This window comes from Gymnodraco acuticeps, unplaced genomic scaffold (assembly GCF_902827175.1).
Source record: "Gymnodraco acuticeps unplaced genomic scaffold, fGymAcu1.1, whole genome shotgun sequence".
Classification (NCBI taxonomy): domain Eukaryota; kingdom Metazoa; phylum Chordata; class Actinopteri; order Perciformes; family Bathydraconidae; genus Gymnodraco; species Gymnodraco acuticeps.
Genome location: NW_022991244.1, coordinates 111,450 through 182,090, shown reverse-complemented (window position 1 = coordinate 182,090; position 70,641 = coordinate 111,450). Strand labels below are relative to the sequence as shown.

At 40.6% G+C, this 70,641-nt stretch overlaps 6 protein-coding genes across 11 annotated transcripts; 4 read left to right on the top strand and 2 right to left on the bottom strand.

Moving 5' to 3' along the window:
- Positions 1–980: 980 nt before the first annotated feature.
- tmem128 (transmembrane protein 128) lies at positions 981–5,565 on the bottom strand. Its single transcript, XM_034239474.1, has 4 exons — positions 5,307–5,565; positions 4,069–4,201; positions 3,511–3,672; positions 981–1,909 (listed from the first exon to the last, which is right to left on the bottom strand). Exons 1-4 carry the CDS (start codon positions 5,404–5,406, stop codon positions 1,810–1,812), a joined length of 495 nt encoding a protein of 164 aa, XP_034095365.1. The 5' UTR covers positions 5,407–5,565; the 3' UTR covers positions 981–1,809.
- An 8,503-nt stretch (positions 5,566–14,068) lies between these two features.
- On the top strand, positions 14,069–22,793 carry zbtb49 (zinc finger and BTB domain containing 49). Of its 3 annotated transcripts, none has more exons than XM_034239616.1 (10): positions 14,069–14,268; positions 14,481–14,624; positions 18,746–18,809; positions 19,183–19,372; positions 19,499–20,625; positions 20,738–20,784; positions 20,858–20,931; positions 21,148–21,230; positions 21,432–21,593; positions 21,850–22,793. In XM_034239616.1, the coding sequence occupies exons 4-10, from the start codon at positions 19,221–19,223 to the stop codon at positions 22,581–22,583; spliced, it is 2,379 nt and encodes a 792-aa protein (XP_034095507.1). In that variant the 5' UTR covers positions 14,069–14,268; positions 14,481–14,624; positions 18,746–18,809; positions 19,183–19,220; the 3' UTR covers positions 22,584–22,793. The 3 variants fall into 3 exon arrangements, with proteins under 3 accessions (XP_034095507.1, XP_034095506.1, XP_034095509.1); XM_034239615.1 differs by having other exon boundaries at positions 18,746–18,824; XM_034239618.1 differs by lacking the exon at positions 18,746–18,809.
- Positions 15,459–18,606, bottom strand: lyar (Ly1 antibody reactive homolog (mouse)). Of its 2 annotated transcripts, none has more exons than XM_034239620.1 (8): positions 18,099–18,606; positions 17,893–18,007; positions 17,694–17,801; positions 17,087–17,167; positions 16,515–16,830; positions 16,086–16,142; positions 15,841–15,926; positions 15,459–15,737 (listed from the first exon to the last, which is right to left on the bottom strand). In XM_034239620.1, exons 1-8 carry the CDS (start codon positions 18,218–18,220, stop codon positions 15,600–15,602), a joined length of 1,023 nt encoding a protein of 340 aa, XP_034095511.1. In that variant the 5' UTR covers positions 18,221–18,606; the 3' UTR covers positions 15,459–15,599. The 2 variants fall into 2 exon arrangements, with proteins under 2 accessions (XP_034095511.1, XP_034095510.1); XM_034239619.1 differs by having other exon boundaries at positions 16,515–16,833; positions 18,099–18,590.
- Positions 22,794–27,089: 4,296 nt separating the features above from the next.
- Positions 27,090–31,677, top strand: LOC117561911. Its single transcript, XM_034239577.1, has 2 exons — positions 27,090–31,361; positions 31,672–31,677. The coding sequence occupies exons 1-2, from the start codon at positions 27,090–27,092 to the stop codon at positions 31,675–31,677; spliced, it is 4,278 nt and encodes a 1,425-aa protein (XP_034095468.1).
- Positions 31,678–34,902: 3,225 nt separating this feature from the next.
- LOC117561854 (zinc finger protein with KRAB and SCAN domains 3-like) lies at positions 34,903–43,126 on the top strand. Of its 2 annotated transcripts, none has more exons than XM_034239461.1 (2): positions 34,903–35,187; positions 41,277–43,126. In XM_034239461.1, the coding sequence occupies exons 1-2, from the start codon at positions 34,989–34,991 to the stop codon at positions 42,071–42,073; spliced, it is 996 nt and encodes a 331-aa protein (XP_034095352.1). In that variant the 5' UTR covers positions 34,903–34,988; the 3' UTR covers positions 42,074–43,126. The 2 variants fall into 2 exon arrangements, with proteins under 2 accessions (XP_034095352.1, XP_034095353.1); XM_034239462.1 differs by lacking the exon at positions 41,277–43,126 and adding an exon at positions 38,051–39,197.
- A 1,285-nt stretch (positions 43,127–44,411) lies between these two features.
- Positions 44,412–60,341, top strand: LOC117561927 (synaptoporin). 2 transcript variants are annotated; one of them, XM_034239603.1, is made up of 6 exons: positions 44,412–44,557; positions 44,680–44,745; positions 56,640–56,764; positions 57,183–57,381; positions 57,951–58,142; positions 59,011–60,341. In XM_034239603.1, exons 1-6 carry the CDS (start codon positions 44,540–44,542, stop codon positions 59,263–59,265), a joined length of 855 nt encoding a protein of 284 aa, XP_034095494.1. In that variant the 5' UTR covers positions 44,412–44,539; the 3' UTR covers positions 59,266–60,341. The 2 variants fall into 2 exon arrangements, with proteins under 2 accessions (XP_034095494.1, XP_034095495.1); XM_034239604.1 differs by lacking the exons at positions 44,412–44,557; positions 44,680–44,745 and adding an exon at positions 51,363–51,477.
- Positions 60,342–70,641: the final 10,300 nt, after the last annotated feature.

Genomic DNA, 70,641 nt, shown 5'->3' with positions numbered 1-70,641 from the left:
TTCTCTTTTGTTTGCTTCTCATCAACACCTAAAACAACATTTCAGGTCAAAGCAATATCACTGGATAAGATGAATTGTCATCTTTAAAAAAAAGATTTAGATCAATTTCAGGTACTAGTACTTTCAATAGTGATGAGATATAATGAACATCCTAATATGCAAAATGTTTAAATAGTTTGCCCTGAAACATTACAATTCTAGGTATTGGGAGCTCTGTTTTTCATCTATTTATTATAATAGAATATTGTTTGATCATGAATATCTGTATGTATAACATATACATAATATATATGCTTCTTTTTCTAATGCTGTATATTTTCCAGTGTGCATATGATTTATTTGTATTTTATAAAAAATGCTAAAGACTCTATAAACAATAAATAGCCTGAAACGAGACACTTTGCACAATTACGTCTGAAACTTAATAATTCTGTACTATTGCTTGAGTAAAATCTTAAATGCAGTTAATATGTTCACGCTAGTATCATTATAAGTAAATGTCTGAATACCGTATCCACCCCATCCTGGACCCACTGGATAATAAAGTTAAACTGAAAGTAAGAAGCGTAACCTCCCAAATGTCTTATTATTTTAAACATATTCCTTTCTTTTCTTTTTTACCTGAAAATCAAATCAACATTGTTTTAAACTGGCCTTTAAAATCCATTCAATGGGGCCTCCAAAGTTCATCTTATAATGGTGAAATATTGAGCAGGTCTTTTGTTATTTTAGCAAGACCTTTCCAAAACCCACAGCTCTGGTGACTATTGTTGTTTTGTATCGCGTTGTATTGAGAGGCGCTTTTGCTATGTGTGTAAATGAGAGTGGATAACAAATTAAACACAACTTTAAGTGAGTACTTCCAGTAAAGTCAACACAGACCTCGATCAACATCCCTCTGACAATGCCAAAAGTGCAAGTTAGCATTATTATTTTACGTTATGTATTTGTTCAAGGTTCTTGCAAACAGTTTCAGAAAGTAGTGAACAGTTATAAATGTTTATTAAAGAAAGAACATTTTTGCACAATATGAGAAGTCTTGGAATTCTCCAGAACGAAAAGTGAAAAATAATTTAAAATCTTTGTTAGTTTCATTAACAGTAACAATACTTTCTCACACACACACATATATAAATACACAAGGTCATTTGCACAATATTTTAACTTGTCATGTTAGGATTAGCACAGGTGTATTTAAATAGAATAAATGAACACCTTTTCCTACTGCGCCAAATGTCTGCTGTGAAAAAGGCTATTCTCGAATCACTCGTCACACTAGTGCTGTTTGCCAAACACTCTACACAATGCAACACATCTCCACACATTCTTTTCTTCAGTAAAACATAGCAGTGACAAATCATAAAGTGAGATGGGTACACTCTCAGGTCACACACACACCACAGTGCTGACCTGCCCCGGCCTAAAGCATCAATACACACTGACAACAGCTGTGTGGTTTCAGGACGCTCGACATCAATCTGCTGCAGGTGTAAGACCGGGAGGTGTGAGGGACAGAGGGGAGACAATGGGACCATTTCTGTTAGTGTTGGAGTGTCTAAGATTTTTAAATGTTATAGGCACCAGTGCGTGTTGATGCGGCTAAGCATTGTTTAAGAAATGTGTGTATGTAAGGGAGAAAACCCATACGAAGAAAACTAGTACAAAGCATATTTAAAGTTTAACAACACAGGAACCATATGTCGATGTCCAATTTAAGGCCAAACACAATGTTATTCATACAAATATATACATTTTGTGCAAATTAAAATGAAAGAGCTTTTTGTAGAAAAAGAAAGGAAAGTATCGTCTTCACCCAAGCATAGAGATGAACATGACCACACCCATGAACTGTGTGAAGAGGATGAGCGGAGTGAGGAAGGACCACACCGGCCACAGGGCAATGTTTAGGCTGCAAGACAAAGTAAATAACATTTACAACATGCACACTTATAATCTTAGGTGTTTCTACACTGTGCTGTTGTCACATGCTCTGCAGAGGAAGAATGGGAGGCTATAAAATGCCGGTGATGTCTTTTTGAATATTCAATTACTCAAGACAAGTCCACACATGTCTCTCTTTCTAAGGCAGCATCCAAATGAACACGTTTTGCATTTGAAAGCTTCCCACTCTCCAATGACACAGATTCATGTGAACATTTCTTAACATTTTAAACAATGTGGATCACCCAATCACAGGACAATGAAGGCTAAGTGGCCAAGCATTTAAAGGAACTGTGAAGAAGAGTTGAAAAAGTCAGATAAGAAAAAACAGCATTAACCAGACATAACATGTTAATGTGTAAACTAAGAGAGCAATTTCAGTTCACATGTTTTCCCTTAAGCTCTTTATAGTCATGGCTATTACCCGTTTTTTATTTGTGATAAATATGATTAATAACAAAAGCTATCGCTGTACATATTATGGTTTTTTTCAACCATTTAAATATACTATATTAAATCCTATCAAGAAAAACGAGCTGGATAAATTAATTTCAATACAAATATACAAACTGATCTATGGGGGTTTAGTTAGAACCTATTTTTTCATTAAACCCAGTGCAAGGTGATACAGATTTTCACACGCTGTAAGTCAAATATATGTTTTTCAAAAGTGACGTTTCAGTGAACGAGAGATCCAAAATTAGGGAAACAAAGATAAGCCCTTCCTGTACACATCCACACAGTCCTAAGGTCTAAATTAAGTACACTGTGTTGTGCCTTATAAAGCAGAAATGAAACACATGTGAGTATTCAACGTGCATGTAGGGCAGGGGTGTCAAACTCAAGGCCCGGGGGCCAAATCCGGCCCGTGACTTCACTTCATGTGGCCCCACAAGAGCTTTCAAAGAATATAATATGTTTATTATACGGTTACATGCCGCTTTACAGAAGCACGTTGCCCATAAACTACATGTCCCACAATGCATCTCAAATGTGACTTTTTTTTCTCAAAATGTTACTTTATTTTGAAATGTAACGAATTTTTTTCAAATTTTCATTTCTTTTGACTTTTTTCCTCCAGAATTTGGCTTTGATTTTCATCATTTTGTGGCATTCTCACTGAAGAGACTTGCAATTATTTGCCCTAGACTTCTGCTTTGAGACATAGTTAATGATGAAGTTATTACCCTATCTGATAATAATCCAATGCAGAGGCAATCATGCAATATAATACATTATTTTATATATATTAAATATTATATATGTATATTTATATAGTCTTATATATAAAACTGGCCCTTTGAGTGCAACCATAATGCTGATGTGGCCCGAGATGAAATTGAGGTTTGATACCCCTGATGTAGATAATCTTATAAATCCACAAATGTTGTCGAACCAAATATTTTTGTACCCCTCCCCATAAGCTTCAAGAGTTTGAAATTGCATGTTTAGATAGGAGAGGTTCATTGTGTGCGATATCCTTAAAAACCTTTCACAGTTGGAGAAAATAAATATTTTTACTTTCACTGAAAAAATATCCTATAGTCAAATGTGTTTTTGCCGTTTTACCTGCAAGATGCAGCAATGAAGGCTGCGGTGGTGACGGGAGGAATGGCAGGGTACACTTGTTCGTAGTGATTGATGCCTTTGTAACACTCCAGGTACATGATGCAGAACATGGCCAGAGACAGGCAGGTCCCGAGGAGGCCCAGACCCGCATTGAACCACCAACTGGATAATAGGAATTAAAAATAAATAAAGTATAAGGCAATCTATAGGGACTTATTAAAGCTTCTCAAACATAAAATATAGTTAACACCACAAGCTGCTTCGTTGGTATCATATACCAGTGATAATATGTTACTTTTACGTGAGCGACAACCTTTCGTGAAATCAATGCTTTCCAACAAATACTGTGTTTATAGGTCATTCAAAGGAAATATACCCAGAGCAACGGTGTAATACTTCAATTTGTTTCCTGCTTTACCATACTCAACACAACTTGCCTTATAATGGTTGTAATAGAGAAAAAACAAACAACAGCTGCAACGTGTGTGTGTGTGTGTGTGTGTGTGTGTGTGTGTGTGTGTGTGTGTGTGTGTGTGTGTGTGTGTGTGATTAAATCACCTTTTGATATCATCGTTCTCTATGATGTTGTTGAAGAAATCCACATAGTAGGTAACAGCTACAGATGCCACGATCCAGAAAACGGAATGTCTGTTAATGCGAGGGAGAGGCTTCGCATCTTTTTCGTCCTGACCTGAAAGAAAGAACGAAATAAATAGTTTCAAAAGCATGTCCTATGTAAACGTTAGAGAAATAGAGACCTTAAAAAGGTTATAACAACACATTTATTCATAGCAAATACACTTAAATGTGGTACATCAATACTTACATATTGCATGATTCAAAATAATAAAATACTTTTGGTATAGATTTTACTACCAAATATGAGAGTGGACTTGTCTTGTGCTAAATCCCCTCCTTCAAAAGGGGTACGGAGTTTCTTTTAGATGAAATGATAGCTTTTTTTTATATAATCTCACTTCTCTGAGAGGTATTCATCTCTATAATTTACTGGTTGATTCCACATATCAGAGGATGTTGTTGGCTGCTTAAATGTCTCAGTTTGCTGGTCTAGTCTGTGCAGAGTTCACAGTGAACTCCATGCCCTGGAAAATAGTTGGCCTACATTTTTAATCAAAGTTATAGCTGTTGGTCCACCTTTGATACGACATGAAACTATACCACCTTGTTTTGCCAGAATGACTACCTAGGATCTGTACACTTGAATAAAAGCAGCAATGATTACTACTGGAAAAATCGAACTTATATTACAGTTATTAGTTTACACTGGCAAAGACATGACCCTTGGATTAAGGACAGTGAGCAGAGAAGAGGATATTATGTGTCTGAGCTGACACAGCGTTTGTTCACACTCAAAACAATCAAGAATAGCTGGATTTCTGCCAGGAAGGGCCTCAAAATGGGACAATTGTCCACCATTTAACCCACATTAGACTAAAAATGTTGCATGTGTTTCTTTTATAAATATATGATTCAACTTGTGAAAGGAACATGATGAAAGGCTTTTAAAAAACGATATAGCCAGTGGACTGGCCCTTCTATAGATTTACCAATACAAGTTAGCTAGTCTTCTTACAACTATGTTAGCTCAGATTAGCCACCAAGATCGGCTTATTTGACGTGTTGTCACTAGCACTTACATTCATTAAGTTAGTGCCCAAAGAGGAACAGAGTTTAAAATTAACGTTTCATTCAAGTGTTAACAGAAAGCACTTTCTTAAAATACCCTGTAAACGTTGGCTAACAGCGCTAGCAAACACAGTGTTTCTGAAGCTTACTCTTCTCATCTTCGTCACCATGTGTCCTTGTTTGCATAAGAAACTCCGCATCTTTCTTAAATCTATTCCGCAAAGTGGCAAGTTCACTGTCGTTCATCATTTTGTTGTTGCTAAATTTATTTTACAGCTCTAACGGCTAAGCAGTGTTTAGATGGCACTTCCTGTTAGACAGAGTCGCTTTCTTATGACGCACTCGAAAGCGACAGTTTTTTCAAACGTGAACACATAGCTAAACAATATCAATATGAAAATAAAACGTCGAAAATATAAATTTTACTTTAGAAATGTTTTCGAAGTAAATCAAAAGTAATCCAAGAAAATCCGTGTATAATCCGTGTATCTACCGTCCAATTGTTTTTCTTTATTAAACACGTAAACGCCTGAGAGGCGTTTTTGCTTTTTGCTTTACTAAATGAGGGGCGGGGCGAAACTCACTGAAGTGATTTCCAAACAAAAGCACTCGTTAAAAATCACACTTTGAATCACTACAGTATCCTGCTGAAGGAACGGTGATTATTATAAACAAGGGGAATTTAGCAATCACAGCGAAAACGGCCCAGACATTGAGCCCAGAAAATGAATGTTATTAAGGCTGTAAATATAATAAGCCTATGTCTAAAATGGACAACATTGTTAGGAGATTTAAACTATACTGCGATTCTGCACTGCGGTCAACTCCGCCGTCTCTCGAGTTTGCTTTTTCAAATCAGCTGCTCTTCATTATTCCTGCTATATTTGATGAGTGATACAAATATTTTTTACCACAAGTTCTTAAGGAAACTGACACTGTTGGACTCGGTTCTAGTTTGACTTCTACCAGAAATAAAATGAAGTACTTTTACTGTGTACTTTGTGAGTAATCCTCTGTCAAAGTCCCCTCCATAATACATGTTTTTCTGCTATCTTTGATGAGTGATAAAAATATAATTTTACCTTTAGTTCTTAATGAAATTGATACTGTTTGACTTCTTATCAGTTAGCCTATTGTACTTACAATTCATTTAAGTACTTTTACTGTGTATTGTTTGAGAAATCCCTCTGTCAAAGTCCCCTGCTGAGAACAAAATCAAGCCACTTCTGCTAAGTTTGATGAAGGAATTCTTTTGTATTGCCATTAGTTCTTTGTGAGATTGATCCTGTTGGACTCATTACTAGTGAAACTACCCCCACAAGTACTATGAAGTACTTACTGTGTACTTTTCCACAATCCTCTGTTAATGTTCTCTCCCCTGAGAACAAGAATGCCATGTTTCTCTGCTATTTTGAATAAACGTTAAAAAACCTTTCTTCATGAGACTGATATTGTTGGACAGAGTATTTTTAAGAGGATGATAGACAGCACACTGACACACTCTGTCCACTCTTGCTGGCCTCTTGATGATGCTGCCTGTCTTGCATTATTTCTCAGCCGCTAGTTCGTCACAGATTCTTCAGTCTCATCAGCCTCATCCTTCCATCAGTCCCAGTCAACGCCTCCAGCACACTTCCAGTGTCTGACTCCATATGATATTGTCCTGATGCCTGTAAGGGTGATGCCCCATGATCACACAGTGCCAAGGACCCTCATATTATGTCCTGTCATTAATGTTACATCACCCATTATAACAATTTTCTTTCCATTTTTTTCTCTTCTCTTAACTGAATAGTCCTGTCTTAAGTATAATACAATGTAAAGTCCTTTTCCTGCACCATTTTTAAGGCTTCAAAACAGGCATTTTTTACTGTATGTGTTTAGAGAAATGACACAATCAATGGCCCAGAATTGTACTTTATAAACTATGAATCTTGGTGCTTGAAGAAATACACACTGGTTAAGCCGGCCAGGATATATGATTTTTTGGATCCCTTTTTTTTTTCAATATTTATTAAAATGTCACTAGTTTTTTTAGCAGAAAAACGTATATTGACTAAAACTTTTTTTACAATTTACTATAATTTAGAAAGGTTTTCGTGAGAAATCATTTCAGAGCAAACTTTCTTTTTCATTTTATATTTAAATTCAAAATGTTGGCACACAACATTATTAATGTATACATTTTTAAAAAAAATTAAAATTATGAATCCATAATGAGCTGGGGAAGATATCCAGCAGTTTCAACATGCACATGTTCTATTACAAGTATAATATGGAGAAGGAAATAAAATACATTTCATAGGAGGATGTGGAATTGTTTTCTCTCACCTTGTAATTACACAATCAAACACTCTATAATTTAGCTCTGGCCTTCACTCACAACATTTTTTTTTGTTGAATTGGACACATTTTTTGAATCTCTATTGACTGACATGCGATGACTGGGACTGATGGAAGAATCTGCGAGGAATTGAACTAGGAGTAGAGAAATAGTCCTTTAAAAGACAGCATTGTCATAAGAGGCCAGAGTCACAGGGGTGTGTCACTTGCCTGAAGGCCAGTCTCTAAAGAACTTTCCAAGGTGTAAAAATGCTGCTGCCAGAGTATGCTGGGTAAGTATTGCTGATAATATGTCCACCATATCCTCTTAAAATGCCTCTGTCCAAACATAGCCGTGGGAACATGTTTTCAAATGGGGGGTGCTGTGGGGATAACACCAGGGCTGGTTCTGACCAATTTGCTGCCCTATAGGCAAGATTTTAGCAGCCTCCTTAATGGAGGGACCTGCACAGTACATCACGGTATCGTCCGCATAAAAATGTAAGGTTGCTCCATCGACATTTTCACCTAAACTATTGATGTAGATGGAGAATACAAGTGGACCTAAAACAGAACCTTGAGGAACACCATTATTAATGTTTAACCACTCAGAAGACAGCCCATCAAAATGAACACATTGGGACCTTTCAGAGAGGTAGTTCACAAACCACCCCACTGCATGGCTGGATATGCCAATACTGAGTAGCCTCTGCTTTAAGATGCGATGATCGACGTTATCAAACGCTTTGGACAGGTCAATAAATAGAGCTGCACAACTCTGCTTATTATCGAAAAAACTCGCCACATCATTCACCACTTTCATTGTCGCAGTGATGGTGCTGTGTTGCTTTCTGAAGCCTGACTGATGTTTAGACAGGATGTCATTTGAACATAAAAACACCTTTACCTGTTCACTCACTAGGCGTTCAAGAACCTTAGCCAGAACTGATCATTTAGAGATGGGCCTATAGTTATTTAATAAAGTGGCCTCCCCACCTTTTAGTAGAGGCAGGACATACACTGACTTCCACAATTTTGGAATTGTGTTTGTGCTGAGGGAGAGGTTAAAAAGAGTAGTGAGAGAGGTGGAGCAATACAATCTGCAGCTATCTTTAAAAAGAAAGGTTCTACGTTCTCCGGGCCAGCCGGTTTCTTAGGATCTAACTTGGTTAAAGCTTCCACGAACAACATCAACAGTAAAAGGAGGTAAAAACTAAAAGGGTTTTCCAAAACACGTTTTTTCAGAATCACAGACTGTGGTGTTCACAGCAGCAGAGTTAGTGACAGAATCAAACAGAGAGCCACAGGACACAAAATGCTCATTAAAACAATTTAACATAGTGGCCCTGTCCGATATAGTGCCAGATGCTGTGGTAAGGCACGGAGGTTAGCTCATTACGGATATCACCGGTGGATATCGATTTGTATGGCTTTCCAACATTTTCCAGGATTATTCAGGTTCTTTGTGGTTACTGACAGATAATACTTAGACTTAGCACTTTTGATTTGCGATGTGAAGCTATTTCTTAGCTGCCTAAAGCGTAGCCATTCTACCTCTGAGCCTGATTTCCTAGCCTTTGCCCAGGCCTTGTTTCTCTCATGTAGGAGACTAGATAATTCAGCAGAAAACCAAGGATTTGTCTCGTCCCCTTCACTCTAAATGTACGCAGGGGTGCATGTCTATCTATAATTTCCATAAAACCAAGATAAAAATAAGACCATGCAGTTTCTACATCGCAATATGAATTGCCCATTGTTTTTTTTGTATCTATACAAAACCAAATTGTCTGATGCAAGCACTGTGTTTTGTGTATAGATCCTTCTTTCTTGGCACAGACAGCACGAAACAAAACTGGACCACCGGGCTGGAATTGAAACTGACCCTCAAAGGCTAACTGAGGATATTGGAACAAAAAGTCAAACAGGGCACATTTGCTTCTATCCCTCAAAAACTTTACAGAATGCATAATAGCTGGCTGTACTCCAACATTTATCTTGATCTTGAATGTATACTTTTACATAGCGCGGGCACTAATCTGACACTGCTGATACCTTTATACTAATTCACTATCAATTTCAACCTGGCACAGGCAGGGCACGTGTAGTGAAGACAAGTGAATGATACTTGCTGCTACCGCTCATTCTGCAACAGTAACACTCTGATGCCTTTTAGGTACACCTAAAACTGACTGCAATACATCTTTAATCATCACAAGTGTTAATCAAACTCTTAGGCATGTAGTCAAATGTTAGCTTGTGCACATGTGACCATTTGTGGTTGAAAGTAAGTGAGTATATTTACTACAAGACTGTACTTAAGCACAATTTAAGAAATGTTACTTGATTATTTCCTTGCTACTTTATACTTCTACTCCACAAAATGTATTGGACGACTAAAAGCTGCTATTTTCTTTTGAGATTGAATGTAAATCATTTTGATTATAGATTTAAAGAATACTATTATTAGTCTCCTGTAATTAAAATATGCACCAGCGTTATCATTGAAGTGATAAACACTGCCATTTATGTTATCCAATAATATAATATCCTGCATTTGGCCATTCTTCATAATGAACACCTTACACTTTAAGTATATTTTGATGCTTGTACTTTTACCAGAGTAGTAACATTTTGAATGAAGATTTGTACCCACTGTAGTATAGGCCTGTGGCTACTTTTACTTAAATAGAAGATCTGTTGTACTTCCTCACCACTGAGCATTTGTTGTTCCTGTGCAGATGCACCAGACTAAAGGGTGTTACCTCATACTCTGAGATATCAGCCCCCGAGAAATCTGGCTCATACCCTGGGGATTAGTAAGAGAAGGAATACCTGGTCATTGTTTTCCGCCTCCTTACAATAGCAAAAGAGAAATAGATGTACTCCACTGCTGTAGCCTACTGTGCTTTCGTGTCACATTTAAGGGAGACCAACTTTTGCTAGACAGAGCACGGGTGACAATTACAAGGTTAATGATAAATGCTAAAACAAAAAAAAGGATTAGGAATCCACCAAAAGTATTGGCATATATTGAATAAATGCCAAGTTTAGAAATGGTTTGTGTTGAATTACTTGACTGTTAAAATAAATGTAACTTCTATAAACATGTATCAAAAGCTCCATGCTAAGATCATAAAAACTTCAAACTAGCTGTTAATGTTATCACTGCTTTATACTTGTACTATATTTGGATGCCAATTCAAATTCTAATTCAAATACTTTTGTGCTTTTACTGGAGAGCGATGTTTAATTTACCTTGTACATGTAACAGAGCATTTATAACCATGTTTGCCACTTTTAGTAAGATCTGAAAACGACTTCCACCACTATTTACCACCACAGTGATATCAATCCCAAGTTTGCATACGCTAACTTTAGCACTTTAAGCTAATGGTCTCACCAGCTACCAAGGTTTAGGCAGTAGAACCCCTAACTCTATTGAAAATTACGGTGGCCCTGAAGTTGAAGACACCACAGGCATTTCAGAACACAAGCATTTCAGAAAACACCACAGCATTTCACGAAAACGCTACAGCATTTCACAAAACACAACAGCATTTCACAAAACGACCGCAGCATTTCACAAACGCCACAGCATTTCCGAAAACACCACAGCATTTCAGAAAACGCTGCAGCATTTCACAAAACGCCACAGCATTTCCGAAAACACAACAGCATTTCAGAAAACGCTGCAGCATTTCACAAAACACCACAGCATTTCACATTGGACGGAAAGGGTATTCCTTTAGGGAGAACACTTCTTGTTTGTGATTGGACAGAGCCAGCCAGAGAAGCACTGCTGTGATTGGTTGTTTTTGCTGCCAGTCAAGAAATGACGCTTCGTGATTGGTCAACGCCCGACAGCGCAATATGTCCCAACACATCAGCCGTTAGCACACACTAGGCTTGTTTGAGACAAGCGAGACCTGCGCAATTTCGATCAACGTCTTGCTAGTGCGTTGCATGATGGTTAGTCATTTTGTCCGACTTGCTCTGGAGGCTCGCCTACATGAGACGTTGAAATCTCGCGGGACAAAGACGCCCGCAGCCTTGAGAGCGAGGCGCGGCGATGCGAGCAGTTCCTCTCCACGGGCTGCGGAAGCCGAAATGCTTGATGGGAAACGACCTCGCTGGTATCTCGAGCTGAGCGCTCATTGGTGGTTTTTTACCACGTGCTGGTGATGAAACTCTCCAATGGCTCGGCAAAAGTTTGTTGTTGTTTTGTGTCAGTTTTACGTCGCCCCCCTCCATTACATACCATCTACTATTTTTCATAATTGTTCCACAATGTTTATCATCATGAAATTCATATCTATATATGTTATACTATATTTGCACTGCTTACCGTTTTCATACTTTATATATCTTAGCATATTCGTACACACTGTTCATACTGCTCACAGGCTGATATCTAGTGTATTCATACCCCTCACTGTTTATTCATCATTCAATTCATTCTATATTTTATTCTGTAGATTGTGTAGGCCTACATTACTTTTCACTTTACTGCTTTTTGCACCTGGTTAGAAGCTAAACTGCATTTCGTTGTCTCAGTACCTGTAATATGTGCAATAACAATAAAGTTGAATCTAATCTTGAGCAGGAACAAATGTATTTACTTAGTAGGCTACATATCTGACATTAACGATTAAACACATGTGTGCATTCTTATAAATGCAAACGACGAGAAGAAGAAGAAAGAAGAAGAAGAGAAGAATGAAGAAGAAGAAAGAACAAGAAGAAGAAGAAGGAAAGAAGAAGAAGAAGAAGAAGAAAGAAGAAGAGAAGAAGAAGAAGAACGAAAAGAAGAAGAAGAAGAGAAAGAAGAAGAAGAAGCGAAGAAGAAGAAGAAGAAGAAAGAAGAAAGAAAGAAAGAAGAAGAAAAGAAGAAGAAAGAAGAAGAAGAAGAAGAAGAGAAGAAGAAGAAGAAGAAGAAGAAGAAGAAGAAGAAGAAAGAAGAAGACTCCGAGCTGTCCGACTTCAGGCGAGCTTTTTGAGACCTCCCCCGGCTGCGATCGGCTATTCTCGTCTACTTTCGAGGCGAGCCGCAACGCGTCTCAAACAAGCCTACTCAGAGCTCACAGCCTCCTCATATCTGTTCAGAAACTGGACAAAAGTTAAACATGTACAAACCACAGACTGTCTATGTCATGGCGAATACAGTCGCTGCTTTATTTATGTCTGTATGACGTTGTTGTGAGTGTGGACGGAGCAGCTACAGGTTAGTTTAGCCTAATGGATGGTGTTCAGAAAACACGCATTTTAAAAGCTTTTCGCCTGCCGTCTTGTCTGCAGACTTGTCAAAGCGTTAATTCATGGTTTTTACTAACCGTTATCAGTATGTAGTTACTTCGGCATCACTTTGAAACGTGTATTACAATTAAATCACGGTCAAATATGTTCATTTTGTTGTAGTTGGTATCTCCCATAGAATGGAGATACGCCCCGCCCCCTCTCCAGCGCGTCTTGTTTGAATGACAGGAGCAAACACAGCTGACAGCCGCGGTGAAACTCGAGCGATTAGAGCGATGCGAATATTGGGTAGTCTACCATAGTATTTACATGATGGAGATAAGCCCCTTAAAAAACATGAATTAATAAGAAATAATTCTGTGTTCACTCCTGTCATTCAAACAAGACGCTGGAGAGGGGGCGGGGCGTATCCATGTAAATCCTATAGGAATCGGATCCATCAGGCTGAGCTAACCTGTAGCTGCTCCGTCCACACTCACAACGTCATACAAACATAAATAAAGCAGCGACTGTATTCGCCATGACATAGACAGTCTGTGTTTTGCATATGTTTAACTTTTGTCCAGTTTCTGAACATATATGAGGAGCTGTGAGCTCTGAGTGTGTGCTAACAGCTAACGGCTGATGTGTTGGGCCAATCACGAAGTGTCATTTCTTGACTGGCAGCAAAAACAACCAATCACAGCAGTGCTTCTCTGGCTGGCTCTGTCCAATCACAAACAAGAAGTGTTCTCCCTAAGGAATACCCTTTCCGTCCAATGTGAAATGCTGTGGTGTTTTGTGAAATGCTGCGGCGTTTTGTGAAATGTTGCGGCGTTTTGTGAAATGCTGTAGCGTTTGTGAAATGCTGTGGTGTCTTGCACTTCAGGGCCACCGTAGGATAGTATAGGTTTTTTTTACTTTACTTTTCACTTGCATGGTATTTTTTAATATCATTATTGTTTCAGTACGAACATGTCATGTTTTTTTACCTAAGACAGTGTTATGAGTTCAGGGAGGAAATTGCACTCACAGATAGCACATGGCCACACAGATAATCTTACAGTATCAAGTAGAAGAGATACAAAAAAATCAATCTAAGATTTGTTTTGCAACAGCAAAGACAGGTATAGTTACATTTTATCTGGAGTATCCTGTGGGGTCTAGATTAAAACAAACACAACACAAAAACACTGTTGATACTAGAAAACTTGAGTAACAGCTTGACTAATACCCAAAGTATGCAATATACAATTACAGGTGAACAGAGTGATGAATGAGCATCAGTGTTAAACCTGCCGGGATTACTCGACCCTCATAAAGCTGGGCTGATTTCCGTGTGTGTGTGTGTGTGTGTGTGTGTGTGTGTGTGTGTGTGTGTGTGTGTGTGTGTGTGTGTGTGTGTGTGTGTGTGTGTGTGTGTGTGTGTGTGTGTGTGTGTGTGTGTGTGTGTGTGTGTGTGTGAGAGAGTTGGCTCAGCTGGCTCTCCTCAACCCCATACAAAACCCAGACCTGGAGCTGGCCATCGTCATGCTCATCGTTCCGTTCTTCGTCAATGTAAGTCCGCTGTTACTTTGTGTTTCTCTTTGCCCCCTCATTTCACTGCTCCGGCTTCACCAACGCTCGACATGTCAAGTTTAATTCAGATTCATCCTTTTTTGTTCATACCATGTTCATTCTCTTGTGTGTTTATGAATGTAAAAAAATAACTTCTATTATTTCCCGGTGGCGAGATATAATTCACGGAAGTATTTTCTGTTTGCTTTTAGGCCCTCATGTTCTGGGTGGTAGATAATTTCCTCATGAAGAAGCACAGGACAAAAGCAAAGCTGGAGGAGAGAGAGGAGGACTCGCGGGGGAACAGCAAGGTGCGCTACAGACGAGCTCTGTCCCATGACGACTCCGAGTCCGAGGTAAGTGTCACTTCAGTTCAATCAGCAGAGACTAACAACCCTCACTCTTTAGCGATAAGACCCCAATCATGATAACACATATCTTAAGGGGGATGTGCAGCAGTAAGTAGAATAGGAACTCCCCAGGGGTCTAGGCCGCAGCATTAATGCCTGAAATCACAGCTGACTGCAGGAGAGAGTAGAACACATTTATATGTTGACTGCAGAACGATGATCGGCTGCTGGAGATTGTGGTAAAATGTAATTGTCTAAGAGTGGTTGCCCATAATGAGCTCTTCTTGACTGAACTGTTGATACTAGAAAACTTGAGTAACAGCTTGACTAATACCCAAAGTATGCAATATACAATTACAGGTGAACAGAGTGATGAATGAGCATCAGTGTTAAACCTGCCGGGATTACTCGACCCTCATAAAGCTGGGCTGATTTCCTCTTGTGTGTGTGTGTGCGCGGCGTAGAGGTTGCTCATTCTAGCGGTTGAAAATCAGACAGCATTAAAACTTCACCTCAGGCTGACACCAAGCATCTTGCTTCTATGGAGCTTCTGTGTCCCTGGCCAAGTGAACCCCGTTCGGGGTGCCGAGGAATGTGCATTAGCTTCGTCCCGTGTGAGAGTCAAATTCACCTCAGGTGCACCTCTCCTGTTTCCCTTCCCCCACTCCAACATCCAATCCCACAGATAAGGTGCTATTTCCCAGACTTACCGTGGGCTTGGAATGTGAAACAGAGCGGCCGTCTGTCACAATTGTCATTTCATACATTAAACAATGACACCTTGTAAGGTAATTTGTAAAAGCCTTCTTCAATACAATCAGTAAAACAACCAACACCTTATTCAGTTATAAAATGATTTAATCTTTGAGATTAGGTCATCTGTAAAAAACATCCGAGGGAAGCTGGCAGACAACAAAGGCTTTTATATTTTAAAAGTCTATGAACAATACGTTTCATGCCAGACGGGCGGGACAAACAGCTCTACTTTATAAGTCTAACTCTTTCTTTCAAAACTCTAAATTTGGGATTCTTGGTGACCTTCTTGTTGAAAATCGCGAGCACCTCTTCCTCCTTTCTAAAGTTTCCATCACCAGTGAAAGTGTAGTACGCTGCCAAAACCTGGAAAAAGAAGAACAAGCTCTTAACATCATAATTAACCAAAGAGAACTGAACGTGCTGGGATCAAACTCATGATATTCAAACACTTCACTTCATGCTTCACCTTCTTCCTGAGTTTCTTTAAGGGCAGCTCCTGGTCATCTGAGTCTTTCAGTACTGCCTTGATATTTCCCTTCCAGTTGAATTTGCCTGTAAATTAATCAAAAACAAAAATGAGCTGCCAGTTGATAATACACTTATTATTCACATTTCCTGTCTGTAAACACAAGAAGCAACAATGACCCCTGGTGGCTTTGTTGTGTTAAACCATCACTTCTATAACATGTAAATCTATGGGAACCATGTTACCTTTGGGAACTTGTTGGTCCTCTGTCTCTTCTGTTGAATCATCTTCCTCTTGGTCAGCTGACAAAAAAGAATATAAACATGTATATATTTAGCTAAATAACGCATATTACATAAAGACATCAAAAGAAAGTTTTTTGTTTTAAAGATAATCCGCTATAATTATAAAGACAATATTTCCTAACACAAAGACATAAGAGTGCACTGCAATAAAACAGATGTTCTGAATAATAAACGAATTTACCATCATTTCTTGAATAAAATAAATGTTCATCTCAATTGTTTGTAACAAACCTTACAAAGCGGCTGATGCTAAAATTGAGCAATTCCACACGTATTCATTAATAGACAAAATGCTGCGCTGTTGCAAATAGCAATACAATCTTATCAAATACTGTAAGGAGAAAAGCATGTCTTTAAAGGGTGCCTTACTCGTCTTAGTCTTCTTGCTGGCTGTCTCATTCCCAGCACCGTTCTGCTCTTCCTCTTCTTCCTCACTGCTGTGCTTCCTCTTCCTGTCCTTCTTTTTCTTTTTGCCTTCTCCTGGCTCCTGGGCATCCGTCTTTTCAGCAGTTTTCACAGCCTTCCCACTCTTCTGCTGCCGGGCCTCTTTACGCTCCCGTTTGTTAAGTTTCTTCTTCTTCTCCGCGTCTTGATTGCCGTTCTGCTTTTCGTCTCCATTAGTTTCCGCTTTGACTCCAGCCACTGTCTGTTTAGCTTCTTTAGTCTCCGGGGGGGCCTGAGGAGGCTGCTGGATTATGGGTAGGGAATAATAGAGAGTATAAAAAAAAAAACACAAAAGGAAAACCACATAAAGTGATAACCTATAAATATGAAAATAATATGAATTGGGTCAGATAACATACATCTGTGTAGCATGCTTACTGTTGACTTGAATTAACTAAAACTATTTCACCTCTGTCTATAATGGCTGACAGTGAGTGGTATGCAAAGAGAATTGGTCAAACAAAACTTAAAAGTAAGCTTTAGGCAGAGTTACTTACATTGTCACCTGCAGAGAGGATGTCCCACACTTCATCATGAAGACCTGTGTTAGATATTTGAAGACTGTTTCTCATCCAGTTCTGAAGAAAAACACAAAAGTAGAGTAGATGAGAGACACAACAACAACAACAACACACACTTGCATCTGCTTCACTTTCACATGTGCGTCATTTCATACTAACTCACCACAAACTCCCAGTTTACGTTAGAATTCTTTTTTTTAAACTTATTCTTCAAACTTCTATTAAAAACCATGGGAACTTGCAAATCGCACAGCTCTACTCAGAAGTCTTATGAATTTACGAGTTGTTGGTTTTATTTGTTTTATGTCCTATATATATATATATATATATATATATATATATATAGTGTTGCATTGTTGTGAGGAGCCTGGAACTTCAGTTTTTAATTGCCATATCTACAGTGTAGCTACTACATGGCAATAAAGCCTTGACTCTTGATGTTTTTCATTGGATTGAGTTGAAATTGGTTCATTTTCATTTCATTGGGCCATGATATGAACTAGATATTCTTGTTTGTTGGTATAGAATAACACAAGATGTTCAATAAAACAGCCAATGATTGATATACTGAAGTAATACCAACCTGAAACTTGGCCCTCTTTCTAGGGACGTTGTCATACGAGCTGACTTGTTGGAGCACATCCTTTAGCTTTGCGCTGACTCCAGGTTTGTTCATGGCGTCATGGACTTTCTGAGGGAGGGGATTCATCAAGTTAGCAACAAAAGACGATTTGAAAAAACAAATACACAAGAGCGAGGGGTGTCGTGTCGTTTCTCTGTACCTGGATCCACTGCTGCTGTTTTATATCTCCTTTGTTTGCCTTAGCCTCGTACCCTTTGCCTCCATACTTCTGGTCTTCACTGATACATTTAACGTGGTTCTTGTAGTCATCACCCCTGTTTAATGTGAACATAGACACACCATTACACACAGTCAGATTGGGTTCAACATTTTAAAGTTAAGCAATAGTAAATAGTCCGTCTTTACCAGAAGTCTTTTCCGCAGTCCATGCAGGACAGGCTCTGGCAACCCCGACACATGTTCACGTGTTTATCAACCTGAGCTTTTTTCACGGATTCACCACACCCGTTGCAGGTGAAAACTACCATATTTGAACGACAATGTTGCTAGTCTAAAAAGGATTTATAACTTTGATTGAATCTGGTTCCTACTGACTGCAACCAACGTGTCACTTAACGTTAAAACGAAATCGGTACAATCTTCATGCGGAATATGTCCACCGCAATGGTTTGAGCTAATGTTAGCTAACCGAAAGAAGCTTACGTTATCCAAAGACAGCAAATGTTAAAATTAACCAATTACTGCGGATGTATTAATGCCAATGGAGCCGTGTAGCTTTCCATTCCCGTAAACTTTTCAAAACACACGTGACCGAACTATACGTTAGTGCCACTTAAAGTCTTCCGTGTAAAATTGTAACATGAGAGAAGTTCTGACCAGCGTGAAAACAAACCGTGTGCAAAGCTTTGTTTTTATTCGGTAGTTAAATAGCAGGAGATTACACTTATTTTACACTTATTTTACAAACATTATATTAAACTTTAATTGCTCATTAGTCTCAAAGTTATGATTCTATTTTCTCCTGCTTCATGTTTTGACGGCTCTAAATACAGGTTGCACCAGGAGGGGAAGTGACGTTTCTTACTCTGGAAAAGTGACCCATCATCCAAATAAAAGGTGGACTCCTCAGATGTAGGTTATATTTATGTCAAACTTGACTGAACTACAAGGATTCATAACTTTCAATTTCGGTTTTAAATGTATTTCTTCAGGGATTTCATGCCTTACCGACTCACACTGTTTACCGTTATAGTTGTTTAGCCTAGCATTGTAGTTAGCATGTTGGTGGGTTTCATCCCAATTTTTGCATGGGTGGTCTCGTAGCACAGACCGACTAGATTCTGCGCGGTTGTTGAATTATATATGAATTTATCAATTTAGAAAAACCCCTACCATCACTTTAAATGTTGTTGTGTTTCATGAATTAAAACAAACTAAATACATCGTATTTATTTTAAAAAACATATATATTTATTATTTGTCCCCCTAGGTTTGTCTGGATCTGAGTGGTTCAGCAGCTGAGTGAGCATGGACGCCCTGTCCACCCACAGCTCCTATCTGCTGCAGCAGCTCCAGGAGCAGAGGATCCAGGGTCTGCTCTGTGACTGCATGCTAGTGGTCAAAGGTGTCTGCTTCAAAGCTCACAAAAACGTCCTTGCTGCTTTCAGCTCATATTTCAGGTGCCTATTTGTATTTAATGGAGTGTTGAATCAGTGTATTTGTGTGGTTTCCATCCATTCTATTTAGCACAGTAATCATTCACTGCTATTTTAGAGTAACAAAGTACTGCTTTGATATTTTTCCAGGTCTTTATTCCAAAATTCCCCCAGTCAGAAGAATGAGGTGTTCAACTTGGTCATCCAGGATGTGAGCGGTATGGGACAAATATTGGACTACATGTACACCTCCCACCTTGACATCAACCAAGATAATGTTCAAGCACTCCTGGACATTGCTCAGTGTTTGCAGGTTCTAAATGTCCAGATCATGTGCAATACTTTCCTCAAGCCTTGCCCTCCACCTGTGGAGATCCCATCATTTTCTCTCCCGGGCATGTTGAGCTCCGAGCACGACTGCCTCTTGGGGAGCGGTCTTCCTCACGATGTTGACCTCCACTGTCCCTCAGAAACCCAGAGGACCAGCTTCAGCGCAGACATGGACCACAACAAAAGGATGCAGCTTTCTGTTTCTAATAGTAGCACAAATTGTGACACAGCCGGCAGCACTCAGGCGCCTGTAGAAAAACAGCTTGTCCATGGCTACAAGCTCCGTAACTTCTACAGTAAGCAGTACTTCAAACAGAGTGCACTTGAGACTAATAGTGCAGCCTTAAATCAAGCTCCGTGCCCCTTGGTGCTGGTGGAAGAGCCGCCGATTCAGCTTGGAGTCGGTCAGGGAGGCAGCAACACTCCTGTATGCTCAGGAAACGCAGTTCAGCCCAATCCTCCCTGCACATCTGTGGCAGTCGACAAGAACCCTGTCTCTTCTTTAACACCCTCAGATAATTTAAACACCCCCAGCTCTAACTCAGAAGACCCCATGCTCAACAAACCAATGCGCCCAAAGAAGGCTGTGTACCTAAAGAAATACAACTACCTCCGGTCTCAGAAGGCTTTGGAGGAAATGTTTGCTGAGTCCATGAGTGAGCCTGTCCTCAGCTGTCCCAAAGAGATTCAGCGAGAAGAGACAGTGGTCCAGACTGAAGCTACAGAAGCTCCGGTTGAGGACCTTAACGTCAACAAGGAGCCTGTTGCAGAGATGCCAACAGAAGTACAACCTCCCACATCTCCACCTGTGAACGAAGAAGAGCAAAGTCTGAAGACTGTGCCCGAGCCACCGCTGCAGACCGGAAACAAGCAGTACTGTTGTGAGGTGTGTGGGAAGATCTTCAAACACCCGAGCAACCTGGAGCTGCACAAGCGCTCACATACCGGTATTTAGTCTTTATAAATCACACATTAACACGTTTCTGTAGTAATTGTAATGTAATTGTAATGTAATTACAATACTGTTTTCAGACACAAACCTATTTTTCTTTCATGCAGGTGAGAAGCCCTTTCAGTGTAATGTTTGTGGAAAACATTTCTCACAGGTATTGTCTGGTGTATTACTCTTATTTCCCACAGTTATTCTTAGATATCAATCTAACTTATTTTGTTTCACAGGCTGGAAATTTACAGACACATTTGCGGCGACACTCTGGAGAAAGACCGTACATCTGTGAGTTATGTGGTAAAAGGTAAGCTAACTCCATGTATCAAATTGCCCTATATCTAATTCAACTTTTTTGTCATTCCCCTTACTCTTATAAAGGAATTATCTTTCAATGTTGTGTTTATTTTATGTTTTTGTGTCTGCCTTAACTCCTAACTGATTACTAGTTTCCAAAATCTTAGCAATTTATGTAGATTTCCGGACTAGCCTTTAAAATTCAATATTTATCTGTGTTTTCCAGCTTTACCGCATCGGGGGATGTCCATCGTCACAAAGTGGTCCACACAGGAGAGAAGCCCCATCTGTGTGATATATGTGGTCGAGGTAAATGATCGCTCTAAACAGAATCACTTTTCTTTATAATATTCCTAATCAATATATTTGCAGTGTTTAATGAATGGTCTAGTTCTCAAGTTAAACCTTTACAAAATCATCCACAGTGGTGTGAGCTGCGTTGTTCACAGACTCAGCTGTAACATATTTTTCTCCTGGTGTGTTATTCACTGTTCTTGTCTTGTCACTCAGGATTTAACAATTTAAGTAATCTCAAGGAGCACAAAAGGACTCACACCACAGACAAGACATTCACATGTGACCAATGCGGGAAGTCCTTCAACACGCACAGAAAGCTTCTGAAGCACAAGGGCCGCCACACTGGAGAGAAGCCTCACAGCTGTGCCACCTGCGGTAAGGATGGGAACAGCGGCTATCTTCTTGAAAGTGTTATTCACGTTGATTTCACTTTGGATGTAGTTGCATAAATCCCTTTCCTAGGACTGAAATAATTAGTCCGTTAACAGAAAACTTTATTAACAAAAATTGTGACATGAAAATTCTTAAGTCAAGTGATGAATTCCCCAAGTAGAGCTTGATCTTCAGAATATACTCTAGCTAATGCCTTCACAGTATCTACATTTAATGTGTGTTTTCTTAAATATTGTAGGAAAGTGCTTCATCGGCTCAGGGGACCTGCAGCGCCACATAAGGTCACACACGGGTGAGAAGCCTTACATCTGTAACGCCTGTGGAAAGAGCTTCACCCGCTCCGCCATGTTGAGGAGACACAGCAACCGACACTGCAAGGGGGCTCCAACCGACAGCCCGCCCTCAGACAACTCTGACCCCCCCTGTAGCTCAGAAGGTGCCCCTGTCCCCAAACCTGTCCGCCTGAGAAAACGTCCTCCCGCCTCCACTTCGCAGCCTTTCTCCAGCACGACGCCCCATGCAGGGTTAGAGAAACCCTCATCGCCTTCACCACCACCAACACCTCATACAGAGACTCCACCTCCCAGCATGCAAATCAGCCCAGCTCCCACCCCCACCCCTCTTCCAGAGCTGCGATCCCTGGTCCCCCATCACCTGCTCTCCTCCAACCACCAGGAGAGGAGCACAGCCATGATTTCTTCAGACCACATGAAGCTTGCCAAGTCCCTCCACCTCTCTGAGGAGGCGGTGTACGGGCCGTATGTGGAGAATGGGATGTCAGGGGAAATGGGCAGAGATCCGATGGGGAGACCCTACCTTCCTCCCACAGATAATCACTGCGGCTCCCTCACTTCCTCCAGCCGGCCCATCAGTGGGTCGTACAGGTCCACTGAGGGCCAGTTTACCTCCAGTGTCACTCTGTGGGGCCTGGCAATGAAGACTCTGCAGAACGATAATGACATGGAGCAGTAGAATATTGCACCTTATGAGATATTTCATGAGCATAGCCAGTTCGCAGGGTGTGCAATCCTCACCAATGTTTTGATAAGCTTATATTGTCATCACATTTGTACTACTTGTAAAACACAAATGGTAGCTAAGCAGACGTTAAAGAATATTGAAATAGTTAACTTGTGTTTTGTGTAGATTGTTCCGATTATGCAATAAAAAAAATGCTTCCAATTTTTTTAATCCTGAATCTAAAAAACAAATTAGAACTGCTGCTGTGCTGCTCTTTAAACATCCAAGGTGCACACCTATATGTTCTGACCACACTCAAATCAGTGATGTCACAACAGGTGTCCTCCATCACACTTCAACATGTCTATCAGAACAGCATCAGTATATCGCCCTGTTAACTGTTAACATCCCAGCAAGCATCTCAGCTAATAAAAGTGTCAGTGAAACTCTCACTTTTTATATACTGCAATGCACTTTCAAATGTACAAATGCAGACACATTTTTTGTCTTTCTTTCTTGAAACAGTAAACGGGAAAACGACTGCGATGCTTTTTTATTTCACAAACCTTAAAGGACATTTGTATCAAAACTCCCTCTCTTGAAGGTGAAGGCAGCAAAAGTTATTGATGGCCATACGTCAATCCACTCTAAATATGTCTAGTATCAATATCAGTGATGCCATGCTGTATATTTTCATGAGCTCAGATGGATTTAGAGAGGGTTTTTGTTTCGAATGCCCCGCCCCTTTCACTAAAGATAATTTGGTTTGGTTCATAAAAAAAAGGGCAAGAACAGACATTCGAGTTTTTTTTTCTTTCTGGGATCCTAGTTTATTCCAAGGCTGCGTATCTGGGTAGATATGGAGGACAGAATATGACATAAGTAACAAATAAATAAATACAGGAATTAAAAAATATACAAGAAAAAAAAAAAAGTTGAGACTAAAACAGAACACGCATTATATTGAATGAATTTCTACATTTATTTTCCCCAATATAAATGTATTTATTACTTCATTTTCACAATGTTGTTCTGCTTGGTAGCCTTGTATTCTGTGGATACAACAACATTTATAACAAATGTACTTTCAATTGCTCTGAACGTTCAACAAGTGCACGTGTCTTTAACAATATCTTTGAGTTGCTGTAAGATTTTCTTTTACTTCCTCTGACCAGTCACACTTTCATTTGGGAGCTATGTGTCAAGTTGTGCACAAAGTGGCTCTTCTGTCTTCAATAAATATTTTAAAAGCTTACAGCACCGGGAATTTCCGGCATATTCATGTTCTGTATAAACTGTAAAGCCCCCTGAGACAAAAGTACAATTTGTGATATTGGGCTGATTAAATAAACTTTGATTTACTTGTATTGATGTATGTGGCGCAAGAAGTACACTTCTCTCCAGAGCCCTCAAGAGCCAGATATAAATGTTTATTAGTGGTGTTGCTACTACCTAAAACTCAGTGACAGGGGTTTAAGGGATGGGATTTCTAACAGGTTTGAGATTTTGAAGCTCTTCTCCACTATAGCAGTGAGATAACACACACATTTAACAAGCGGCAAACTACACACTGGGATAAATCAACATGATGACTGCACGTCTGGGATTGAACCCACCACCTTCTGACTCAAAGACAACAACTCTTCCTCTCAGCCACAGGCAAATTATGGACTTTAAAATGAGATAACCGTTTTGAATGGAAGTTTTCTTTAAATGGGAAAAAAAACAGAAGTTTGGTAAAGTTGGAAAGGTACCGAGGCTTAATTCCATTGTTTCTAAAGGACATATTAAAGAAACCTGACTCCAGATGCCCTGGTAGGCTTTTGTTTTCTGAACAATGTAAGTGAACGCTGTTGTGGATATTTTAGACTCGTCAATACTGTAAAGATGTACAATGAGAGTAATCAATAATAAACTGGTGAAAGCAAGCAGCGTTGTCTTGTTGGTTATTTATTTGAAGCTTCAAAGGCACAGGTCTCACAGAGTATAGGATAGTCTGCATGAGTGTGCGCAATAGTCACAAAATAGCAAAGCTTATATACAAGATAGGGCGGGAAGACAGAGTTTTGTGTAGCATGGCGGAACGCCTCAGAAATCTGCTTTCACACGGATGTCTCATATCGCTATTAGACACATGTGTCCTTGAGCTGTAGAAAGTATAACAGTTATCAGAATATGGAAGTTCAAACTTAGTGTGAAGAGGAGTAGTTTCAACATAGTCTGCCAAATCAGCCCTGTGGCCTTGAAGCGCTTGAGAATAATAACCCTCATTAGAGTAGGAAACAGCATATATGAAGAAATGGTACAGTAGTGTTAGACAATGCTTTTAGAAGCATTTGGTTTTAGCATATAAGGTAACATAAGAAATTGCCACTACAACGTAAATGTAGAAATATAAAAGATGTGTGTTCTGTTTTATTCTCAATTTGTATATATGTATACAGTCATTAATTTCGATATCCATTTGTTTATTTAGTTATTTATTCCTGAAGTTGTTCGCGGCATAAACAGTGTTCCCTGACCGGGAATCGAACCCGGGCCGCGGCGGTGAGCGCCGAATCCTAACCACTAGAGTCTAGACCACCAGGGACCTCCAGTGAGCTAATGAGCTAACACATTTATTGCAATATTTAACATACCGTAGTATTCCTGTGTAAGTGTTGTTGTTTTTTTATTTTAATATTTTAAGGAAAGATAGTCTAAAGTCTCAATCTTTCCGGTAGCTTTTATATCATGTGACTCATTTACTCAAAATCAAGGCAGAATTGTTTTACTATAAAGTACAAATAATACATATTTTTAATTTGATTTCAGGACGTCTTCTTATGTTATGTGAATATTGAACACAACACTGTTGGTGAAGCAGGCAACCTCAGGAGTTATTCCTAACTACAAACGTGCACCTGTCCTCATCACAGCATACTAAAGCCTATTTGTCTGAAAATATGAATACACTTTTACCTTAGACATTACAGTGATGCCTTACAAACGTTAATATTTTCAAAAAAAGTGTTTAGCCCAGAAAGGGAAGTGTTAGAGCCATTTTACCTTTTGTTATTATTGTCTGAATGTTGGGCTTAATAATAATATAAATTAGATTATACTGTAAATTATTGGCTATTTTTGTGAGTCACATTATGGTTTAAAATGCATTAAGTTAAGGCTCACTTATTATTTGTTATATGTGCGTCAGTATCACGTGCATGGCTATGCCTATATATGGTAGGTTGATAGGACACAGCTGGGGGTGATAGACGGGGAAATGGAAAAGTCTTTTGACCGTGTTCTTTTTGTTACTTTGGAAAATGATACACTTTTGAGTTACTATGAAGCGAAGAAATGTGTCCTCCTGTATGCACCGTGTGGATCAGTGAATAAAGCTCATCTGATTCAACTACGATCTCCGCTGAATTGTTTGGAAACAAAGAGAGGCGCGTCAAAACCCACAACCCCGATAGAGGTGGCTATTAAATGGTAGACAAGGATTAAAACGCCACCACAATAGTCAAAAGACTCCGTAAACTGTGGATAAAGACTTCGAAGGACAAGCACAGGATTCGTGTGGATTCCAGCTCTGCTTTGGAAACAGCGAACGGACGTTCTAAAGTGCCGAGGAGGAGGCCGTGAGTAAACCACGCCGGCCCGGAACTTATGAATGAGACGCTGTTTACAACGGGATCGCTTCGTCAAACAATGCAAGTACTGATGTGTGCATACGGATGTTTGACAAAACGAAACTGGAAATCCATCCAGTGATATCCTGATGCTTACTGAAGATAATCCGCAATTGCTGTTGGAATGCTTAAACAATGAAATGCATTAACGAACTATCACGCAGCCAGGAAGCGGACGTTAAAGGAATATTTGGCACAAAAACAGGACTCGCGAAGAGCTGTTCTTGGAAATATTAATGACTTTATTTCATGTGGATTAAGTGAAGAAAAACTCAAATAAACAATGGATCCTGAAAAACCTCCAGCTGATGTTGCTGCGGCAGAGGAGAGATTTAAAACTCTCAGCCAATCGCGAAGAGGAAAGCTTGGAGCATGCACCCGCAGAATGAATGAAATTAACCCATTACTGGTGCGAGGTGGAGATGTGGAAAAGGTGGATGAAGCTGTTGCAACGTTCAAGATGTTACTCAATGAATTTATGGAATGTCATGGAATTGTTCAAATGCTTTTATCTGAGGAAATAAGGGAAACTGAGAGAATAGATTGGTATGAACCCAAAATGTCTGCATTCACGAATTTCCTTAAGGATGTGGAAACGTGGAAAAGCTCTCAAATGGATCCTCAGATACTGATTGAACCCCATGACAGTGTTTCCAATGCATCAACCAGGAGGAGCTCAAAAGCAGGATCAGCAACTTCTTCTGCTTCTTCAATCCACCTCAAAATGGCCACAGAAAGAGCTGCCCTCCTTGTCCGGGCAGCAGGATTAAAGGAAAAGCATGCACTTGAAATGGAAAAGGCTCAACTGCAAGCTCAACTGCAAGCTAGATCCGAACGGATAGAAATGGAAGTCAGCCTAGCTGAATCTGATGCAAAAATGAAAGTCCTGGAGCACTTTGAGACTGGTTCACAAAATCCAACACAAGAAAAATATGATGGCATGAATGACTATTTAAAGGACTACAGATTAAAAACACATATGTCAATGGATGCAGAGCCGTCTCCAATTTCCTTTGCTGAGTTCGGATCCATTCCCAAGACACCACTTCAAAGGCTTATACACCAACAACCAAGACCACCAGAAAATATTGATAATGCAAATCAAAGCTCTCAACAAACAGCTAGAGATGCAGGAATTACAGGGACAAATACTAATGACAATTTCCTGACTGTGATGCAAAGACAAAATGACATTGTTAATTTACTTGTACTTCAACAAAAACAAGCATCACTGCCCACTAGGGAAATCCCAGTCTTTGATGGCAATCCCCTGAATTATCAAATATTTGTGAGGGCATTTCAACATAGCATTGAGGAGAAAACCACCAGTAACCAGGATCGATTATATTACCTGGAACAATATACTTCGGGATCCTGCAGGGAACTGGTGAGAAGCTGCCTTCACATGGATGCTAATAGTGGCTTTGCTGAAGCTAAGAGACTGCTAAAAGTGCATTTTGGAGATGAGCTCAAGATAGCAAGCGCATATATGGGAAAAGCACTCAACTGGAACACTATAAAGGCAGAGGATGGAAAGTCACTGCACTGTTATGCACTTTTTCTGAGAGGCTGCTGTAATGCAATGAGGGATCTGCAGAACATGGAGGAGCTGGACCTGCCATCCAACCTACGGCTCATTCTTTCAAAGCTACCTTACAAACTAAGGGAGAAGTGGAGAACAGCAGCTTGTGATATTCTGGAGCGGAGCCATGAAAGAGCAAGATTACCTGACCTTGTTGTATTTATTGAAAGACAAGCTAGAATACTTCAAGACCCTCTCTTTGGTGACATTCCCGATCAACTTAACAGTACAAAGGCGGCTTTCAAGACCAAGACTCTTGTTGATCCATATCGAAATAAGAGCAAAGGGAGCAGTTTTGCAACCACAGTGGCTATAGTGTCAGACAGGCGTGCAGAGAAACTCAAAGAAGACAAATATCCTGTTAAAAGCTACATTTCCTCCACTAACAATGACACCTCATGTACTTTTTGTACAAGTAAACATCCTTTAGCTGAATGCCATAAAATACATTCAGTATCTCATGAAGCTAAAATTGAGTTTCTGAAAGAGAAGGGACTATGCTTTGGCTGCCTGAAGGTGGGGCACTTGAGCAGGAACTGTAACAGGAGAATGACCTGTCAAATCTGTCATGCTAAGCACCCAACTATTCTGCACATTAAAAGATCTTCAAAGCCTGAAACTGAGAACTTTAAACATGGTAAGGCAGAGCAGCAGAGTGGGGGAGCAAGGCCTGATGAGACATCCATCAGCAGTGCTCTTGTTTCAGTAGGAGAAGGTGAAGGAATCGGGGCTGGTAAAGACAGCATACTTGCCATAGTGCCAGTGAAGGTGAAACTCTGCCATGGAAATAAAAGCATACTGACCTATGCATTCCTGGACCCTGGTAGTACCGACACATTTTGCACAGAAGGGCTCATGAGGCGGCTTGGTGCTAGAGGACGGAGAACTGAAGTCCTTCTTCAAACGATGGGAACAGAGAAAACAGTCAGGAGTTTTGAGGTAACAGGTCTAGAAGTGGGACATATGGAAGATGGCACATATATAAACTTGCCCAAGGTTTACACTCAGAACAAAATCCCTGTTACCAAAAGAAACATTCTCACCCAGGCGGACCTCAAGAAATGGCCTTATCTGCAGGACATCCAAATAAAAGAAATAGATGCTGACGTGGGACTTCTTATTGGAGTAAATACTCCAAAGGCTATGGAACCATGGAGAGTTATAAATAGCCAAGGAAATGGCCCATATGCAGTGAAAACACTGTTAGGATGGGTCGTTAATGGTCCACTTAATGCTACCACAGATCTGGATGATGAAACCCCTGTGGCATTAGTGAACAGGATCTCAATTGTTCACCTTGAGAAGCTAATTGAAAGACAATATATTAACGACTTTCCAGAGAAAGAGTATGAAGAGGAAAGACAAATGTCAGCTGATGACCGAAAGTTCATGCAGATTGTATCAAGCTCGGTTTCTCTTAAAGATGGCCACTACAATTTACCTCTTCCTCTAGATAATCCAAACATTATCATGCCAAACAACCGCCAAATGGCAGAGCAACGAGCAATGTCACTAAAAAGGAAATTCCAGAAGGATCAGACCTATGCAGCTGAGTATAAAGGCTTTATGAGTGACATTATCAAAAAAGGATATGCAGAGAAAGTACCATCGGACGATCTACATGTGGAAAACGGCAAAGTGTGGTATATACCCCATCATGGTGTCTATCATAAACGTAAAAAAACGATCCGTGTGGTCTTTGATTGTGCATCATCCTATAAAGGCAAATCCCTCAACAGTGTACTCCTTCAGGGCCCTGACTTGGCAAACTCATTGATTGGTGTTCTACTCAGGTTCCGTCAAGAGCCCATCGCCATTATGGCAGATATTGAGGGGATGTTTCACCAAGTGCGTGTAAACGAGGAGAACATAAACTTGCTGAGATTCCTGTGGTGGCCTGAAGGAGAAACCAGCACAAATCTGGAGGAATACCGGATGAGGGTCCATCTCTTCGGAGCTGTTTCCTCTCCAAGCTGCGCAAACTTTGCATTGCGAAGAACAGCTGAGGACAACTGTGGCAAATTTGATGGAGAAGTGGCAGAAACAATCAAATCAAATTTCTATGTGGATGATTGCCTCAAGTCGCTAGCAAGAGAAAATCAAGCTATAAGCCTTATTAGGTCTCTCAGAGAAATGTGTTCCCTTGGTGGATTCAAACTGACGAAATGGATAAGTAATAGTCGAGTGGTGCTAGAATCCATCCCTGATGAAGACAAGGCTAAACAGGGGAAAAACTTGGATCTGGACAGGGATAAGCTGCCACATGAAAGAGCACTAGGGATGTACTGGGACATTGAAAATGATATATTCAGTTTCCGTGTGACTGTGAACAACAAAACCCTTACAAGAAGGAGTATACTTTCCACTGTCAGCTCTGTGTACGATCCTCTTGGTCTTCTCGCCCCTTTCATATTGAAGGCAAAGCAAATACTTCGATTACTCTGTAAAGCCCAATATGGATGGGATGAAGAAATTCAGGTGGAACTCTCAAAACCATGGCAGAAATGGCTCAAGGATTTAGACCAGCTGGCAAGATTCCAAATTGACAGGTGTGTAAAACCCAAGAACTTTGGAAGAGTGAAAACTGCACAGCTACACACCTTTTGTGATGCAAGTGAAGAAGGATACGGTACCGCAAGTTACCTGAGATTCACCAATGACATGGAGGAGGTACACGTAGCCTTTGTGATGGGAAAATCAAGAGTTACCCCACTAAAAGTCATGACAATTCCAAGGTTGGAACTCACTGCTGCTACATTGGCTGCACGAATGGACAAAATGCTCCGATCAGAGCTACAAGGAGAGCTTTTGGAATCAGTATTGTGGACTGACAGCCAGTCAGTACTGAAATATATTCGAAACAGGACTAAGAGGTTCCACACTTTCGTGGCAAACCGGATTGCCGTTATTCATAACCTCACAAAAGTGAACCAGTGGCGGTTTGTAGACACCAAAAACAACCCCGCTGATGACGCTTCAAGAGGACTGAGCATTGAATCCTTTTACAGTTCAAAAGGATGGCTTCAGGGTCCAGAATTCTTGAAGAAATCTGAAGCACAGTGGCCAAGTATTCCAAAAGAACTTGGTTCTCTCCTTCCAGATGACCCTGAAGTACGCAAAGAAGCGATTGTCACCAGCATTGTCACATGTAAGATGGAAAAAACTCCAACAAGTAAGCTCTTGGACTATTATTCTTCATGGAATGACCTAAAAAGAGCTGTTGCATGGATAATGAAATTAAAGACAATCCTCCTGCAGATGAGAGAAAAAAGAAAAGATGACTCCACTGATCTTGGAGCAAGGCAGGATAAACGAAAGAGACTGAAGGATCAGATGCTTCTGCTCAATATGCCTACAGCTAATGCACTAAGACTTTCAGTAGAGGACACAGAAACTGCTGAAAAAGCCATTATTTGCCACGAGCAGAGACAGCATTTCAAAGAGGAAATTGCCTTGCTGGAAAAAGGAAAACAGTGCAATAGAGGAAGCTCCCTATACAAGCTGGACCCTATCATTGATGCCGGGCTTCTGAGAGTTGGAGGAAGAACTAGAAAGATGGCTATGCCAACTGAGGTCAAACATCCAATGATTCTACCGAAACATTCTAATATCTCCAAGTTGATATTAAGCCACATCCATAATCAAGTTGGTCACTCAGGAAGAGGTCACATGCTCTCCAAACTCCATCAACGTTACTGGCTATCCGCTGCTAACTCTTCAGCAAGGAGGATCATAAAGAACTGTGTGTTTTGCAGACGCCTACAGGCTAGAGCTGGAGAGCAGAAAATGGCCGATCTCCCACTTGATCGAATAACACCTGATCTTCCACCTTTCACTCATGTAGGCATAGACTATTTTGGACCCATCGAGGTGAAACGTGGCCGAGCTCATGTCAAAAGATGGGGAGTAATCTTTACCTGCCTGGTAAGCCGTGCTGTCCACCTGGAAGTTGCCAGTCATTTGGATACAGCTGCATGCATAAACGCTCTTCGTCGATTCATCTGTCGTCGTGGCACAATAAAGAGCATCAGAACAGATCGAGGCACCAACTTCATCGGCACACAAAAGGAACTGGAGGAGTCTGTAAAACAACTGGATAACAACAAAATCAAGCAAACACTACTCAAAGAAGGAATTGATTGGACATTCAATCCCCCCTCCGGAGCTCACCATGGCGGAGTGTGGGAAAGGCTAATACGACTGGTTAAAAAGATCCTCCATTCTGTCCTGAAGGAACAAACATTGGATGATGATGCTCTGCACACAGCCTTGTGTGAGGTTGAGGCAATAATGAACGATAGGCCAATCACAACAGTGACAAACGACCCAAACGACCTTGAACCCCTCACACCTAATCACCTACTTCAGTTAAGAACAAATCCAATCTTGCCCCCAGGACTCTTTCAGAGAGAGGATCTGTACTCACAGAGAAGATGGAAACAGGTGCAGTACCTTGCTGACCTGTTTTGGAAGCGCTGGACCAGGGAATATCTTCCTTTGATGCAAGAACGGCACAAATGGAATACTATCAAAAGAAACTTCACCCCCGGAGACCTGGTCGTCATCATTGATGAGAACGCACCGAGGAACACTTGGCTCCTGGGACGCGTAGTTAAGACCCTTCCTGGTTCAAAAGGACTTGTTAGGAGTGTCCTGGTTAAAACCAAGACAAGTACGATCGAAAGACCCATAACTAAGTTATGTCTGCTCCTGGAGGCGACAGACTGAGCCTACTAAGCCTTAGCCTTTCAGTCACGTGCACCTCTGACTGTTAGACCAAAGGACTGGACTCTTGGTCTCCTACCCCCTCCCCATCAAAGGCTGCCTTTTGAACGCAGACCATTACAGACAATTAGTACTAGACCTACACACTCCAGTACTAGTCTTACATGGACTTGAAAGTATACAATATACATGGACTTGAAAGTATACAATATACTATGGACTTAAGTATACAAATATGCTACGGATGGACGTTATGTTTTGTTAAAATGACTCTGTTGATGTACTATTATTGGTAATTGCTATGTAATAAGCAATTAGGGGCTGGTATGTTAGAGCCATTTTACCTTTTGTTATTATTGTCTGAATGTTGGGCTTAATAATAATATAAATTAGATTATACTGTAAATTATTGGCTATTTTTGTGAGTCACATTATGGTTTAAAATGCATTAAGTTAAGGCTCACTTATTATTTGTTATATGTGCGTCAGTATCACGTGCATGGCTATGCCTATATATGGTAGGTTGATAGGACACAGCTGGGGGTGATAGACGGGGAAATGGAAAAGTCTTTTGACCGTGTTCTTTTTGTTACTTTGGAAAATGATACACTTTTGAGTTACTATGAAGCGAAGAAATGTGTCCTCCTGTATGCACCGTGTGGATCAGTGAATAAAGCTCATCTGATTCAACTACGATCTCCGCTGAATTGTTTGGAAACAAAGAGAGGCGCGTCAAAACCCACAACCCCGATAGAGGTGGCTATTAAATGGTAGACAAGGATTAAAACGCCACCACAGGAAGTCAGGTGAAATCTAATGTGTTGATTAGCTTCAATATATAAATATGCACTGCAATCTTTGGAATTAGAATTAGACAGAATCAAAATCAGAATTCCTGTGTCGGTCAAAATGTTCGGTATTACATCAGCAAAAGTACAGTACTGATTAAGTAAACAGACTAGACTTACATATTATATAAATATGTAAATAAACCCAATACGTAAAAAATAACAGATACACCATGGTAAAAAAACAAAGTAGAAGTATATATTTTGTGATCATGTAAGTAGCTGGTACTGTTTACATATTTTCAATACAGTGAAATAAAAATCAAGTGTAAATTGCACAAGGGTATATTGCAAGAGTCGATATTACACACAGTTTTTTATGTACAGGATACCAGTGGCGGCCGGCCCATAGGGGCGCTAGGGGCGCCGCCCCACCTCTTCCCACATACAAAGAAAAATATTTTTAAAAATATTAAATTAAAAAAAAAATATTTAAAAGTATGTGGCTTCTCACATGGCTAGCTGGATGCAAACGATGCAAACAGGTACATGCTATCTTTTGTTTCCCATGCTTGCTCTTCAAACAGCCGGGAACAGATACGATCTGTTCAGAAACTAGACACAAGTTACACAAATACAAACCACAGACTGTCTGTGTCATGGAGAATACAGTTGCTGGTTTATTTATGTCTGTATAGGCCGTTGTTGTGAGTGTGGACGGTCGGAGCATATATAACGTTAGCTTACCCAAGCTCCATTCAGAAAACAAGCATTCTAAAAGGTTTTTCGCCTGCCATCTGTCTGCAGACTTGTCAAAGCATTAATTCATGGTTTTTACAAACCGGTATCAGTATGTTGTTACGTCGGCATCATTTAGAAACGTGTATTACAATTTAATCACGGTGAAATATGTTCATTTTGTTGTAGTTGTAGCTCCCGAGCCAGCGCGTCTTGTTTGAATGATGCGAGTAAACACAGCTGGCAGCCGCGGTGAAACTCGAGCGACTAGAGTGATGCGATAGGAGCGTCGCGAATATTCGCATCGCGTCCGGTCTGAACGCAGCATTAAAGCGAGCTCCGCGCTGCACTGGAAACGCGCCATTACATCACCAGAAGTCCTAATTTAAGGGGTCATTTCTCCCACAAAAAAATTGTTTACTCACTATATCAACAGCCCCACCAAAAATATTTTCCACCAGCCGCCACTGCAGGATACTATAGTAATACACAGTCCAGTGCAATAGGGGGCGGTATGACTCTTGTTATTTGATATTAAAGGCTGGTCCACAGTGCACACCAGCTCAGTAGAATGAATGGAGACAGAAAATACATCTAGATTCGGCTTTTAGTGTATTTTACAACTTTAAGGACCTAATGATTATAATAAGGGCTATAACATAGTTCATACTGGGTAGTTTATTTAGTTAAACAAAAAGTATCCGCGCTGATTTACAGACGTCTCTTTCCCAATGTTAGTCAATGGGGAAAAGTCTTTCTGGACCCAGTGACGTCACGGACTGATACGGAAATTGTAGTACCGCCGTTTGGACACAACGAATATTTTCACCCGAGTGCGGCGAACTTCCTGGGGGCTTGGTGCACACACACACAGCTGGCAACAGAGAGCTGACAGTCAGGTTATCATAAAATGGCTAACGCTACGCTCCAGTCGTTCAATGTCTTCCTCACGGAGAGGTTAACCGCAGCTGCAGTGGACATCTACGGGTTCGTGGAGAAGACCATCGTGGACTACCAGGATGAAGTGTACCAAACCAAGCTGGAGAACCAGAGGCTGCAGAGGCTGCTGGATCTGGTCTATAAGCCGGAGATAAGGCTGCACAGAACAGGTATGTTTCTCAGTGTGCACCTAACCTTACTATACGCTATCATGGTAATTGTCCAGTAACGTTAATTAAAGCACAGAAGCTAACACCGTTTACAGTCTGTTACGTGCTTTCTATTTGCTACATTAAGCTACATTATGTTAGCAAGCAGTTTTAGCTAGCGTTACTGTTTTCCAGCTGAAGACAGTCAAAGAGAGTAAATATCCGGTCAATTTACATGAAGGCCTAGTATGATAATATATTTTATACGGGCAATTATAATTATTGGTCGTAGAAAGATGTACATTGGCCCTGAAGTGCAAGTCAAAACAACATTTCACAAAACACTACAACATTTCACAAAACACCACAGCATTTCATAAAACACCACAGCATTTCATAAAACACCACAGCATTTCAGAAAACACCACAGCATTTCAGAAAACACCACAGCATTTCATAAAACACCACAGCATTTCAGAATATGTATATGGTGGCCCTGAAGTGCAAGTCAACATGATTTATATTATGTACTGCATATAAAACAAATATATTTGTATATTTGAGGGATACCATGACCAAATTGTGTTAAATTGTACCGATCTAACAACAACCCATTTTATGAAATCAAACTCCACTTATAGTCTTGTTAAAGAGGTCATATTTAGGCAGGGGGATTATGAACCCTAGATTGTAGAACATTTGCAAATGATCTGGTGTAGCAAATAACATGAAAAACACCTTGAGAAGAGCCCAGTAGTATTGGCCATCCTGAGCCTGAATGGCCTTGACACCGTCACCAATGACAACGCTACTCTTGCAAGTAAGAAATTGAACAACAATGGTTCGTCAATGCTTACATTCATTGTTTGTCACATTGTTTTCTTCCAGGAATGTGTCCCTTTATATGATGTGGCTTATTGAAACTGCGTTTCTCTTTTGTGATTTCCTGTTTGTAATTCTAACCTGTGTACTTCCCGCTCATTTTTATAAGGAGTTTACGGTGACCGACAGGTGCAAACTGGCTGCAGGCCCAACACTTTTCAATTAGGAGAAATGTGCTGCAGCTGCAGAAACGATGCAAATATTAGAACACAAATGTGCCAAAACACATGGAAATTAAGAAAAGTCTTCACCAACTTGACAACACATTGAGAAAACATTTACCATTTGCATGTGCATATTTGTGTATTTTTATATTTGCATTGTTTCTAGAAGCTGCAGCGCGTTACTCCTAATGGGAATGTTTTAGGCCGTTTGCACCTCTCTGCCAACCTAGTCGTGGCTGGAAAAAAAGCGTGTTGGGATTGTGGTGAGAGAAGTTCAAGTCATTGACCTGAAGAGTGAAACAAAGCTTCACCAGTATTGAATCACACCTGGGAGTGTGTGTTTTAAATAGAGCTTACATTTGCCAAATTATTGTTGATGTATCAGCCATACAAGAGTTATCTTAGGTGCATGCCATATTGGAGGAATCAGAATTGTTGCTCACAAGTTGTCAACAAACACAGGAAAGTCATTCCCCTCTACCATACGATGTCAATCTGGAGTGCAAGCAACGCTTAGTTAGTAGTACATTTTTCTATGCCGTGTGATTGTGCGACACCTTGTAGGACAAGTAAATCATCTGCATTAAAAACACTTATAATAAAGAGGGTGACGGCAGTTTTACACAGACAATATTTGTAATGCCTTTTGAGTGTGGATCTGGTGGTTGTTATCATTTGCTCAGGTGCTTACTATGATGTGTTCTTCCTGTGTAGTGAATGATCACTTTGATTCCTTTAATAAACTACCTTACGCTTACTATCTATGAATATTAAAGAGGCCTAATTGAGAGCTTTCTTCAGATAGAAAAATCTCAGGTATGCAGTTCAGAATAGATGAATGTGTTTTCACCGGCTCACACGACCTACAATGTGTTCATACACGTGCAAAAGCACCGTGGCCCTGCAGATATGTTCAAAAAGCTACAAGCACACACAGATACTTTGTGTTGTTCATTGCAGTATTCTCTTGAACACCATGGGGCGCACAAAGAAAACATTCTTTGAAAAAGCAAGAAGTGAAACACAGAGGAAGAATATCATATTGTATTCATGGACTTACTTTATTGCTTATATACAATCACTGTAAGGCAGTGCTTCTCAAAGTGTGGTCCGTGAGCGCCCCCTAGTGGTCCGTGAGTATATTGGTAACATTTCACATTTGAAATTAATTAATTAATTAAAGTTTTCCGCACTCTCGCGGGAATATCTCCGCAATGGAGCGAGCTTAAGTTTAACTTTCGATCGCATGATATAGCCCAGATAAATACCTTCATCACGCATGTTGCCACTTGTTTGTACCATTTTCAGGCGATTTGTAAAAAACGATGTGTTTTTGGATATTTGTGGAGTTAGGTGGTCCTCGAGTGTTTTTTTTATTGGTTAAGTGGTCCTTGCTTGGTATGAAAAAGTTTGAGAAACACTGCTGTAAGGAAAACACAAGTATTTGGAACAGCAAATGTATTAAAATAAAAAAGAAGTTCCTGCAAATAGTTTATTTTGGTTCGCAGATTTGTGTTTTTTTTTTTAAAGCATTTAAAGATGAAGTGGCTGTTTCTTTCATCAGTTGTTCACCTGTATATGTTATGAATGACCCATAATGCAAATGTCCAGTAAACTAGTGAATCACACTTGAGAGACATGTACTCTGTGTCTTGTAATGTTTTTATAGACGTTCCCGCTCACTGTTTTAAAACCATAACTTGAATTATATGTCTCTGCTGCCGTAAGGACGAGCACCACGCCTTGGGATTAATCAAGTCCACCAATATAGTTTGTGTGATCAGAGAAGTGATTTTTTTAAGCTGCTACCAAAATCATTTTCCTATCCACTGTTACAGATTCAAGGCAGATCGAACTGCCCACACCGACACAGGAGGTTTTTGCTCAGGAGCAGCAAAAACACCTGCCCATTAAAGAGGAACTGACCGAGGCTGTGGACTCACCAGTACATCCGGCTTACAGCAGCACTACTGACACCCTCACTGAGAGGGTCACAGAAGGAGAGCATGAAGAAAATCAGATGCCAGACAATTTAATTCAAGTTGTGACATTTGCAGAGCACAGCCAATACGAAATGCCAGACAGCCTGAGTCGAGTTGTAACAGTCGGAGAGCACATGGATTATGACATGCCTTCACAGGATGACCAACCGTTACCATCCTTTGGAGTATCCCCGCTATGTACAAATAAGAGACCCTTTTTTTGTTGTAAAATTTGCTGTCAGTATTTCCTGAGACAAGAAGAGTTACAATTGCACCTCGCAGCTCATGCTACAACAAGTTCACCAACGTCCAGCGACAACAGGAGTGAAGCGATCCCCCACATGATAACGCACATAGACGAGAAACCATACGCCTGTCCCATTTGTGGTAAGGGATACAAGCTGAAAAGTCATATCAAAGAACACGTGAGGACTCACACTGGAGAACGGCCTTACCCCTGCTTCACCTGTGGGAAGAGCTTCAACAGATCTTCCAACATGACTAAACACGCCCGGATCCAACACATGGAGAGCATGCCTTTCAAGTGCATGCAATGCAGCCAGCGCTTTCCTGTGCTCGTTATGTTCAAACGGCACATGAAGAGGGTCCACTTGGTCAATATCTCTGTGTGAAATTCTGTAGCTACTGTAAAAGTTCAGAAGTTACTAGTGGTAAAACAAAATGAATCTAAAAGGATTTTTATTATCAATCAAAATGAGCTTTTTGCACACGCTGTTCATGTGTTTTCTGAAGGGAAGAGCAAATCTATATTGATGTTCACTTTTTGAATTAAAGCAAACCTTTTGATGAGGATCGGTTTTTTTATTTGTTAAAGGTGGGGTAGGTAAGTTTCAGAAACCGGCTCGAGTGCACTCAAATTTGAAAGTACACAGCCGAAAAGAATCCGCCCCTTCCTTCAGACTTTATTACGGAAATCTTAGACCTAGTCAATACTGTGGAGATACACAAGTAAGAATGATCAAATAATAAATGGTGAAACAAATTGAGTTGTCTTGTTGGTTATTTATTTGAAGCTTCAAAGGCACAGGTCTCACAGAGTATAGGATAGTCTGCAGGAGTGTGCGCAATAGTCACAAAATAGCAAAGCTTATATACAAGATAGGGCGGGCAGACAGAGTTTTGTGTAGCTAGGTTGAACGCCTTAGAAATCTGCTTTCACACGGATGTCTCATATTGTTATGGGAGTTCAAACTTTGTGTGAGACACCGGTGTCCTTGAGCCGTAGCAACTTTGTGTGAAAATGAATAGTTTCAACATAGTCTGCCAAATCAGCCCTGTGGCCTTGAAGCGCTTGAGAATAATAACCCTCATTAGAGTATGCAGAGAAAACAGCACATATCAGGAAATGGTACAGTAGTGTTAGACAATGCTTTTAGAAGCATTTGGTTTTACCATATAAGGTAACATAAGAAATTGCCACTACAACTTCCTTACAGAGCACCTCCTCCAACACACATGAACGCGCAATGCACGCCCAATGAGGGCACGAGATACATTTGTGCGTGCACAAGATGGAAGGCTGACAGACAGGGCGGCAATCCAATCCGTTTAGCTGGGCCGGCTAAACGGATTGGATGTACTTTTTACAGTACTACGGGTTCCACAGATTGTTTTTTATGGATTTTTTGTCAAAGCACTTAAGATATTCATTGCTATCGGGATGTTAAGAGCATTCCATGGAATATAACAAAAAGTGTATCTCGAGCCGGTTTCTGAAACTTACCTACCCCACCTTTAAGTTATAAGGCTCAAATGAAATAGAAAAGTAATGTAGAAGTGACAGATGCTAGTGAGCAAGCTGCTGGTCGCATCAACATGGATGCTAATTGTTGACATGTGTGCAATGGACTTGAAACTTTAACCAAAGATGTCCTTGAGACGGTATGAATTGACTTTGAAGGTTTTGCATAGCAAAGTCAGTTTGAAGGTTGGGAAGAAGAAACCTTTAGCCTCCAGGGTGAGCAGTGTACATTTTGATAAATCACCTCCAGTGACTTAAGACTACAAGTCTGAAAATGATCAAATCTGGATGTGCAGAGTTGGAAAGTGTCTGTTTTCTGCTCCCATGCATCTGCTTAAGGCTTGTGGCTCAAGGCTGCTACCAGCATCAAACATGACCTAACTGTCAAAGCATAGAGTTGCATTGTGGGTAATGGAGTGTTGTTAAAACATAATACCTTTAGTTCTGCTGCTTTCTTTAACTTGCTGTTCAATAATCAAACAGTTCTTTACTCGGATTTTTGTTTTAGTCCGGCCAAAGTTTTTGAAGACCAATATGTTTGAGATTGTTGATGTGCTTTTTTTAAATTATGATTTCATAGTTCGATTTGCAGTAACCTGTATTTAAGGTTTGATATAAATAGTTTGCTTGATTGTTTAAACATACTTTAATAATAGAAGACCCTGAAATGCATTTGCTAATTGATTATAATTCATTTGTTTGTGTTGCCTTAACAAAACATTGATACTATGCCGGCTATAGCAACGCTTCAACGCAGCAGGACTGTGTTGAAGATACATGTGCTCTGTGCTCGATGAATGTATTGGAAAATGTTTCAGCTTGACAGATTACATATACATTACTACCTTTCACAAACTGTGTGTACCATGCTTGTACTAGATTGTCTGTGTGTTGAGAATAAAGACGGACTGTTAAAACACTCCACTTTTTGTTAGTTTGAGCAAAATGACATGTGGGTGAAAACTGTGTGCTAAGAAGATCAAAAGCTTTTTTGGCATGTGACTGAGAACGCTAGAAGGGGGGTTCAAGGCAACACATTTTCTGTAACCAGATACATCACATCCTTTGAATGGCTCCTGAACTTAAAAAAGTAATTGATTGTTTTGGTGTAACACAAGAAAAAAAGGCCTTTAATTTTGGGCCTCTTCTGTGGTTTTCCCTCTTGACTGTTTTTTCCCTTCATGAAGTTGATGTGCTCTGAGGCAGCTGATCTCAAAGGTAACAGTCCAGAATGGTGTGGATTCATGGCATCACTATTTTTGCAGTGGCAACCTTGATGCGTGCTGAGAGTGTAATGTGTTTCCGTTTCCTCCCTTGCAGATACCAAACAGCCAACTACACTGCCACCTTCGGAGGAGACGCTACCCAGACAGCCGGAGTGGATCCCCGGGGTGTGCCAGGATGAACCGGGACCCTCCCAGATTAAAGAGGAGGAAGAGCAGCAGAAAGAGGAACTGTGGATCAACGGGATCAACGAGCCACCTTCAGCAGACGAGAGCGATGACGGCGACGCCTTGACGAAAGAACTCATAAAAACGGTGCAACAGTTAGAAGACTGCAGAGCCGCAGAGGAGGGCAGAGAGTCAGAGCCGGCCCCTGCAGAGGATCCAGAACCCTCTGAAGAGAAGACCAGCACCACCTTGTACCGCTGCCACATATGCAACTACATATTCACCAAGAAAAGTGTGCTTACCTGGCATCTCAAGACGCACGAAAGCAAGTCACATGACAGCAAGGGGAACTTTGACTGTCACATATGTGGCAAACACATACCCTGTCAGAGCAATCTGCAGAACCACATGAGAGTGCACACCGGAGAGAGACCCTACAGCTGCCATTTCTGTGGCAAGTGTTTTAAACTGAAAGGACACATGACGGAACATATAAGAACTCACACAGGAGAGAAGCCTTTCAGCTGTCACATCTGTGACAAATCCTTCAACAGAGGTTCAACTCTGAGAAAACACGTTTTAGCCAAACATAAAGAGGAGAGACCGTACAAATGTGGGGATTGTGACGAGTTATTTACAGAGAGGCTGCTGATGAAGAGGCACATGCGGAAAGTACACGGAGTCAAACTGTCCACGAGTCAAAGTCCTGCAGAGCAGACGCAATGATGCCGCATGTTGCGTACAGTCCAGAGTCATAACGACTAAGGCTACATATCTTTTAAAATGTTTGGATACTAGCTCCATGGAGTTTGGTCCCAATACCAGAACCTTTTTTTCAAAGTTTGGCTTTTTTGGATTGTAATTGCGGTACACTACAGATTCCGTTTTTGTTGTTGAAGCAAATGTCAATGTTGTCTAATATAAATATAGCCATACAAGAACTTTAGGAAAGCTCTTTTGCTTTCTTGCCAAAAGTTAGTTGAGTAGATGTAAGGAGGTGAAAGCTGAGCTTAAAAACTGAGAGCAGATTAGCCTGGTTCCATTTCAAAGATCAAAAATACACCTTGTTTAGAAAATAATGTATTCCATCAAGGTATAAAATATATTTATTATATTACAACATATTTAAAAGATAGCGTTAGAGGTGCTGATTGGTGTATTATTGAACTTTTGACAGACCCAAGCTAGCTGTCTATAGTTTCATCCATTCCTAATGCTAAGCTAGGCTAACAGTTACCTGGCTCTAGCTCCAAGAAATGCACACACATAGAGGCCCATTAGATAAACAAATACAAACATGTATATAGTATACACTACAGACAATGTAGCTGATTGTATTCTACAGAGTCCCAATGACTCTTCATGCTTCAGAACACTGGAGGATTTAAAGTGCTGCCTGTCTGAAGTTGTTCATTACTAAACTTCATATGTGCTGAACATTAAGATACTATTTTCCATTTCTTCTGTTTTCATTACCTCTCGTAATCATTCATATGAACCTTAAGAATTGTATTGTGTGGCATAAAAATGATAACCGATCAACCATTTAAATTCAATTGTGCATCATAACATTCACAATGGTGGTACCTTATCTGTTAACTCGTGACATAGTGTCTATGTTGTACTGTAAAGTTGTTTTATATATTTATTGATATTGTATGTTATTATTATTTGTATTTGCCACAGTCCAGTTCAGTATTATGGCGTGTTGTAAAACCAGCTACATGAACGTGAAATGTAAAAGAAACAGTCAGTTGTTAAAGTATGGCAAAAACTGTATCACTTGCGTTGTTTTTCCTTTTCTGTGTCACATATAAGTGAAATGTAGCTGTTCAGGAGTAAAACTAGTTTCAGAAATAATGACATTACATACAACTGCTTTGGATAATTAGAGTTAGATTTATTGAAGATGATCTCATCAGCTGTAACAACTGTAAGCAAACACTTGCTCTTATTGGCAGTACAAACAGTGGTTGTGTGTGTCAGTAGGGAGGAAATCATTTTGAAAGATAAGAAGGAAAACTACGTCTTTTAAGAGGGTATACTATTCTAAATCTAATATGTTCTTACCCCTACCTGCAGAGGCAATGCTGCTCTGTTGCCCGGACAGAGATCATCAGACTCTGGATTTTAATTCTCTCACCTCAGTCACCAAAGGAGACCGCTCAAATGACAAGCAAATAAAGGTGATTGGGTAGGATGTGTTATCAGTCTGCAGGGGGCGCGTGTCTGCTTCAAATGTCTGAGTGCAGGAGAGACTCAGGTTCTCGTAGATGCAGCAAAAATAAAGTGTGCGTGTGGTTGTGTGTGTGTCTTTGTGTGTATGAGCCTGGTTTGTCCCTGGCTGTCAAAGATTGCATAATGCAAACCCCAAAGTGGTTCTGCTGCATTTCAGACATGATTCTATGGATCAAAGAAAAAAATAAGAGTGCAAATCTGTAGCTTTATTTACTGTACACGTTATGACTAAGGTAAGGTTTACCATACTAATTATTGTTGCTAGTGTAGAAAGATGTTTTCTTTCTTGTTGGAATAATATTACTTTGTTATTTTGGACTTCAAGAATTTCTAATTTTAATACATATTTTATTTATCACACTTGATTTTTGTATCAACGTTTTATTTTGAGCTATTGTAAATGTAAGTTCCTGCCTGTAATACATATAATACTAATATGTTTAATAGTATATTGCTGCCCTCTAGCTGCAGCTGTGGCAGCCTACAAGTAATTTAAATGATACAACTAATTCAAATTAGTTCAGATTCAATGAACATTTATTTATCTTCAATCCCAAATACATTTTTTTAATTCAAAGTATTATATTACCGGGACATAGAGTGCAGTGCATTTAATCTGAATGAGCTTTTTCTTTTGATCAATGAGTGCATCTGAAATAACAGACAAGAATAACGACCCAGATTTATAAAATAACAAATGAGTTCCCTCCAATGACAACAAATGAAGGCGTCACTCCTCTTTGAGGAGACCATTCCCCGCCTGTCTATACTAAACCACACCCCCCATAAAAAAAATCCGCAGAAGACTCGGGCTTTTCCGGTTGGTCTCGGAATCAGAGCCGAAAGTCCCTGACTTTACGCGCGGGGGAGACGCATCAATCGGGTCTTGGCTTGAGGTTTTACATTGTTTACATCCAATCAAACAAGTAAGAACAAAAGAAGCCTGCTGTTGAAATGGATACCGCCGATCAGGTGAGTACATCTGCAAATTGCGAGACTGCTTTTGGCGCAGAGATGTGTTTGATGATGGGCTAAATTGGCCAATGTGTTAATTGGTGACAGAAATTACCATTGTATCCTGTGTCCCCATGCAGCTTGCATCTGCGGGCACGTTTCATGTGCTGAAAATACCTCTGGGATTTATCCGTGTTTTGGAATGGGTGAGTTTTGATGGTTATTGCATGAAATAACTTATACTGTGTAGACTACATGTTATTAAATGATATAGTGAATGGTGTGATACATGTCCTTAAGCGATGATGTTATTACTATCTGCTTTTGACTTCAATTCCTTCATATCTCTTTGCTGCAACTTCAACTTTATCGCATCTGTTGGCTTTTAGGTGCCTTTATATTATTGTTTACCCGCATCATCTCGGCTTTTTTTATTTTTACCATGACTAAATGGCTCAATATATGTACGGATTTCTAGCTCCTTGAGACCTACACGCCAGGGGGAACCGCCATAGCTTTTAATGATGCGTCTTTTGGATGTGTTATGCCAACCCTTCACGTTTTGCGCCTGTCCACCAAAAATGCATAATTTTAGCCCAAGTGGAATGATATAACAGTGAGTCAACAATGAGTACGGGGTGTCCTAGCTCTCAGTGAATCAAAGCTGTCCTACCTCTTTCTGTCTGAGTGTATTCTCCCATGTTTAGTGTACAGTGCAGAGAAGCCTTAAGGCAATGAAGAGATAAGTGATTTTCTTTGATGTGAGTTCAGAGAAATTACTGTAACCAGGGTATTCAGCTAGTGCACAGATATGATGTGTAGACTGTGTGTGTGTGTGTGTGTGTGTGTGTGTGTGTGTGTGTGTGTGTGTGTGTGTGTGTGTGTGTGTGTGTGTGTGTGTGTGTGTGGTGTGTGTGTGTTTTACAGTTTATAAATGCAATCAAATGTGCAAAGAATCCTCAAGCAGAAGGGTACATCCCTAAATAAAAACAAATATGATTTTTGTGGCATGCAAGTGGGTGGTGTGTGTGTGTGTGTGTGTGTGTGTGTGTGTGTGTGTGTGTGTGTGTGTGTGTGTGTGTGTGTGTGTGTGTGTGTGTGTGTGTGTGTGTGTGTGTGTGTGTGTGTGTGTGTGTGTGTGTGTGTGTGTGTGTGTGTGTGTGTGTGTGTGTGTGTGTGTGTGTGTGTGTGTGAGGGAGGTTAAGGGCAGCATGTGTGTGATTCTGTGAGCATGACTGCACTCTGTAACATTCATATTGATCCAGGGATCACCTGCTGATCACTCTGATGTACGACGCGATGCAGGCTTTAATTAACTTGACATTTTTCCACTTCCCCTATACACGCACAAATAATCCTCGTCATCACACCTTCACAACACAATTATAAAACAGACCTTTTCCTTGCAGTGCCTTCCTTATTTTCTCACCTCACCAGCATCTCTACCTCTTTGATGGCCATGTGCAAACAAATCAAACTACAACACGGGGGATTTATTCTGCAGCGCCAACAGCGGTGTTGTGTTTTAAGACGGTACCAGAGAGAAAAGGGATCTCCCAGAAAGTTGGTCTCAGAATGATCTCTATTTTTTCAGCCTACATCTGGAGTATAGATGATGTAACTATTTGCCCTCAGTTGGCCAATCTCTGACTCCACTGAGCACACTAGAAAGGGGACTAGGAGGACAGAAGTATACTGTTAGTAGAATGTTTATATTGGACAATTCTGCAAAAATCCCAGATTGTGTTCTATCAACAACGTTTTCTTAACATCCATTGCCTTCAGCTCACCTTTGGCTATGTTATGGTTTGGGTTACTAAAAATATGGTTAATGTTGCGACATAATTCCAAATAAATCAGATATTTCAGTCTAAACTTGGCTCACTGCTGTGCTCTTCAGAATAGTCCATACTGAAGTTAGGCTATTTTAGCATTTGGCTCCTTCAGTTAAAGTCAAGAAAAGGTTTTTAAGGTTATTTTGATTGCAAATCTGCGATAAGATGCAATCTCTGGTCTCCCAGAGTAAAGTCACATATGTTTTACATTGTTACATAAAGGCCACACCACTTCCTGCACTTTATGTTGGATTTGGATAAATTGTAGAAATGTCAAATATTGATGTAATTGATGCTAGACTGGGTTTTCAGACTCCCATGACTCCCATGAAAAAAGCAACTGAGATTTAGACCACGTTTTCAAGAGAAACCTGAGAATAGGAAAAACCCAGTATCAAGAATCATAAAAACCACAGATTATAAAACTTTAAAATCTCACAGTAGAATGCAAGACTCAAAAACTAACAGGAACATACAAAAACAATATCATCCTCATACCTCCTGTGCTTCTGGCAATCACATAATTAATCATCAAAAAGGCCCAAAGTGAAATTCTTCCCAGGTTATGACACCAGTAGAAACACACGCTTGTCAGTTTGGTTTGTTTACATGCCCTGAGGCATTAAAGGCTGTAGTTAAGGCAGCTATTGACATTTACTTGGCTTATAGTAATGAACCCTACACTGTGTGGCTGACTTTTGTGGACAAACAGACGTTGGTTTAAAGGTTTACTTCAGTCAGCATAGTTGTGGCATAGTAGTATGTTTCCTGAATCTTCAGTCAGTGAGTCTGCACAAGAGCGAGGCAAATTAATATTATCAGCCATGTCTGCAGGAGATTCTAGAGGATGGTTTTGTGTGTGTGCGTGTGTGTGTGTAGCTCTTGGCCTGTGTGGCACACTGTCAGTGGATGGCATATTCCGCTCCAAAACAGCTGTAAGGTCCCCTCCTCTCCACCATGGACCAAGTCATGCAGAAGCTGTCCTTTGAGATGTGCTCAAACTATTCACTGCATGTGTGTGTGTGTGTGTGTGTGTGTGTGTGTGTGTGTGTGTGTGTGTGTTTCTTCATGTGTGTGTGAGAGAGAGAAAGATGGGAGGAGAAAGGGAACAAAATCGTACAGTTGATTGAGCACATGATGCAAATTATATACATGCCTTTTTTATGCACCGGTGCATCATCATGGCTGTTCTGTTATCTCACACGGGGCACTTTTACAAGTTGTATAATCAGCATCTTCCTGAAATGCAGCCAAACTCTAATGCTAATGATGAGTCACAAAGAATGAGTCGTCATGAGTCTAATGTAAGGGTCCTCGTCTCATTCGAAACCCAGGACTGACCCACTGTCCTGTGATGTCATCCTCACTACTTCACTGTACACCACTTTACCACCAACAAATAGGAACTAGGTAGCAATATCGTAACAGTTATTATCTATGAAAACATGTTGGTTTGTTTTCATAGTATACCATTAAGAGGTGTATGGGGAACAAGAAATCAAAATGTAGACTTTAATAAAATTAGTAGCACACAATTGACCGATATAAAGTATTCTAAATAATTGTAGTGGATTAATCAATTAGTTGAATGAAAGAAAATGTATCACCAACAATTAATCTATTTAAAATGTTTAAACATATGTTAGTTTCAGCTTGAGGTGTGAGGATGTGCTGCTTTTCTCAGTTTTGTATCGTTGTTAAGTGAATATCTTTGGGTTTCGATGGATACTTTATGACTTTACGTTGGTCCCTGGGGAATTATGATGGTCATTTTACCCCATTTCTAAATGTTTGTAAATTAAAAGATCAAGGACTCGCTCTCTTTAGCTAGAACATGTGTTTCTTGCCATTTTTCATGAATCTTAGTTAGAAACAAAGTCAAACTGATAATACATGTGTATAGTTTGCTGTAGGGCTGCTCAATTAATCGTATTTTAATCGCAATTAGGATTTTGGCTTGCAACGATTATGAAAACAACATATTCGAAATAAAACGATTTTTTTATTTTATTTTTTTTATTGGTTTTTCAGTTGAATTATACTTAATGTTCAGGGTAATCAACTGTTAAAAACATACTGTTCACATTTATCTTTTCAATAAATGGATGTTTTCAAAGTAAATGGATAATCGTTTTTAATAATCGTGATATAAATTATTGACCCAAATAATCGAGATTATGATTTTTGCCATAATCGAGCAGCCCTAGTTTGCTTACTTCATTACATCCCAGAACTGAACATATCCTTTGCAAATGATCTGGGAGTCAAAGCTGTCATGCATAGTATGTCGGTGATTGTTCTCATTAATATGAAATACCTATTATTAGGTTTGTCTCAAGAAGGCATAACATCGACATCTGTTACTACTCGGATTAATGCAGACTGAATTTGTATTGATGATGAATTACAGATTGGGAGTGGATCACTAGAACAAATTAATACTAGTTATTGCCGTTGTGAGCCTGAATGAGATGGGCCAGCATTTCTCTGCAGTCCTGGATATACAACAAAGCCTTACATGAATAAAATAAAAATAAAACAGATTTTGTTTTCAGATTGGCAAAATAAGATGCTCGGTTTCTTTTTTAAAAATGTGTCAAAAGTTCCTTTCCTCACCCTCTCTTTGTTTCTCTCTCTTTCCTCCATTGCTTTATTGACCTTTCACCTTGGTAATGTGTTACAGGTTGTGACAGATTGCGGCACAATATTCATGATAAACGTTTGTGCGGGATCATAAGCCCACACACGAAAGGAAAACAAGTGATGAAAGGGGGATGACAGATATCACAAGAGACTTGCCAGGTCAAAGATCTGGTTTCCAGCTCTAAAATCACTCACTTTGACAAGGGGAATTAGAGCAACAATGACAATGAGACTTTTGCACACCTTCCTTAATAACTGTCACACATGTCAAACGTTGGTGACATCTACCAAAACCCATATCATTCAGTCAATATAATCTAAGAAGGTCTGGTATCTTCTAATGTCTCTGATCTTTAAATATTTTATGTCTAATGATACAAACTGCAATTGTAATTCTACTAAAGCTAAGGCTTGCAAAGCTGATTATTAATAATGGATCCAATTCTTACATTTGATGTGAAATGAGTCGCTAATTGTGACAAACCCCTTTGCCTCTAATTTTAGCGTTTTTCTGCGCGTTGTTTTGGTCACATGTCAGCAAAAAAAACGAAAATACAGCGGTTTATCAATGTTAGCAACTAGCCGTTGAACATTAATCTTTTAGGAGTTGGTACCTTAAAAAAAACGCTCAGAGGTAAATGAGTATTGGACCTTAATGTCAGGTGGTGAGTTTAGAAGATGAAATAATGTTCCCACAAGTATACCCAAACCCCAAAAAATGCTGGTTTGAATCAGTCTTCTATTGAATTGACTTCTTCTTTAACTATAAAGAACAGTTAATTAAATGTTTGGTTAGAAAAAAATAAATGATTTCTCAAATGGTTTAGTGGTCCATCTTTCAGAGCCAGCAACAGGTCATCGTTTCCCCCCCCCTCTATCTGAGCTACATTTAACTTATGATGATATGTGATCTTGTCATGGGGTTGAGGGTTTGTTAGTCGTGGAGCTCCTGGATGTGACGCAGCCTTTATTGACTTTAAGCTCAGAGCAGGACCTCCGTGTTCCCCTCAACCCGGAGACGATGGTCCGCCATCTGTGACTCGGGCAGAGAAAGGTTGGCCTGTCTTCTCCTGTAGCTGGATGTGTCTTCTCAAACAACACACACCAACACAGTACATGGAAGAGCACAGGTGGCAAGAGAGTGTGTACGAGGACAAGAGCATGAAGAAACAGAAAAGGCACACTGTATTTATTTGACTATTGTTATAACTGAGATTATTCCAGACGAGGAAATAATATTAGGGACAAAAACAACTCAAAACTATATTTTCTATTTGCTGAATTCAAATGTAATTAGAAATACATTTATTATTTGTACATGCATTTTGAAGAGAATTGATTATATACTTAATTGTATTAAACAATAACTGAAATTGTACCTTGAATGGTTAAAAAGGTACAATTTCATAACTAGCAATATAATACTTTTTTTTATCATGCCTGAAACTCCATGTATAAATTAGATATGGCCTTAATTACACAGTATGGTCTACATGCTGCTAACATTTCCAAATCAATTAAAAATAAACAACATTTTCATTTATGTCATATATAAATGTATATTTACTGTTTTCCTATCAAATCTAAAAGAAATTGCTTGTAGATTTAATAGAATGAAAGTAAATAAAAGTATACCTAATTGAGTATTTACTGAGATAAGGTTTTCTTCTGTAAAACATATTGGTAAAAATCATATCTTTGTCCCTTTCTATCATAACTCAATACTTAAAATAAGGCGTTTCTGTAAGGTCAAAGTCCTTAATCTGGCCCTTTAATTTACCTTCTGTGAAACATAAGGACTGAGATGATTTTGGATCATCTTTAATGTTGTATTCGTTTCCCCCCCCATGGGTGTTACAAAGTTGACTAAATCGTCCAAAATTCAATGAAAGTGGTGATCAGCAATTTGATATGTTCAAATGTCTACTGTGAAGGATATCATAAAGCCTTAATGCAATCGAATGTAAAACAAAAAAGTTATGATTGATGAAAGTAGTAAATCGGTCAGATTTGACCCGAACACAACAGGAGGGTTACATTCCTATGAAGACATTTCCTCCTTGCAGATATAAAACAAACACCATTCAAAAACACAAACACAGTAGGGTGGTATTATATTTCTGATGGGTGCCCCCAGCTTAATAAGTGCAGTGACTGTCCCGGGGCACAGGGCTAAATAGCCGGTGAAACCCTATGGAGAGAAAAGGAGCACAAAGAAGGGACACTGTTGCAAATATAAAATGGAGATTTTCTGTGGTGGTCGGTGAAGCTTACAGAAGGAGGGAGCAGAGAGAGGGGGAGATGAATCTGGGCTATGCAGGGCACAAAGCGCTCCCCGTGCAGGAAGGGATTAGCCGCCGCTAAATGAGCTACTGATTTGTGTTCTGTGGAGCTGCTACTGAAGCAGAGATCAGGCAGCTTTCACATGAAGGCTTGTGCTCGTCGCGTCTTTGTGTCACTGTAAGTAGTTTGGATTTCACACAAAGAGCCATTATCAAAATCATCGGCAAAAGCACATCTGTAGAAGTATTTTTGCCCCATCAACAGCGCTTCAGTTAGGGTGACAACCCTTCATTACTCTGATGTCAGAGTTCCATTTAAAGGTCCTTTTGTCTGCACTGTCCCCAATCCGAATCTCAATTTGTTCTTTGTTTTTGGGACTCAACTAACTGGCGTTGTAAAATTGCTCATGTTTTCACACTAGCAGTGAGAGTGACTGTGTGTGTTTGGCGTGCGTGCGTGCGTGTGTGTGTGTTTGAGAACTGTGGCTAATGCTTCTGGCTGAGTGGAGGATGTGAGTTATTTTTGCACTATTCGCATACATACACACATTACAAACTCACATCCAGGCCCTTAAACATATAGATTAATGCACACATGCACAGAGAGATTACACACAATGTGACACACATGCAGCCATGCACACACAAACATTGACATGTACTGTTAGTGAATGGAAATGCTGAATGAATACACAACACATGACACATGCTTCTACATCAACAGAAGCATGTAACATGCATAAAGATCACCAGACTTAAAACAGCTAAGTGCACCAAAACAGAAAATTAATCATAAAGCGACAGATAGATAGACAGACAGACAGACAGACAGACAGACAGACAGACAGACAGACAGACAGACAGACAGACAGACAGACAGACAGACAGACAGACAGACAGACAGGTTGAGATCAACGTTTACATTGACTTAAATCAAAACGCAGGCAAATGTCAAAATTAGACAAAAAGACAACAGGCAGAGAATCATCAACCTGTGGATCAGGTATGGGTTCATGTGGCTGGAAAACACAACCCATCATTGACAATCTGGCCAGGAAATCAGTGGAAAATGGCTTGATCTGCAGGGTTGCCAATGGGGTAACAGGTAAGCAGACATGAATTTCTTTAAAGAACAGTAACGCACAAATTTAAGTTCATCTGGAAATCTTTAGGAGCTCAACATGACAGCTGACCGAGTCAGATCCCTCCAAAATGAGAAAACTATCAAAACGAATACGTCCTTCTCGAATATCCTAAACCCAAAAGATTGTCCTTACTGCATGCTTTTCTGCTCCCTGAAGAACACACTCCAGATGGTGTGTGTGGTTTTTAAGTTGAGTTTAATTTTAAATAAGATAAGCAATTTGAAAGGGATGTGCCTCTCTGTGTTTAATCTTTCTGTCTTCATAAAGAGTGTCCTAGATATTTCCCCCTCAGTCAGGCAGGGGGAGGGGCTGAACATCTGAGGCGTTTTTCTCCTCGCAATGCAGCCACTCAACATTGTAACAATTCCTATCCACTTGAATATAGCAGGTGGACCATGTGACTCCTCAGACAGAAACCATGCAACCTTATCCACCCAACTGAATTGAAATATCACAAGGTGTATTCATTAAACCTTGCATTGGTCTGAAAGCAAATTCTGATATTCACACATTGTGGTCGTCAACGCCATGTAGGTCAGTGGAGAAGGGGGCAAACAGGGAGATGTTTCAGAGCTTGTGTTTTGCACTGCATTCAGTTTTCATTCCTGTACCCTGGCTTCTCTCTGTCTCTCTCTCTCCCTCCGTCTATCTCTTGTTCCCTGAGGAGCCCAGCTGGGAGAGGCAGATAAACACACGGGGCGCGGGGCTTAGCACCCACCCTCCTTTCACAATGCCACGCTCTCCTGTTCAAAGGCCCCAGCCAGAAATGAGAGGGGCTAAACCCGAGCCGAAAATCACAGGGAGAGGAGGCAGCTGCAGCAGACAGCCACAGAGTATAAAGACGTACAGAGAGGGAGAGATGTTTATCTGGGGGTGTTTGTGATAATTAGGGGGGAGTATTTATTCTCTCGCTCCTTCGGTCACTTTTCTTCCACCATTTGTTTGCTCAGATAAGCCACATTCTGCATTGACAGTATTTATCCTTTTAGTTGCAGACGTATAAGCACTTTGCTTTTTGTTTGTGTCCTCATTTTGCCTCTAAACCAACCAACGGTAAAGTGAGTGAATCACTTTAAAACCTTTCAGTATAGAGGAATTCCCTGCAGAGGCTCCAGCTGTGCACCGTGACAGCATCCACCTGAGGCCTGACGCTGCAGGAAACAAGTGGACATCCAAGTCCATTTGTTTTTCATAAAGCACTTGGCTCTGTTCTGGGCTGACCCAGCCACACGTAGTTAAAGCCCTGAGTAACCCAGATTACCCTCACATCACCTGCTACTGTCGCTGTTAGCAGTTCTCAGATGTAAGTTATCTGCCTGTTGTGAAGAGAACAAATATGGTTAAGTTTTAATATCCACTGATCCCTTTTGTTAAGATAATTTTGTATGAATTGTGCTTTGATTTAAATCCCTCTTTGAGGTTGACATCGTTAAAATAAATAAGTCGATGCACTTAAATCTGCTCTGCATGGAGATTTGATGAATAGATTGTCCTTAAATGATAGCATTGATCCACAAGGGGGCATAAACTACCTGATTATAAGTTTTGTGACTGACATGTTTCTAACTTCTAACTCTTATATATGTCACATAAAAGCTCAGTAGGGACTGTATTTTCAATATTTGATTTTGTTCATTGAAGAGAACATGTGTTCGTTAAAAAACAGTTGATTCAGGCCACGAGCAGACACATTTTAAAGTTTGGCAATGTCATCTGCATAGTGGTGGATTTGCATCATAACTGATAATAAGTGAATGTAACACCAATGAAGTACCTTAACCCTAACCTTCACACTTTTGGCATTTAATAAGTGAATTTTGTTTTACTAAGTACATATGTATACATTGTGAATGCAAACACATGCTTGCTACAAACATGCACACTTCATCTCTTCAATGACAGGCTCACAGCTACTGCCAGAGTGAGTGTAAACAGTGCTGCTGCGTGATCTTGTAATGTTGATGCTTATTACATGGCGCCCTCCAGAGGCTGAGGGCGTTCAAACTACAGAGATATCTCTTCTCCAGCTGCTGGCAAGCCTCAAGTCCAGCTGCCTGTAATATGGGAGAGGGGAGGCTTGAGCTAACCTGGCATCAGGTCTGATTATGGTGATCATGCTTTTGAGAAGGCTTCAGGCTATTGGAGCCTTGTATAGAAAACTGAGCTGAGAGAGCATATTAAGGGCAGAGGGATGTGTGTGTGCCTGGGATCATACGTGCGTGCTCGGTCATGTTTGATGATAGTAATGGAAGATCCTTACTTTGGGTTCAAGTCATCCACTTTTAACTGGAGACACAGAAAGACTTTGAGAACCTGCTGTCTGTACTGGCAGTCACTCAGTAAACCATTCAATTTTCCTTATTGGCCCTTTGTTTCGTCTCATATCTGATCTGACTTCACCATTGTTTTTACCTTCAAATGTGATATGGCAGATATTGGCCCAATGCTGGATCTCAATTATTGTTTCAAAAAGTCTGATCCATAAAGTTGTGTCAAATTCTGTTTTCCAATCAATTCCCGTTTCCTTGAACTTTATCTAAAGAGTAGACCAAGCTCTAACCAAGGATGGCTATGGGAAATTGCACACAAGAGCAGAACATCAATAAATGTGTCATTATTGAAAATGCATTTGAAGTTCAAACTTTCGAGGTGAAAACATCACATTCCTCACATTCGTTTGATTTACGTCCTCTTACCTTAGATATGACTTTACGCTGCACTTACTAACATTCAGTGCTGTTTCCTGCTGTTCAAGTGGTATCACGGCCATTTCGGCTCAAGTTTATTCAGCTTGTTGCACCATAGGCGGAGTTTGACATTTGCGCTTGGGGGGGCAAACCTTTTTTACTGACGTCAGTACACAGTCCCAACTATTGCGTGGGGTGCTACGGATACAGTAGCAATAAAACCAGCGTTCACCGCACTGAGTATGACTTTTCCACATACGAACACAACTCGTCTCGTCATGCACGCCTTATGCCCGCCTTATGCCCGCCGTACACACACACTCATATGGAAGGGGCGGTCTCTCCCCCCAACAACAGTGCATTACATCTGTAAAACTTATCATAACTGTGCACATCTTATATGATAACTACTATATCCCTTGGTTACTTGAACACGCTACAATATTATTAACCAGTGTCCTACTTAGTGCAGAAGTAGACGCCTTAAACGTCCCAGAAATTGGACGTTTTAAAAATCGCCGCATATCTTATTGTAATACAATAGCTGAATCACTTGTATGTAAAAAAAAAAGCGAGGGAACTTGTGTCCTTAACCTCATACGTCACACACACACACACACACACACACACACACACACACACACACACACACACACACACACACACACACACACACACACACACACACACACGTCACAACATGTGACTGCTTAAAATGAAATTATTTCAAACAAAATATGATATTATTCAGATTTGTATTGTAACAATCATTATATTACATCTATTAAAATATTGATATATGACATATTTGTATTGGAACAGTTTTAGAAGTAGTAATGCTGTAACATATTTCAGCCACTAGGGGGGGCAATGCCCCCCCGCAAAATCCGCCTCTGTGTTGCACCCTCATATCTGTTCTGCCTAAAGAAAAAACTGTGGACCGATAATGAGAGTTCAGTCATCCTTCTCTAATACATTGCTTATGCGTATTGTATCAGTCATTACAATTCATACACACATCCACGAATAAAGAATAAGAATAATGTCAAATGTTTTTATTTTTTATTTTAACCTTAAAAGCCTGCTGGTATCATCATCAGGTGCCAGAGGAGGAGGACAAACAGTGATGTCTTCCTCTGGACCCCCGGACTCTGTCCTGATTCAGCTCAGCCCACACACTCTCTGCAGCTATTATAGTCCATGTGCTGATGTGGCCAAAATGCTATCAGCTGGTGTTAAATTGGCTTGAGATGTCCGTGAGCCAAATATTTAAAATGGTGGACTGCTGACACTCACTATTCAACACTTGGGTCTGTTACTAGGAATTAATTCAAGGACAGTTTCATGTTGTATGTGGCTCATTGTGTAAGGACATTTTGTAAGGAGGGTATGGAGTAACTAAAACACCTGTTGTGTGATCATTTAACAATAATGTTTTTTTCCAAGGAGTGTGTTGGTCCAATCTGCTCATCCATTGCCAACTGCTTTTTTGTTCTTTCTTTGTGCAGCTTTTTGCCATTTTTGCATTTGCAACATGTGGGGGCTACTCTGGGCAGCTGCGGGTCAGTGTGGACTGCATGGAGAAGGCCAGAAGCAACCTCAGCATCGGCATCGACTTTGCTTATCCTTTCAGGTGAGAGGTCTTCATTCATTGTTTTATAGTTTGCCGGCATGAGTATGAACCTGTGCATGATAACGTGACCCCCAAAGGAACTTTATTTACTTAAATAATGTTTTTACTGGTGGTTAAATAATCATTGCATCTCTAGATATATAATTCCTTACAGCTGCACTCTGTATAAAATCAAATACAATGATTAACTTACTGTTCTCATCTGCAAATAACTACTTTTATCAAATGCTTTAAGGTAAAATACTACATTTCAGAAGATGTCATGCAAGAGCTAAAGACAGGGAAGATATGAATAGATTGCTGTGTCATCTTTTACTAGGACCTCCTGGTTAAACATATACATATACAAGAGTGCTATTGATACCAATTTCTAAAGTGAATAGGATTTGACCACTGCACTTCCCTCTGTGTGTTTCAGGTTGCACCAGGTGTCCTTTGAAGCTCCCGCGTGTGAAGGCATTAGAAACGAGCGTGTGTTCCTCATCGGAGACTCTTCATCGTCTGCAGAGTTTTTTGTCACCATTGCGGTCTTTGCCTTCCTCTATTCCCTCATGGCCACCATTGTCTACATCTTCTTTCAGAACATGTACCATGAAAACAACCGAGGACCTCTCATTGTGAGTACAGTGGACCAAGGAAATCTTAGGTTTTAGTGTTAGTTACTGTTGGGAAAATACTGAATGTAATCTTCCAATATCAGAGTAGCACATGATAACAAAGGCCCAACTGTAGCTGCGTACGTAACCGGATGTATGATTACCTAGAAGAGCGTCAGGACACACTGTTTTAGGCATATGATAGCTATATGACAACGATTAACATGATGATTCAGCCTCTTTGGAGATAGGCATATGACTGTCCTGTTTATTGTTTACGCAGGCCTTAGCTAATCTGAACAAAACATTGTATACTGCTTTAAACCGGCATTCCTCCATCTTGTGACTGTATCACCCTCTCTTGTATATAAGGCATGTGAAGGACACTATTCGGGGAACTATTTGACCCATGCAGCTCTGTATGTGATGACTACTTCCATTCTTGCAAGGATAATAAATACATGTATCCTGATATTGAAGTTCAAGCCGGTGACGAGTGATATTTGTCCTAACAGTTACTCACATTGTATAATCTTACCCTTGAGTTTAATTGTTCCATACCCTGTCTTATCTCTCTTTCTCGCCATCAGGACTTTGTAGTGACAGTGGTGTTCTCCTTCATGTGGCTGGTCAGTTCCTCCGCCTGGGCCAAAGCTCTGTCTGATGTGAAAACAGCCACTGATCCAGATGAGGTGCAGTTCCTCATCTCTGCCTGCAAAGTCCAGTCTAACAAGTGCGGCTCTGTGCATGGACCGCGCTGGTCGGGTCTCAACACCTCAGTGGTAGGTTCGCAGGATGTGTGACCCAAACACTGCGCATGAATACATAAATCAACCAGAAAAAGGCAATGAAAATAATTGAAGTAGTGGAAAAGTCAGTTACACACATATACGTTGAAATGCTGAACCTTACGTTTTTAAGTGTACGCCCTGAGTGAAGTTGAATTACTGAAAGGAGTTGAAATGTACGCTTTAGTAAAACATTTTGTATTGAGTAGGAGATTTGAGTTGATGTTGAAATCCTGAAAGAAAGTGTTGGAACAAAAATAAAGAAGTGGGCTGAAGTGTTGAAACTGATGGCAGTTGGTGTAACTCTGTTGTTCAAACATGATCACCTGATAGGGTGAAAGTGTGCAATTAAACATATGTACACGAGTTTGGGGATTGACAGATTACATGTACCAGGATTATGTATTTAGATACAAAAAGTTATTATTTGTATTGTTGGTGTATATGCTACTGCCTGAATATGCTTTATGACAGGCAGGTTTTCCTATAAATAAAACACTGAGCAGAGGAAACATTTTTGATTATAATTTTCTCATTGTTATCTGCATTGCATTTGATATTCGGCTTCAACAAGATACATTACATTAATATTAATGTTCCTCCCAAACATGATGAGATGCTTTATCAAATACAATGCAATACAAAAGAGAATAGAACCTTCGAAAAGAAGATCCAAGATATTGAGTTTATTGTCATTGCATGTTAAACAAAACAAAATTATTTGTTTGAGTGAATCACTACTAAAGAAGCTGATGTGTTGTTGATTAATGAAATTGGTAGGAAAATAAGTAGAAATAAGAACTTTTTAACTAAGTAATATTTTCTAACTTTAAAAATATTGCTTTGTCTTATTCCCCTTCAGGTTTTTGGGTTCCTCAACTTCGTTCTATGGGCAGGGAACATCTGGTTTGTCTTTAAGGAGACTGGTTGGCACAAGGGTGCTTCGAGGTTAGCAGACGGGGCATCAGAGAAAAAGGCGGGCACCTTTAACCAGCAGCAGACCTACAACCAGGGAAGCTTTGACCAATCAGGGAGCTACAACACCCAGGGCAACTACGACCAGCCGTCTGAGTACAGCCAGGTGGGAGGGCCAACCTCCTTCTCTAACCAAATGTAGCCTTTCCTATAGCGGGCACTTCTGCATTTCAAATAGGGCAATCGGGAGGATCAGAGAGGAGGCAGGTTTGTCAAAAAAATAAGAAAAAAAAGGCATTAAGGGTGTCACCTATTGTGTATATAAGTATTGTTGGGTATTGTAAAAAAAAAGATTGGATAGAGTCTTTTACTCTTTATCTGTCAGAGGTGTTGTTTACTAAATGTCGTATTTGTCGTTGTTTCAAAAGTGAAGGTGTCTTTGTGCTTGGGAGATGTATTTTTGAAAGTGGTTTGCCCTGTTGTGAAAGGGAAAAGTGCTCTGTGTTCGTATCATTCTTCAAGTTGGCAAAACAGTGTTGACTCAGTGCATGATGTCTGTGTTATATGCTCTATGTGAAATTAGTTAAAAAACATTATCTCTGAAAGTTTACAACAATCACACTGCCCTGACTTATTACTGACATTTTATTTAAGATCTATGCTATTACTTTTTTTCTTATCTAAGTATAACTAAGTTTTAATCATGGGTATTTCTAATTCAGATTCAGAAAGTAATTTAGTGATACGTGTGTATGTCTTATATTTGCTTGAAACAAATACATTCCAACCCAAATCTGACATTGATCCTGTCAGACAGCAGGTAGCAGCAATGACTTTAAAGTGCATACAGGGATGTCTATAACAAAAGTATGCAACCATTGCAGCATGTTGTTTCTATTCCCATGTTTTCCTCTTTATCATTGCATCTCACAAACTACGCCACACTGTCATTTTGTCAATCTAAAGAGGGAGATTGCCTCCCTTCATGTTTACAAGTGTCCTCTTCTGCTCGATACTGTGACTGTTTTCTATGCTATCCTCAGAGTACTGGGACACTATTTAAAACTGGAGAGACGTGATGTAAGGATTACATATTTATTGTTTACACATCATATGAATGAAATTATTGCCACGATAATACAACAGGAGAATGTAATGGTGTTTGGCGATTAGGCCCTGGTTTGCAGGATAATCATTCAGGAGGGAAAGAACCGCTCCGATGAAATCCCCGGGGTCTAGACACTGGTGGTGGTGATGAGTAGGTGAGACCGGTCTGAAGGAGGAAGGTTTAGCTTTGTCCTGAAGGAGACAGGAGGCGAGAGGGGTGGAGGCGGGTTGCGTGTGATCATCTGCAATGACAACTGACAGGGAGGAAGAGCAGGCATTTAAGGAATTTAGCATGTGCAGCGATTGGCTGCTGAGGGGTGACGCCCTCGTATTTGATGAGGGGGGAAGGGAGCCATAGAGTGACGTGTAAGTGACTCGTGTTAGGTCTTCCTTATTGAACTTGCGCTAAAGCTTTCATAACCATATACGTTATACCTCGCTAAAGCATGACCAGAGAAATGCTTAAGCCCAGCGAAAAAGCACATCCATAATAACAGCGAATCGTGGGCTCATCTGTACATAACCACCACTGAGCTTTTGTTGACTTTAAATAACAATCTAGATTTGTATAAATAAATAAAACACCTGTGCATTCATATGTTTTATTCCAAGAGAATTCTGTTTGTTATCATTAATATGAAATGTGCAACCCTGTTTCTTGACCTCCTAAGCATGTGGCTTGAATCAGTGTAATAAAGCAGATTGAATATTCATGTATGTATAATAGTCTGACTTTCATGATAGATATGTATTTTAGGGGTCTATATTCTGACAATCACAATTACTTTATGAGTGTGGGTATTTTACAGGCATTCATGCTATTAAAGATGCACATATTTGCATAAATAACCTGTTTGCATACCTCGATTCTTTCTTTCTCTGATATGTATGAAAACTAACATTGAACTGTGAACAATTATAATTGTTTTGAATGCTTCTTTAATGTTGAATGACTTATCTCCAAGACACCCATGAACACATCTCTGGCTAACACTGGTGCTTTTGCAGATGTTGAAAAACTCGGTTTTACGGATCTGCCAAACAAAGCACTTAACTGATTAGTTAAGAAGTTGCATGAGTGTCAGTTAACTGAGAATTAGATTTAGTCAAGGACTCGTAGATTTAACACTTGACCTTTGACCTTAGTGTCCGCACAAACAGGGATTTTCTGTCAAATGTACAGTTTGAACTTTGCCGATGTTTTCTATGTTACCAGATAAACCATTTTTTTTGAGAAAATAGACACCTCTAATTCTCATGTAGCTAATACATGATAAGCACAATACACTGTCAATTATTGCTTATATCTTTATCAAACAAGGACCATGCATACAAATATGTTCATCTCAATTAGAGAAGAGATTATTTATGCCAGATTGAGCTATTAGCTCAATTCCATTTGCAGACATAAAATATGACATCATCTCTATTACACTATCAATTATACAGACGGATCAGATACAGACCAATACAATATAAATACCAGCATGTGTCAGTACAATTACAATATTACAATTCAATATATATTTGTTTGAACTACTGGAAAAGAGTGAAAATCACATTTTAACCTCACCCAGAAGCATAAGGCCACTAAATAGTAATACGTCAAACAATTACTTTTTTTTTTTTTTTAAGTACTGTGTGTTGTTTTAACTGACACTAAAAGGATACATACTGCTGTCATATCCGCCTGCAGTCATATCTAGCACCTGATATGAACTCAGGACCGTGTGCAGCCTACTGTGTGACCAGCAGGGGGCGACAACACTCATTTAGAAACTGAACCATTCACAACAGGAAGTCCTCAGCATCAGCTTAGAGCAGGGTTGCGTTCCAATCATAGATATATCAGAGCTGCCAAGTCTCACCCTTTGAGAGTGAGAGTCACGCAATTTAACCTCTTCACACGCCTCACGCCACACTTGCCATTTCACACGCTTTTTCCCCCTCTCACTACTTTATAATTATTTTTGTATTTAATGATATATTTCCATAACTTGTTGCTCGAGGCTTGCCGTAGTTCGAATCAGACCCGGCGCCAGAACAAATCTAAAGGGAGGGCATATGATTTTCATGGGAGGGCACACAAAACCGTCACGTGCTGCGGGCCTGCGGCACAATATCAAACAGCAAGGTCAACAGCATTGCGTAAAGACGCACACTTATCGCAAACATACACAAATAAAGGGCAACATAGCAACCACTTTGAAACATTGTGGGCGTAAGTGGCAGCACAGACACTGGTAAATCACGAGCAAGGCACACTGGTTACGGATGGCAGCTTCCTCATCGCTGCACTCGGAGAGAAATAGTAGAGACGGAGACGATGAACTGCTTAGCCCGCCTTGGGCATGGTTTATGTTCCGATGCACAGTGCTGGAATTGGGCCGGTACTCACCGGTACGCAGTACCGGCACTTCTGGTTCTGACCCATGGAGTACCGGCACTTCTTGCTCAGTACCGGCATGCTGGCGGTACTCCGGTACTCATGCACCGTGCCAGTACTCAACACTCTCCCGCCGTTCTTATTATACATCCATATATATATATACAGCCGCCCGGTACTCAGTAGATGCGTCATGAGGTGCCGAACGGACATTCTCATCGCTCTAACCGCTGGAGTTTCACAGCGGCTGTCAGCTGTTTACTCCTGTCATTCAAACAGAACGTGCTGGAGAGGGGGGCGGGGCTTATCTTCTCCATGTAAATACTGTGGTGGAAACGACTATGTCAAAATTAACCTATTTGACCGTGATTTAATAGTAATACACGTTTCAAAATAATAATAATAATAATAATAATAATGCCGAAGTAACAACATACTGAAAACTGTTAGTAAAACCATGTTTTAATGCTTTACAATTTACATACCTAGATGCACGTGTGTTGTGTTTATGCAGTGCAACTCCCACCCAGTGGGTGGCTATGTAGAGTGATAGAACAGAGCAGGCACGCCCCCGAGAGAAGGAAAGCAAGTCACGTCACAAATTAGCATTTCTAAAATGTTAGCGTGGATTAATAAAAGTGCAAAAAGACAGCGGTTGTCGCCGGAAGAAACTTCAAATACAGAGAATGCTGTGCCTGTGTTGGAAATTGTGTCTGATGGGGAGCTTTCTTTGGTTGATCCTCCTGCTCCAAGTTCTAGTGCATTAGCATTAGCACTAGCTCCGCCGCCTCCTCCAGAGCCTCTAACGTTAGCTGCTGCTGGCGCAACTGCCACCACCAACACCGGGCAAAGCGATGCACCTGACTGCTGGACAACGGACCAGGTGCAATATTTTTGCAAGACCAATGCATGGCTCCTTCTTAAAGATAAGAAGCTAGGATGTCGGATATGCAGAGATGTCAAATATTTGGGAATACACACTGGACAAGGACTGAAACTGTCAACTGAATGGGGTGAGTGTGCAGTGTCTCATTTCGGTGTTGACAAGGGCAAACAACAAGCTAGCCTGAGGAAAAAAAATCAAAGAACATAAAGAATCACAAGCCCATGTAAAAGCTGCTGACATCCTTACATCTGCTTCACGTGAAACTATTCAACATCAAGTGCAGTCTATGCATAAATCTGAATTAGACACCACTATCAGAGTTTTTCGAACGGCATATAAAATTGGCAAACATAGCCGGCCATTCACAGACATGCCAATTGATTTGAATGTACAGAAACTGAATGGGCTGAACGTGGGCAGGGTTTTGCACTCCAATAAAACCTGTGGCGAAATCATCGACCACATAGCTCATGAGCTGAAGAAAAAAAATGGCAAAAGACATTACAGAAAACCAAAGAAAACTCTGTGTTTTGGTCGATGAATCTACCACTATTAGTGGTAAAACGGTGCTTGTTGTGTGTCTACGCTCAGCATTAGCTGATGCTGAGCCCGAAACGTTTTTTTGGGAGCTGATCGAGTTGGATGGAACAACGGCTGATGACATCACAAAGGTGTTAATGGAGTGTCTTGGAAGAGATTTTAACGAGGACTTTTTAGGTCAGTGTTTCGTTTCTTTTGCATGTGATGGGGCTTCAGTCATGCTAGGGAAGAGAACAGGCGTTGCTACCCAGTTGTGTAGTAAATTCCCAAGCCTGTTTGTGTGGCACTGCTCCAATCATCGTCTAGAGCTGGCAGTTGGGGATGTGGTCAAGGAGGTCTCAGGGCTCAATCATTTCCAGATCTTTTTTGACAAACTCTATTCCTTGTTCCATGCCTCCCCCAAAAATCAGAGGCAGTTAGCGCAGTGTGCGCAAGCAGTCGGACAGCGTCTCCTGGTGATAGGGCGTGTTTTGTCCATCCGCTGGGTGGTTTCAAGTGAAAGGAGCGTCAGAGCAGTCTGGGAAAACTACCGAGTGCTTCATGATCACTTCACAAATGCTGCAAACGACACGAGCAGGGATTCCAGAGACAGAGCAAAGTACAAGGGCCTGGATGATGTGCTCACATCTGCAACGTTTGTCAGCAATCTGGGACTGATGTACGATGCGCTCACAGAGCTCAGCGACCTCTCTCGGCAACTCCAAAAAAGAGAGATGACACTGCCTACAGCAGATAGGCTCTTAACTCGAGAAATACGAGTTTTTGAATCCATGGTCACCATGCCTGGCCCACACATGACTACAGTTCATACAGCTCTAGCTGAGAAGTCCTTCAAGGGTGTTGCCCTGCGTGAGAATGGCAGGCTTGTACAGATTCATGCAGGTCAGTTTTTCCGCAGTATGGTAGAGAATCTGAGACACAGAATGACTTCCACAACCTCCTCTCATGTCAGCACAAGAAAAATCCCATTACATGGCCGGGAGGCCCGGGACAATCAGCTAATCCAGGACATGAAAGTTATCCATCCTGGAAGTTGTCCTGAAGAGGAGTTAGACGTACAATATGGGGACATAGAGGTGCTACGTTTGTGCGAAGTGCTGAAAGTGGACAGAAGAGAGACTGTTCAGGGCTTTCGCGAATACAAGGAAACCAGGGCATCCCGTACACCTGCTGCCATGGAGCCTCTACTGAAAGCAGTCCGAACCATCGCCGTCTCCACTAGTGAGTGTGAGCGGGCATTCAGCTGCATGAACGATATCCTTACTGCAAAAAGGAATGCTCTCTCTGTCAGCCGACTGTCCAGCCTGGTTTTCATTAAATGTAATGGACCATCACTAGGACAGTTCAATCCGGAACAGTATGTGAGGTCCTGGCTGGCAAAGGGAAGGAGAAGTGCTGATGAAAGAGCCTGTCCAGCTCCAGCCCCTGATACTGATGTCCCCAAGGCCTTCTGGAGCCTTTTCTAACAATGTGAAGTATATTGCAAAGCAGCTCACCCAGTGAGAAGACTTTTGGCATAATGTGCCGATTTGTACAGATCCTGGAGATAGAAGGACTTCAGACCAACCAGGGAGTTATCTGATCAGCTTGGTGTTCAATGTAACTCTTTACCATGGCTCAGACTTTGTTACTTGCAGTTACAGTTTCTCATTTTAGATTGTGCAAATGTTGCATTTGTTTTTACATGTTCTTTGTTCATGCTCTTTATCATTTTTCTGAGTTGGAAAGTTAGATTGCATCATAGTTTACTTTATACATATTTGTATTCTTCAGTGGTGAAGTATATTGCAAAGCAGCTCAGCCATGTGAGAAGACTTTTGGCACTTTTTCGTTTTTCGTTTTCTGAGTTGGAAAGTTAGATTGCATTCAAAATGTACAGAAATACTTAATTTTGTTAAAGCTTTTTATAAAAAATGCTTCTGACCAGAGCTTTGTTTCCTTGTCATTAATGTTGAACACCACCAGAGGGGCTCTCACCTGAAAGGTCTCTGCTTCATGTGTCTTCAGCAGAAGATCTAGACTTTGATTGCTATATTTTCAGTTAATATTGACCTTACTGAGCTTTAGCCATATCCGCTGCCTATCATAAAAAATGTTAAGTACAGTGAACCTTTCTAAAATATACAGTAGTAAAGAGACAAACCCACCAGCATTATAGTAGCCAAATTCTTGTTTGTGGGCTGTATATATAAAATTGACTTGAAAAAGTTGCTGATTTTAGAGTACTGGCACCTTTTTCATTCCAATTCAAGCACTGCCGATGCACTGCACTCGGACATGCTGTGGAGTGAATCGAGTCACCTCTGAGAGGGAGTTGGTTGACAGCTAAAAAAGCTATAATATCAACGACAGCTGACACGTAATAACGGCTCCGTGCCAGCTGATCTGCACCAAAGTTATAATTTCCTTATTTGTTTCCTCGCGTGTCTCTCTCTCTCTCCACAAACTCTCACATGAAATGTGTTCTTTTGATGCGGCATGCCTTAGCAGTCCTTTATCAGTCTGTAATGTGTGTTTCCAGTCGCAAAAACCTTTGACAGTAAAAGCCGCATCAGATGAAGAGTTGAAGAATTGTCTTTCTTACGGTCCGATTTATCCGATCGAAGGTACTTTTTCTTCTTCTTCTTCTTCTCGTGTGGGCAGTCAGCGATACGATGACCCGTCTCTCCGCAGTTAAAACAGCGTTCTTTATTGCAGACTTTTCCTTGTCCTTTTCCTTTGCCTCTGTCCTGGCCATCACTTTGGGTCCAGCCAGTTGTAACAGCTTGGACCAAGGTCAGCTGGCACTTTTCTTTACGGTCGCGGCGTTTCTTTTCCTCGCTGGCTTTTTCTTCTAAGAGGCGTTTCTCGGCATGCACGGCATGTCGGCGAATTTCTTCCAGCCGGGCACCTTCCATTACGCCAATGCAGGAGTTTCGCACCGATGCCGAAATAGCTGGAGATAGGCCGTTGAGGAAAGCATTTGTGAGGTGTGTCTCCCAGACTCCTATTTCTGCTACTCCTAGTGCCCCGGCCTCTTGTTTGATAATGCCGCTGTTCTCCGTGAACACTTTTTCTAAGCGGTGGTAATAGTCATTTACTGTTTCCTCCGGGGTCTGCTTGCATGCCCAGATTCTTGACATGTCGACTTTGGCGGGGAACTTTGTAGTTATTGCGGCCTCTAGGTTAGCCAAAGCAGTGCGGTAGGTATTGTTCAAGTCATCATCCCAGAGTGGGGCAATCACGTGCTGTTGACCTCCCAGTATTTCGGCGAAATGGCTGACGTGTGTCGGACCCATTCTCAGAGTCAACAATGTCTTTATCTCCGGCATAGTGGGTGTGAATTGTCGACAGAACATGTTTAGTGCTGCAGCAAATTTAGCACCCCCTAACTCAACATCTGGGATATGATCTTTTGCTATTTCCCTCATATCCGATATGGTCCATGGGCGGTAAACGAGTGACGGACCAGCAGGTCCAGCCACCTGGATCATGGGAAGATTGTACTTTAAGTCCTGGTCCGGTCTGCGGAGGTGTTCTTTTCTGTAGAGCTCCGCTTCCTTCTCCTCTCTTTCTCTCCTCTCTTTCTTCTCCTGGATCGTCCTTTCCAGTTTGGTGGGGTAACCAGGAGAATGTCCGCCATATCCTTGCTCTTTGGCGGTGACCTCTGGTCCAGCATCACCTCCAGCAACACCTCCAGCAGCCTCCTCAACCTGCTCAGCTGGCAGGTGAACGGGGGGTGGGGGAGGGGGGAATGGAAATCCACAGTCGAGGAGAGGATTCTCCACGCCTGTGTAAAGTGAGGGATAAAGGGAAGTGTGTGGTTTATACTTGGGTGGTGGTATGAAACTCTTTTTCTCTTTCTTCTCCCCTTTATCGTCAACCTGTATTTTTCTTATTGCCGCAGCCAATTGCCTTCTTTCACGGCACTCTGCTTCATCTTCCCAGTATTTTAAACACTTTCTGTGACTGTCCAGTTTTTCTAAGTCTTTCCCTTTAATCCTGCTCTTCTTTTTTATTCCATCTTCAACTCATGTAATTTATCTCTTAGGTTTTTGATTTTTAATTTACTCAAAGAACCTCCCTTAGGGAATCCGAACATTTCCGTCCATATATTTAATTTAGACAGACTGTCCTCACCATATTTTACTCTCATGACATCTACAATCGGGCCCTCAGGAGGGTGTACAAGCCCCCTACTTTGCCTTGCTCCCATGACAAAATCACCTCATTTGTTTCTCAGTACAAATCACGCAAAAACTGATCGTAAACCCACGATCTACGACGGGATAAACCCTATGTGATATTTGTTTCTCAGTACAAATCACGCAAAAACTAATCGCAAACCCACGATCTACGACGGGATAAACCCTATCTTCGAGCAGTCCCTCTCATAAATGTCATGGAGTTTTAATTACGTTTAACTTTAAACAATTTAGACACTGTACATCTCACCCAGTATTGGAAAGCCTTTTTAAGTCCGTTTGATCTCGTGAAGTCAATCAGTTCCACCCCCGCCGCTGGTCCTCTCGTCCCGTACTGTTTTTGTCGCGGGGTAGAGGGAATCCGAGGATCCTGGAGCTACCAACCAGCGTTCGTAGGTGTTCCCAATCGAACTTGCAGAGACCCTGCTCGCAGCGCCAATTGTTATGGAAATCTAAAAACCCCAATACTGTAGAGTACAAGTCAGAGTGATTAAAAACAAATAAATGGTGAATCAGACAGAGTTGTCTTTCTGGTGATGTTTATTCGAGGCCTCAAACAAACATCATATACAATAAAAATATGTACACAGGTCTCACAGAGTATAGGATAGTCTGCGTGAGTGTGCGCAGTTCAATATGGTAACAAAGCTTATATTGAGGAAAGGGTGGGAAGGTAATACATCTGTCTTCACACGGTCACATTGTTATTAGACACATGTCCTTGAGCTGTAGATCTCAGGAAAGGAAAGTTCTCCTGTGACTATGTGTGAGTCTTTCATAATAGCAGCTGTGGCCTTGAAGTAGAGTAGATAGAGGCAAACAGCACATCTAACCAAATGAGAAGCATTTGGTTAATTTGAACATATAAGGAATATAATAAAAATGTCCACTACACGTATTGACTTTAAACTGTCTACAGGGGAAACAAAAGGCTGCGTCTGCTTTTAAAGAATCTTCAAGCCATGGTCTGTTGTGTACCATGCAGCGGCAAAAGTGCGCTTCTTTCCTGAAAATAATCTCCCTGGATAACGATCCAGCTTCACCTGCTTGGGTTTATTAACCACAAGATCATCGCTAACTAAGCCCCGGGATTTGCCGAGGTCAAGCTTGTGACATTAAGGCGTGCTGCTGCAACGGCAGGTGCAGGGTCGCCAGCAGCACCATCGGCTGCAGTTCTTTCATCGCTATTTCGTTTTAACAAATCCTTAGACCTTTTAAGCCAATTTTTGATGTCCATTTTGTAATTCAAACAGAAATGTCAGTCTACAGAATGCACAATAAACAAATCCAGAATAGGCGGCAGAGTGTGACGCTGTGATTGGTCTAAATGGGGACGAATCACAAATCACAACAGACACATGCATTTATTTGACGTAGCCTGCGATTTTTTTGTTTTGTTCTGACATCACATACATCGTAGCATAAAAGTTCACAGTTTATTTATAATTAAAAAAATTAAATATATTTAAAAAAAAATATAAATAATAAAAAATGTTTATTGGGGGAGGGCAGGAATGTCAAATGGGAGGGCCTGGCCCTCCCTGGCCCTCCCACGGCGCCGGGCATGGTTCGAATCAGGGACAGGGTGAGTCCGCACTATTCTGTCCCCGATTGGCTGACCGAGATATGTGATAACCAATCATCAGCCCTCGAGGCTAAATCTAACCAACCCAACGAAAGGCACCACGTATACAAACCAATCAGAGGCAGCTTAGGGCGGGTCATTGCGTCTCTATCCTATGAAGAACAACCTAACTCTATGGCGGAGAAATCGAAAAGTAAACGTGAAACGTCTGTGTCAGCGCCTCAATAATGCCGTGACTGACATTTTCATCTGAAGCGGGAGGTCAAACGGTAGGTAACCACATTATTTTTACAAATATTTTTATTTTGATGAAGTCAACGGTGGGTCTGACTACGTGAGACTTAACGTTACACAGGCTGCTGGTGAGCAGTGTGGCAAGTTGATGCGGTGGGTTTAACAACAACCGTGACTAATAGCAGTGTTAGTTCAATCATCACGTATTTACGTGTGTGAGCTAATGGATACTTACTATGAGCTAAGAGAATTTACAGTACTGTACCTGTGCTGTTTGCATTTCTGTCTAATAAAATATTCAATCAATCAAACAGTTACATGTAGCTATATTTTGATCCAGAGGATCTGACTGTGGATGTGGGATACTGGTTTAAAGGAAGCACCAATACAGTATGCTAGTAATAATGTACGATGTTTGTTCCCTTTTTCATTAGCACTCTACTTCTAGGTTAAATGTAATTTTGAAAATATTTTCTGAAATACAAATTTGTAGATACGGAGTTTCATCCGCAAGTTGCTCTCAAAGTTTCTGAAGCCAGCAGCACTGCAGCACCGGGAATTGCATGAAATCCTCTATAAGGACCCGTCAAACCAACTGCCATAGGTAATCCTCCAAGTTTCACATCAGCAGATGCACATACACTATCCACTCACTG

Bases quoted from the DNA above. Each gene is read 5' to 3' on its own strand.
- LOC117561854 (XM_034239461.1), top strand. From the start codon at position 34,989: ATGGCTAACGCTACGCTCCAGTCGTTCAATGTCTTCCTCACGGAGAGG. The intron at 35,188-41,276 runs GTATGTTTCTCA...CCTCCCTTGCAG, and splicing joins GATAAGGCTGCACAGAACAG to ATACCAAACAGCCAACTACA.
- lyar (XM_034239619.1), bottom strand. From the start codon at position 18,220: ATGGTAGTTTTCACCTGCAACGGGTGTGGTGAATCCGTGAAAAAAGCT. The intron at 16,834-17,086 runs GTAAGTAACTCT...CCCATAATCCAG, and splicing joins TCCTCTCTGCAGGTGACAAT to CAGCCTCCTCAGGCCCCCCC. The intron at 16,143-16,514 runs GTAAGGCACCCT...CTTTTTTGTCAG, and splicing joins CAGCAAGAAGACTAAGACGA to CTGACCAAGAGGAAGATGAT.
- zbtb49 (XM_034239618.1), top strand. From the start codon at position 19,221: ATGGACGCCCTGTCCACCCACAGCTCCTATCTGCTGCAGCAGCTCCAG. The intron at 19,373-19,498 runs GTGCCTATTTGT...ATATTTTTCCAG, and splicing joins GCTTTCAGCTCATATTTCAG to GTCTTTATTCCAAAATTCCC. The intron at 21,594-21,849 runs GTAAGGATGGGA...TAAATATTGTAG, and splicing joins TCACAGCTGTGCCACCTGCG to GAAAGTGCTTCATCGGCTCA.
- LOC117561927 (XM_034239603.1), top strand. The intron at 44,746-56,639 runs GTGAGTTTTGAT...TTCTTTGTGCAG, and splicing joins TTATCCGTGTTTTGGAATGG to CTTTTTGCCATTTTTGCATT. The intron at 57,382-57,950 runs GTGAGTACAGTG...TCTCGCCATCAG, and splicing joins ACAACCGAGGACCTCTCATT to GACTTTGTAGTGACAGTGGT.
- tmem128 (XM_034239474.1), bottom strand. From the start codon at position 5,406: ATGATGAACGACAGTGAACTTGCCACTTTGCGGAATAGATTTAAGAAA. The intron at 3,673-4,068 runs GTGATTTAATCA...CCTATTATCCAG, and splicing joins GAGAACGATGATATCAAAAG to TTGGTGGTTCAATGCGGGTC. The intron at 1,910-3,510 runs GTAAAACGGCAA...TTTGTCTTGCAG, and splicing joins TTCATTGCTGCATCTTGCAG to CCTAAACATTGCCCTGTGGC.
- LOC117561911 (XM_034239577.1), top strand. From the start codon at position 27,090: ATGGAAGTCAGCCTAGCTGAATCTGATGCAAAAATGAAAGTCCTGGAG.